The 68904-nt window shown below is 39.4% G+C and overlaps 2 protein-coding genes across 3 annotated transcripts in view; both read right to left on the bottom strand.

The window, feature by feature from the left end:
- Positions 1-29849: 29849 nt before the first annotated feature.
- Positions 29850-60567, bottom strand: rab28 (RAB28, member RAS oncogene family). Of its 2 annotated transcripts, XM_062426254.1 has the most exons (8): positions 60161-60567; positions 53602-53698; positions 50514-50602; positions 48298-48427; positions 35957-36060; positions 35778-35855; positions 32927-33028; positions 31372-31474 (listed from the first exon to the last, which is right to left on the bottom strand). In XM_062426254.1, exons 1-7 carry the CDS (start codon positions 60233-60235, stop codon positions 32933-32935), a joined length of 669 nt encoding a protein of 222 aa, XP_062282238.1. In that variant the 5' UTR covers positions 60236-60567; the 3' UTR covers positions 31372-31474; positions 32927-32932. The 2 variants fall into 2 exon arrangements, with proteins under 2 accessions (XP_062282240.1, XP_062282238.1); XM_062426256.1 differs by lacking the exon at positions 32927-33028 and having other exon boundaries at positions 29850-31474.
- Positions 60568-67629: 7062 nt separating this feature from the next.
- Positions 67630-68904, bottom strand: part of nkx3-2 (NK3 homeobox 2) — a 1551-nt gene continuing 276 nt past the window's right edge. The window contains exons 1-2 of the mRNA XM_062425995.1: positions 68808-68904; positions 67630-68054 (exon numbers count right to left, since the gene is read on the bottom strand). The exon at positions 68808-68904 is cut by the window's right edge and continues 276 nt beyond it. Coding sequence (XP_062281979.1) covers positions 67630-68054; positions 68808-68904 — 522 coding nt within the window. The remainder of the gene's footprint in view (positions 68055-68807) is intronic.

Consider the following 68904-nt stretch of genomic DNA (forward strand, 5'->3'; position numbering starts at 1 on the left):
TAGAACAGATTCAGTCCTGTTCATCTCGTGACCAAGAACATTTTTCTTCCGACTCTCTTCAATCACCAAACTAATTGATTAATGGACCCATTGTTACCGCTCGTATCGTGAACATTAAACCATGTCTGTGATTATTTGTGGATGCTATCAAAGTTACAATGTTCCACCAAAGTCCACAAGCTGAAGTTCCCAAATCCAAATATGTAATTACTTTTTCTTTTTTTTTGGAAAGTACGCTTGTGTGATTATGAATAATTAGAAGGAAAACTTAATTCATAAGCCATTAAGTGTTATGAATAGCAATTTCTGTGACTCTCTCAGTGGCTCTTTAAGGCCACTCTGAATGTGGCGCACAGAGCCAGCTCAGTTCTCCCTCCTTCTGGCAGCTATAATTGAGTCTAATAGCTGCAGCACAGACATAGGGAACCTCTTTGACACCTAGACCAAATTTTCTAATGAAACGATCAAATAAGCATCATCCAGCCCCGGCATATCAAAGCCGCCGGCAGCTGGCAGCATGTCATAGTCTGACATTTGGGCTTTTTAAGCGCTGCCAGGCCTGTTTCCCTCCATGTCCTCTGGCCTTGTATTAACACTAATAATAGGGAAAGGTCTACAAGTAAAAGAGATGTAGTGATGAATGGAGGACTCTTGCCAGCTGCTGAGGAGGAGACATTGGCTGATTGCATCTGTAATGGACAGCCCATCCTCCCAAGATAAACGACAGTATAGGTCATAAATTCAGGAGTCAAAAACAACCTATAGATACATTTGAGTGACAGACGGCATCTAGCATAATGATGATGGAGAAGTGATGCTGTTCAGATGACGTCTATATTAGGTGACAATTTTCTGTATTTGGAGGTGGCGGTTTGGGTGGATAGATTGATGGTGAAACGTGGACTTAACTTCAGGAGACCGCTTCCTCTTTCCAACCACGAGACGGGTCAGTTTTAAAAAAAAACATAACCACGATTATCATGTTGTTTGCTGTTGCCATGACGATGAAGGTTGCCTAATTTCAAGGAAGTAGTAACTTTAACCCACACCACGTATCAAATGATCATTTTAATCCAAACCATAATCTTTCCCTCACACTAAACAAGTGGTTTTTGTCTCTAAACCTAACCAAACCTTAACCACAACGTTGTCACATCATAAAACATAAATATTGTTTAACAGTGATTTGTAACAGTAGATAGAGGCGGCATATACAAAAATACTCTATGGGTTGTTCTGGAGTTCATGGTACAGTCAACAATTTGGTCATTTAATTATGAGGATGTGTTGGTAATGGAGTATGACCAGGCACAGCGTTGATGCTTGTGTGTTTGTGTAAGAGAGAGACAGAGAGAGAGAGAGAGAATGAGGGACAAAAGGAGAAGAAAAGGGAAACTAAAATCCTCATACTGCGTCTAATATCTTTGGGTTTAAATTGTGTTAATTTGGAAGCAAAAGTAGCAATTTGAAGTTTTTCTCACTACTTCCAGGTATTTCATTGACCAAACAATTAATTAATGATTAAAGAAAGTATTGGGCAGATTAATTGATAATGAAAATAGTCATTTGTCGCAGCCCTGAATGTATTGATACATGTATATAACAGATGTGGATTTCAAGTTTGTGGCAGTTCCTCTAGGTTGTTCTCCCTTTTTTGTCTTCACACAAGTGCAATTGTAGTTTAAAATATCAGAGACCATTTTCTTTGTGCAAAAATGTATCAACAAAAGGTACCATATACATTTTACTTATTGTCAATACAATGCCAAAACCAACAATGTGTTAGTCTGTCTTTCAATATGCTGTCTTCCCTGACGTGTGTAGCAGTCAGCCCCTTACCCATAAGTTCTTACAGAAGACGTTAATCTTAAAAAAAAAAAAACTGGTCACATATATATACTTTCCATTTTAAAACAGGCTCAGTAATTTTTTTAAAGCTGGGGATTCATACACATACAGTATGATGCATTACAGTATTTACAGCACCAGACATGTATACATGGGATTGACTCAAAATAAACTCTACCCATGTTCCCAGTAATGAGGGAACATGTTACACAGTGAAACAGTCTGACTCATTGATGTGTTTTGTATTCATTTTTGGACAAAAACAGAGCACAGAGGAATAACACAGAGGAGGGTCAATTCTTTGTTGGTTTTGGGCTTTTAATGGGATTTGTTGACAATAACAAAACATAGAATAACTCCAGCTTCATCAAGAACATTTGAAGCCTTCATTTGTTTTCAAAGTGTCTTTTGCAGCTTAATTGTACTGCGTCACGTTTATTAATTCAGCATCAATTTGCAAATAAAAATGTGAAAACACCAGGAAATAGTTTCATTTTCATGCATTTCTTTTTACAGTGACAGCAACATAGGTTTTTATTATTTTCAAACTGAGAAACACATGCAAGTAAATAATACATTATATTAATGTATAGTGTACAAAATCTTTAAATTGAATGTGGTAAAATAAAGATGTGGGCTACAAATGTGCTGCTGCTCTTACATACTGTAAAGAAAAATCTCAATGTGCTGTGTGCCAGTTTCTTTTCATCGGCCTGGTTAAATTCAGACCAGCTAAAAGAAAGCTAAACCATTCCTTGAAGCTCCTCTTCCTAAGTTTGACACCGAAGCCCCAGCAGGAGCGGTTAGACCTTTCAGGGATCCCCAGCGGAGCTCAGGATGTCGTCAGTCCACCGCCTGCTTATTTTTCATGCTTCTATTGGGATTGAACACGTGCAGACCGGTGCCCACTTTTTCCCCTGCACTTGTTTGGTTACATTTGACTTTCTGCAAGATAAGAACCAGATTTAACTCTTGTAGCGCTGAGCAGCAATTGGGTGAGAGGAAGCTGACAGAAAGAGTGACTGAGAAAACGTCTTACAGGGGCGACGACTGTGTAGTCTGCTCTATCTCTGTGAGCTCGCCCCTATTATGTTACCTTTCAAGTGCTTTGTCACAGGAGAGAGGGCCAGCTATTCTGGTTTGCTTCGCCTGTGGGCCTACTCAAGCAGCCTCAGTGTTGTTTTAAGAGCCTTATTTTAACGAGGGTGAGTGTGTGCAGGGAATGTTTCGAGTTAGCCACACACTGTTTATTTATGGAATATTTTCTGACACCTACTTACACTATTATCATCCCCTTTTCTTGTAAAGTCCCCAAGTGCTGCCTCTGAAGGTGCCTGCTTTATGACGTCCACACCACATTCAGCCAGGTCAGTTACAAACAGACAAGAACAAAATGAAGATTAGTTTCCTAAAACAAAACTATATTTTCCTTTGACTGCTTTTAAATCAGAGCTCAAACATATTTTTTCTTTTTAAGTCATGACTGAGTACCTCAGCATTGTCAGGTGGCTGCTGTGTCCTGTCCTGTATTATCTTGTTAAGCCACATTTTTGTATATTTATTGTATTTATTCAGAGTTATTTACACATTTAGGGGTTATAATGATGTCTCTTTTTGGAAACATTTATAGGTCAGACTTTACAACAGCAAAAATAATCAGCAGTAATTATTCAAAATTGCACTCAGCCTGACCACAGCAATGCACCATTTGACAATCTGAACACTATTTACTGTAATATCTAGCAGAATATATTCCAGATATAATGATTAGTTCAATATTGTGCACATTTAACACATGACAGAGGGGGATTTGTACTGAGAATATTTCCACTGTCGTCACTGCAGCGGTCAGTGTAGGAGAACTGGGTTTGGCTCATGTCTGCTGTCTTCACAAACGTTTTTTTCTATTTAAGATGAATTCAATTCACAGTTAATAAATGTTAGAGAACAGCGTCTCACGTGTTATTAGCTTCATACGCAAATATACAGATTAAACTCAATCAAAGGTCAAAACATTTTGTGACTGGACACAAAGTCGTGTCCATAAGAGAGGGACATCAAAAATCCAAGGCCTCATTAGTAGATCGAAAAATGTAATATACTTTAAAGTTTTGCTCAGCAATGTTGTCCTGTGAAAACGCTAGAAACGTATATTACTATTATATTATTATATAATAACTTAAATCAAGTAGTTGTCTCATATATTCCTTTCTTGTGCAAATCACAATAACAATTCAAGGCCATTAATATTCTTTCTATTGGTGCAATGACTTATTTCAAGTCTGCATATTTGTAAAATTGCATACAATTGCAATACAATTAATACAAATGCATTTTTTATATAATTGTAATAATTATACATAATAATATAATACACAATCCAATAAACGTTTGCTTGTGCTAATGCAAAGCAAAGGTGTGCCATGGCATGGCAATAATCAAAGTAATTAGGTCACAAACTAGCAATATTACACAGTAAAAATACTCCATTACAAGTTATAGTCCTGTATTTAAAATTATACTGCAACAACTTCTACAACATGTACTTTTAAAAGCCCTGCATAGAGTGACTACAACTGTTATTTAGTAGTATATAATCTGAATTTGTAGAAGAAAAGGATGAAATAGATAGTTTGGAGGGGAGAAAAAAGTACATTTCTGTCTGAGTAGAAAAAAGTTGCATTAAATGGAAAATTACTTAAAATTACTCTTAACTACAGAAGAGTGAATGTACTTAGTTACTTTCAACCTAATGCTGCTGTACAATAACTCTGTTATTTTACCTTTAGTGATGCACATGTTTAAAGTGAAAATTCACTTTGTAAATGCAGCTGTTCAGACAAAAGCTTCCCACTTGTTTGAAAGTATTTTCTTTACATACAAATACACATCTGTGTGAGTGCCGCATACTCTCTCGTCAACCTAGCACTCATATTGTTTAACATCAGCGCAGGACAAACTAGAACTGCCCTCGTGCAAAAGCTACAAACATCTCACTCTGTTGATCTTTCATCAATCTCTTTATCGCCTGTATTTGTCTTCACTCCTGTTCTTGCAAAGCTGGTGAAGATAGTTGTCTTATTCTTCTCTGTTTGGACAAGGCCTCCTCCCTAACACCCCCTGATTTGCCAAGGGCTCTACACAATTAGAAGTTCAAACAATTTTTTGAACAGGTAGGGATTTTTCTAGCCCTTCACCCCCACCACTGCTGACTTTTATTGCTCGGGGGTATCAGCTTGTCATTTTGGGGCAGTGGACAGGTAAAGCCAACTCAAAAGGCAGGGAAATAACTCTAATTCTCTATTTGACATTGACAGAGGTCTTCTCTCATCTCTTTTTCCCCCTCCACTCTATTTCTTTCTTTCACCTCTCCTTTCTCTCTTCACCATCTGGCGCAGCTGCCAGGAGAGGGCTCGGCGTTGACCCCGTTGTCAAGGACACAGATGGGAATTAGGAAAAGTGGACTTGTTTCAAACAATTATAGAAATTACTTTAATATCTTAAAACAAAAAGACGGAGAAATATATTTATTTGAGATGTTGACTGTCAGCTTGAATTTCCACTCTAGTGTGTGTGTGTGTGTGTGTGTGTGTGTGTGTGTGTGTGTGTGTGTGTGTGTGTGTGTGTGTGTGTGTGTGTGTGTGTTTGTGTGACAGACAAACTGCAGTAAAGGATGATGTGGAGATCGTGTCGGCCAGGTGTGTTTTGTATCGGACCTAATCTTTCTGTTTGGTTGTACTTTTTTAAAATCGCGTCTAACATAAGCACCTGCCCGAGATTTACAGAGGAGCGGGTCGTGACCTCTTGCCTCCAACCCTGAAATGGACACCGACTAATAGAGACCCGTCTGTTAAATTGTAATTGAATGTTACATGGCACTCTGAACTCAGAATGGTCTTTTTTTCCCCGTAAGCGTGCAGGATTTAGGCAGACGCTCCAATGACAACTTAATTTCATCACCGAGGAACAGCGCCGAGTGTTTTTGTTCGAGCCTTTCCCTCAAAATACGACTCTTATTAATGATAATTGGTAAAAAGGTGACACATGTCTGACTCTTGTTTATCTTACATTTTGGATAATTTGAGGCACACTTTTTTTTTCACAAGGACAAATTAAAATTGGAAAAACTCCAGCACAAAGTCTTTTTTCATGCAAAAAAATAACCAGTGCTTTGTCGTGTTCACACCAGTGCTGGTTTCATTTCACTCCAAAAGTTTCTCAAGTTTTATACTTCAAAACTGAAAAACAACATATATTAAAGTATTCTTGCCTTATCAGAGAGCTAATATAAACTGAGTTGAGAGAGACTTGGAATTACGTGCAATAAGAATGAATGCACTTACAATATGGAACTAATTGATTGTTTTAGACAGTATTTCTGCAAAATGACACTTATAAGTAGTAAATCAAAATCCAAAAATTCTTCCAAATGTTGCTCACATCATCAGGCTTCATGCAGCCATCAACAGATATGATGCCATTATCAAGAATACATTTCAAACAGTTCACAAAACTTCAGTTGTTTGGCAGAAGAAATATTTTGATTCCTCACTAAGAATAAGTAACTTTAACAATATCACAAAAAGATAATATTTCATTACAAGTAAAAGTCCCGCATTTAAAAATTGTACTGAAGTAAAAGTATCAAAATGATATCAGCAAAGCTTAAAATGATGCAGAATCACCTCTTTTAGAGAAAAATATGATTTGAATTTAAGGATGAATTTATATTTTTAGTATGTTTGTGTAATTTATTCTTCAATCAATGAAAGACGTGTGTAGTTGCTGATAAATACATTTATTTATTTTTATTTTGGGAAGGAAAGATGATGCATTTTGAATTTACTGTCCATCATTTCCCCAAAGTGTTCACTAACATCAGTTATTAGTCTTAATTTCTACTTGTAATTCACCTGATCACGTAGACGTTATTTTAAAAGTCAGAATGTTACTGAACATTAAATGTGTTCAGTAACATTAAACGTGTTCAGTAAAGAGTTTCTTTAATTGACAGAGGATTGATTTAAAACTGACTGCAGACTTCTGTATCTACAGTGGAGTGAAAAACAGCCAGGGGGAGCTGTGTTTACAGAGGACAGGCAGCAGAGTGTAGCACTGTGTTTGTGTGTGTGTGTGTGTGTGTGTGTGTGTGTGTGTGTGTGTGTGTGTGTGTGTGTGTGTGTGTGTGTGTGTGTGTGTGTGTGTGTGTGTGTGTGTGTGTTTGAAGAGTGCGTGTGTGTGTTAGCTGGTACCATGTCTGTGCAGCTTCTCTGCTAAACACAAACCTGCATTAGAAAAAGATGCAAAAAATATTTCTGCTGTTGTTCGTACAAAAGAAGAAGAAAAAAAACCCCACAATCTTGAAGTCTAACACCCTCCTAAAGACTTCACAACTGTTTGCCTGATTTCAAAGCCAAAGTCATGCACAAAACACTAAAGGGCAAACCTTGGATTGAGCTTGTCTAATGTTTCCAAAACGGCAAACTGTGAAAGGCCCCATAATTGATACGCGGGACCCCAGAGGGCACGACTCCTGTCAGATCAGCCACAGAGAAGAACTGCCAGAGCCACGCACTGCAGGGAATATCGGCTAATTAGCCCCGTTTAAACATTTCCTGGTTTGAAGAACTTAAAGAGCGGGGCCACAATCACAGGAACAATAGCCGCTCACTTAGCAAAAACCCCCCTGAGTCTTGATCAGACGGTTGGTAACATTTAGGGAAACGGGACACACCAGCGTATCAAATCTGAACCAGATGACCTGCAACTCACCTGCAGCTCACTGCAACAGGAGGGATTTCAAATCATATGAATGAGGAAAAAAACAGTATTTGCATGGTGAATATTTTAATGTTTTGTGGAGTTTAGGACAAATATATGAGGTGTGGAGACCATAAGTACCTGCACAATACAAAGCAGACTAACAGTTCTGCATTATGGCTGCAAATAACAGTTATTAGAATTATTGATTATGTTCTTGATGAATCATTCTGTCAATAAAATGTCAGAAAAATGATTTAAAAGCAGTATATCTTCTCATACAGCTTGTTTTGTCAGACCAACACCCCCAAATTTAAAGATATTCAGTTCATTGTCACATAAGCAGCAAAATGAGAATATATGCTTGAAAAATGCCTTAAATGAGTATTGATTATCAAAATAGTTGTAAAATACAACAGTTGTTTCAGCTCCATGGTAAACACAACATTATTGCAGTATGAAGCTCTTCTACTTGATTCAGAGATTTTGAGAGTCAGTTGTGCATTATGAACATATCAAAACTTTTATTTTCTTTTTAATTCATGTAACTATTGCTCTATTTTTTATTAATGTATTATATGTTTTTCACTGTATATTCTTTTGTGGCCTGTATGGAATTAGCCATATACGAGCTGCATGTGACAGCAGGGCGTCGATTTATCACGTCCCTTAGCATCTGATACCAACGCACATGGCACCTTTTAGCATGTGTATGAGTCTCACCGGACTCAAATTTAAACTCATCTACGTGATTATTAGACATAAGGAGACCGATGGTGTTTATAAGGTGACAGTTTCCTTCTTTGGGGGAGGTGGGTTGTGTGGAAACCAATTTGACATAGTGGCCACACTGCATAATTACTGCTTCCAGGTCCGTCAAATGATGCTAGTGAGTCCTAAAAAGCATTTTTCTCACACACAGTCATGGGAAAAGTAGCCGCTGGAAAATAATGGATAATTTTGTTTTTTGAGTGACACAACTTTCACGAACTGACCAGTTTCACTATAAGAATTAAATCCATTTATTCTGATAACGAGCTGCACAAATGAATTATTTTATCTCTATTCAAGTCAACAATTTTGACCATTGATACATTATGAGAGAGCTCCAATATTCCTAAAATTGGATAAAATATTTTTTGTAATGGGGGTTAAACCTTTTAATGTTTAATATCAGAGAGATAAGAGGTGTTAATTTTAACTATACAGCCTTTTTTCATCTTATGTTTTATAATGTCTACCAACAGTATTATTTTGCAACTACACATATTGTGTATGTTAGTAAAAAATACATACAACTTACCATATGACATACTACACTCATTACAAACTGTTGCGTCATTAATAAATCAGCACACTTGCTTTTATAGCAGGGTAATTGTATTATATTAGAATATGACACTTCTTGTATTGGGTTCCTAAAAACGAACCACCAAAAGTTGCTGCATCCATAATTAGATGTAGACGCATTAGAAAAAGCAGTGCGTCACAGTATTTGTTCGCTAGAGAATATGAATAAGAAATTGAATGTACAAAGGCTTTCTTGGGATTATCCACAGTGTTCAGGTGCAGACTGTATTGTCTCATGTTGAAAACCTGCCAGTCAAAATAAACCACGTACAATTATTTGCACACATTATTTGAAGTAGGCGTTATTGCCAAATGGTTTAATATGTGCTGAAGAGACTGAACCAGCTGGTTTGTTGAGTTGTTGCACTGTGTAATCAAAACAAATCTATATTCATAGTGTATATCGATTTTATCTGGATTCATTTGGTATATTGTTGTTTTGATTCAAAACAAAACTACAATTTCTCTCCTCTTGAGTGTGAGTTTTGTTCCAGGTTGACATAAAATCTTCGTGGTTTACCATCTTGGACTGAATTTTTGCCTTCTCACCTCGGCAGTGTGTTTCCATGCTGTGCCCGCAGCACAATAGACATCATGAACAGGCATCAATAAATAATATACAGCTGGACAGAGCTCACTGCCAACTCCACACAATGCTCACCTCACTGGAGAGGACCCCCCCCCCCCCCCCCCCCCCCCCCCCCCTCACCCCTCAGTCGCCTGTCATAGATCATCATTAACATTGTCTCGCCTTGTCCCTCGGCTTAGAGAGGCACACACAACACCCAAGTAAATAAGCCTTTTCATCAACTAAAGCCAGATTCTCGGCTATCAACGTTCCCAGTACGGGACATTGTATGACCAGTATCACGCTGTGGTAATCTGTGTTCTAATTAAATTGGACCCAGACTGTTTGCCCAGATGATCGCATGTCACTGACGCTGCGGATTAGTGCATCGCTGCCACGTTTAACCTTTAAATGTAATTCCTTTGTGATTTAGATGCACACGCTGCTCACAGTGTGTCATGCACAGGGAAACTGCACAGTGACTTATATCATGTATCACAAGAATGAAAAACTTTGTGACATAGTTTTTAAAGATGTGTCAGAGTCTATTTTATTAGTATATATAATACTAGTATTATAAGTATTGTCACATGGATTTTTTTTAGTTTGGAGATGGACAGAAAATGAAGAAAAGAGATGCAACAAAGGTTCCCACTTTGCTTTGAACCAGGTCAGTGTCCTAAACTCTGTAGGCTGTAGTTTTGGGATCTTGACCACCACAAACTTTTGTAAAAAGTACTTTACTTACAAGTAATCCAACATAATATTTTAGTTAGTTAGTTAGTTAGTTAGTTAGTTAGTCAGTTAGTTAGTTAGTTAGTTAGTTAGTTAGTTAGTTAGTTAGTTAGTTAGTTAGTTAGTTAGTTAGTTAGTGTAGCATGGACATACAAGTGCACAAATATAGTACTGAAGTGGTGAAACATTTGTCAAACATAAACAAGAACAAAACTTCTTACCTTTTACATTACAAACAAAGATCTTTATCTGCTGTATGAAGCTCTACAAATAAAATCGGCCACACAAAAGGTTTCCTTCCTGACACACAGCTCTGGTTTCTTATAATCATTCATCCAGAAAGACAGAACTGAATGAAATGTTACTAAATGCTGTAACCCTTAAATCATTGTATAATGATCAATAAAACATATATTGGACTTCATCTTCAATCTCACCTAATGTAAATTACATGAATATAATGAAGTCATGAATATGCAGATAAATCAAGTTTAAACCAAACAGGTACAAACTCATAGCTCATGACTCATTCATATTAATTCTGATTATTTATTAAGTGTTTTGATCAGATATTTTCATAATTAATTCCCTCACAAAGTGATATTTAAGATGGTTTGACTGCAATTTAAAATGTTCACCATAATATCCCTGATTATTATTAGTGTTCTTGATGTGGCCACAACCAACAATCAGGTGATTATTTTTCCTATATTAATTGTTTAGTCTCTATTTAGTCTGTAGTTAACTTTTCGTCTCCAACATATATTCATTATATATTCATTAGCAGTATGTCAACTTTTGATAAATGTTTTATAACACCCTGTTATGCAGTTGTTAGCAGCTTCAGGAGGCTGTTGTATAAACACATACTAGATGGCAATGCAGTAAAACACAGCTCTAATAATATATAATACATCTTCATAAGAGAAGTTATAATTATTAACAAATACTGTGTATTACACTAATACACTTACAAATATCCGTATATCAGGTTAAGACTAAAATATATAATGTGTTATAACCATTTATTAATTACTGCTTATGAATGCTAAAAAGTGGGACTTGAAGTGAAGTGTTACCATTAAAAAGAAAATCATGTTTATAGAAGCTCGAATCTACAAATTATATCATTTTATTCCTAAAAACAAACAAATAATCAGTTATGAAAAACTTATTTTCTATTGATCAGCTTATCATTTTCAGCTGTAGCTCTCCACTATTAGTTCTTAGTAACACCTTTCAGCATGTCGGATCTGCCTCCTCTGATCTCCATCCTGTTTGTGTAATCTTTTGCTTTGTGTACCCACCTGGCTGCAGGTTAGCAGGTCGCCAGGTAAGCATTTAACAAGCCCTCCATTGGCTTGTCTGCTCCACTTAACACCTGACATACCCCCTCTGTGCTGACCTTTGACCCCTGACCCCAGACTGACAACCCGGGAGACGTCTCTCGGATACTTTCCTTTCTCCGCTCTTCTCCTCTTTTCTTCTCGGCCTCTCGCTGAGTGCCGCAGAGTGAGACAAGGTGAAAGGTATCCAGGCGTTTTGTGGGAGGGGGGGCCGCACAGGTGTTCATGCCTCCACACCTCTCAAGTTCAAAAGCCATTGAGTCCTTAGCAACCAGGTAACAGTCAAACAATGTGTCACCCACCCCCACCCCAAGGCGACAGCGTTTTCTGTTTTACTGTCAGTCCAGCGAGGAAACACAGAGCTCTGGGCTTTAATCTGCCTAATCCAAACGCCTCGTATTCACGTCATCCTCACCCCCCTGACAATGAAAATATACATATTAACCCAACTGCCAACACCCATGCATGGATGACATCATCTGATATTATTCAATCACACCCAAAGGGACAAAAACATGGCCAGACACAAACATTTGTGAAGCTTGAAAATTAAAACGGAGGACAGACAGATTTGTGCTAATCTGACAAAACACCCCCTGTATCATGTCTGAATACGTCCTTCATGGCACTTTTCTTTCTCACCAACATGTCCAATATTTCCCAGCTCCAGCAGGTTTATGGGTTCAAAAATGGGAGCTGGTCCAAGCATTACTAGTAACATTAGTGTCAGTAATTTAATGCGCAGGTGTGAATGGATTCTCAAACAAGCCGGGGAGGCCCCCGGCGAGGCCTGCGCAGGACCGCCAGGGCCAGCGGCAGGTTTAAATAAATACGCTGCTGAGCAGACATGTCGGCAGCTGGGGCCCGATATGGTTGCCGCTGTTTGTGTTGTGGCTTTGCGAGGGAGTTGAGGAGAAAGCAGCAGGACTCTAGCATGTTTCCTGGGAGAAGAAGATAAAAATAAAAAATAAAAATAACCTCATCCTCATCTGCAGACGTGCTGTGAGCTGCTGCCTGTGTGGGCAGCTCATTAATCCTGATGGTGTCTGTGGCAGCGTTATCACAGTCAGTTTAGCTCTGATGGGCACACCTCCATCAGCTCCCAGTATTTGCTTAACACAGTTTTCTTTTTATTGTTAAAGATCAGAATGACAACCAAGTTCTTGCACATTAGAGAATCATATTCATAGGGTTAAAAAGTCTTGACAGAAGAAACCAAACAATATTATACCTCAAACAGATATTTCTGCACTGCAGTTTCTTGTTGCTAATCGGCCAACATATTTGCTAATAGCTGTATATCTGCAATAAACTTATATTAGCCCAGCTGATTCATCTGTTAGGCTTTTTGTTTTTTCATCGATAAAAAAAACCAACACATTGACACATCACACGGAAAGAAGGTTAAACAACTCTGATGTGTTTTCTGTACACGTCTCACTGTAACAACTTACAGAAATTAAAGGATTTCTGCTTGTACAAACATGGAGTAAACTGTAGATGAATCAAATCATTATTTAGCGACCATGCTTGAATGACAGTGTTGCAAAGGTGGGAAGGATGTGGAGATGAAGAGAAAGAGAGACCCTGAAATGCTAAAAGATGGACGGGCAAAGCGAAAACGCAGGCAAAGAGGAAAACCCCCTGAGTCTCCATGCAGTCTGTCCTCTGAGTCGAAGGGAGAGGGAGTCTGTGAGGAGGCGACCAGATGCCAGATGGGCCTGTTCGGGGATGGTTTATGGATTAAGAGCTGAGCAGAAAAAGGCACCAAAAAAAAAAAAGCAGGATCAGTTTCAATGTTTCTTTCCGAGCTGCCAAAGTTCCCTCATGGATGTCCTGACAGTCATTAAAAAAGCTGGAGCTGTTGATTCCTTCAGGCACGCTGCCAAAGGTGGTATGAAGAGAGTGCCCCTCTAAGTCCTGCAGTAAATCCCACGGATTCCCGCTGAGCCGGAGAGAGACACCTGCAGGATATATGATACTGTATATTTCATCTCAGCCTTTGAGCTCAGGTACATCACTATCACGACGCATTAGCTCAGCTTTAACCCGGCAAAAGCCTTTATCATCAAACTCTAATGTGTTGGTACTCCTCTATAAAATCACTTGTCTTTGTGAGACCATGTAAATAAAACACTTACATGTAAAATTATAGAGAACCTGTATAATTCAGCTTTCCAAATTAAATATAACTTGTTTTGATAATTAAAATAACAAACAAACAAAGTAGTATATCAGATATTTTCCTTTTCTCCATTTTCACATAGTGTACATGAAAACAGAGAAATCAAGCAATAACACTCCTGCCTGTCTTTAAAAGCTAGAAAAATAAACAGTCATTTTTTGCATTAGCACATTATCAAGCACAGCTCATCTGGAACCGAAACTAACTGTGTTTTCTCAGCATGTTACAACTAACAAAACAGTTTAATTACAGGAAAAAATCCGGCTCTATCCTCAATGACAACTGGAGTTGATTAATGTATTTTTTGTTACAGGTTTCAAAATGCCTTTCAACAGCTGGCAGAGAAAGTCATAAACTTTTTATATTCAGCAGTGAGTTTTACATGCAGGCAAAGACTGATACTGTATCTTTTGGATTATATCAGAAGGCTGTTTGTAATTACTTCTGTTCAAGACAAGACAAGACACAGAAAAAACAAAAACAAATATGTTCTCAAGATTTATTTTTGTGTGAGGCTGTTGTTATTTCCGCAGTCTTGATGGGTAGGACCTTTTATCAACCTCAAAGCTCATATTCTGTAATAAAAAAAGTAACTTTTTAACTCTGTCACTTCATGTCTTATAAGTAACTGTTCCTCAGATATAAACAAGGATGAAATGAAATAGCAAACTCTATTGAATGTTATAATAGGGAAGTATGAGAAAGCGCAGTGTAACATTCAGATCAAAGGAGAAATTAAAATGTCATGAAAAACTGTAGACCTCTGGACAAAACAGCTGCTTTGCTCATTTCAGTTTAAACATTACATTTACAAGAAAATGCGACTGTCTTTTACAACTGAATTGATGTCCATTGGCACCTCATGCAGTAAAGTTTTTGCTTTTCTCTCATTTCTGTGTAATATAGTGATGTGATATTAAATCATCTCCAATTATTAAACAGTAAAATGTGCCCAGTTGCATACACATAAATTACAGTTAAAATCCTTCAAACTGTGCAAATTAACTAAATATACACGTAAAAAAAACTTGCAGATAATTTTAAGATTGCTTTTGGAGAGCAGTGTGGATTACATCAATGTAATTTGCAGCTGCATAAAGAGTGTAATATCCTCAGAAAACTTAGACAGGCCCTCTCCTCCATTTAAACTGTCCATCATTCAGGCAATCCCGTTATTGAGGAGCTCACATGATAGTGATGAGAAGGCCACAGGAACCTTTGTTATTCTGACTTCATTGTGTTTCTCTCGTCGGTGAAACTCTTGAGTGGGATTGCAGAACTCTATCCTCCGAGCTATGAATAGCAGGGCAGATCGGGGGGGGGGGGGGGGGGGGGGGTAACAATAGCGGAGGGCTTGGGTGTTCCCTGCATCACACACTCTGAGAGACCAACCTTTGGTTCATCCCCCGAGTCCCTCATCAAATATTAACACCACTGTCAGTCAGCGGTGGCGGCACAGCCAAGACTTGGACGGGCAACACTTTTCACAGCTGGTGGGTTGCTGCTATTGGATCAGCCGCAAACTCTGTGCTGTTCTCTTGTGTCAAAAGATGCTGCTGCAACTGTAAGTACATAATGTGAGAAAAGGTTTTGTGCCTGTTTCACGAGGTTTTCCAGATGGAGCCATTGTGCATCCCAAAAAACCACTGTGCATCCCAAAAAACAATCACACACAAAAAAGTAATGTTAAGGTAAACAGCAAAAATAAGAATACTACGGAACAGCAGAAATAAGAATGCTCCAGTTTATTTTTGTGGAAGAATAATTGTGGCAGGAGATACTGTAAATGATACACATGTAATTAAGTTAAATTAAAATAGTAACTTTAATTCTCATGTAGTTTCTCTTTTTTTCTCCCTTGATTTCTCTGATCACCTCAATGCTGAAACATATTTTTAAAACATGTTTGTATGTCTGTATTCGGGCTCTTTGCATCTGCATATAACTAATAATAGTTGTGTTTGTAATAATGTTTTGTGTGTTTTCAGTTCTATCCTCATGTCCTTTGTTGCTGGTTGATTTTAGTTTATACATTATACATTTTCCTTGCAAAAACAGATTATGCAATTTTGCTCTAGCTGTTGGTAAAAACTATTTCTTTCCTCTTATATGTGTCATTATAATCTTTTCAAAACATTTCAGAATATTGTTATAGGTATTTTATTATGTAATGTGCAACCAACAACCAACCATCCTGTTATTTTAATTTTTATTTATTTTTTAAGATTTCTTTTCTTAACCTCACTGTAAAATGTTTTATACATAAAGATCATTTTTAGCAGCAGTAGTGGTGTCATATTATACAAAGTCATAGCAGTACTCTGTACATGTATTAATGCTGTAATCAAGTATACATTTGAGGTATTTGAACTTTACTTGAGTATTTCTATTATCTATCTTATTGGACAACTGTAGTTACTTACTAATACAAAAAACTTTCAGTGCAGGACTTTACTTGTAAAAAGTCTCATATTGCAGTTTTCACTTAAAGGTGCAGTCTGTAGAATTTAATGGCATGTAGCCGAACAGACATAAGACATGGAATATAATATTCATAAGTTTGTTTTAATTAGTGTATAATCACCTGAAAATAATAATTTTTGTACTTTTGTTACCTTACAATGAGCCCTTTATATCTACGTAGGGAGTAGGTCCTCTTCCACAGAGTCCACTATGTTGCACCGCCATGTTTCTACAGTAGGTCAGAACAAACTCCGGCTCTAGAGAGTGCCTTTTTTATTTTTTGAAAGTTTCGCAGCTACTGTGGGTTTTCCTATATGCTTGGAGGCGGAGGGGAGGGGTTTATTCAGTTGGTTGCAAAACTGCAACCTCACCCCTAGATGCCGCTAAATCCTACACACTGCATCTTTAAGTAAAGAATATAAATATATTTCCTCTACCACTGATTTTCAGCAGTGGTGGAATACATGGCGCTCAGTGATACACAGCTGACCATGATGATAAATCAGCATCACACCTGCAAGACAGGACAGAAACTCTTATAGAGACATTTTTTGGATTTTTAAACCAATGAAAATGAAAAACTTGTTTTACTGGATTTAGTTCACGTTCCTTCCGGTGGGGATTAATTCCTTTCAGAGGGCTCTCCTGTGAATTAGTAGTGTTGAAGAGGAAGACGGAAGACGGATGAGGAGATGGATACAGAAACCCCTCTTTAAAACTCCCCTCCACCTCCACTTCTTTGTGCCAGTTTTGGGATTAGTCATCAGATACTGCAGATATTAATGACTCCTGTTAAAATGAATATTACGTGTCATCATATCCCCTGTTGCATGATTTAATTTCCACACTCCCGAACACAATGGTGGAAAATAGAACTCCTGGACCTGTCAGAAAGACTCTAAGTGGTGTTAAATCCTGTCAAACAAACAAAAAGGAAGAAAATATTTTTTCGCAGGGACCATAGCAGCGATTATGTTTCAGCTCACATTCTCCCTCGATACACCTGAGACAGGTGACTTTTGCAGCGAGAGGATTATCTGTTATGGAGTTTGAAGAGGTTCCCATTGTCCGAGGCCAGGAATATGAATAACCAAAGAGCTGGCGTCGCTAAAGGGGGAAGACGTTGGCAGTGAGCTGACACGAAGACAAGATTAGCTCATCAAAATATATGAATTAGTAACACAGCAGAGACACTTTGGATGACACTCTTCATCAGAGCCACCTCTGACTATGAAACACTGCTATTGGCCCATTTATGAATAAGTGATTGGGTTTCCAAATTTGAGTCAATAATTGAAAAGATAATTGGCCCAGCTTAATTGGTGGTGGAGCATAAAAGATTCAGGGTGCCCCTTAAGTGCAGCACATCAGGCGCCACTTATAATGATGACAGATGGCTGTTTGTTGGGTTGGGTGTCAGATGGGAAGGCTTTGTCATATTCACACTTCCCTCTTGTTAGGAGACAGATCAGGTTTTTCCTTCTCAGAGCGCTACACAGTTTCTCTTTTTCATCCGCCAACTGTGACTGCAGTGAATTATTGAGACGCCGCAAGCTGATGACGTGCCAACCAGGGGTCCTCTGTCAGCGAGCACGTCAAATGTTTCGTTTGTGTTTCCTTGAGCTAAATCAGCTTAATGAAGTACTTCACGGAAAATGTGTCCTGTTACAGGCTGAACTGAGTGGAACATTTTTACAGTAAAATTGTAGATTATACAAGATTTAATCATCTTGGGTTTGCTTATGAGGGGAAAAGCGGTTGAATCTTATTTTATCAAAATATAACTGTAAAACGGTGACAGTTACTGAGTAGAAACTGTAGTCGTAAACTATATTCTGAAATAAATAATCATATGAATAAATACAGACAAAATATATAATAAAACCATGAAAATGTGAAATAATCCAATAAATCTTTGAAACGCAGCTCATATGAAATAAAAATGCAGGACAATTTTTATTTAATTCCTGTAGTTTCTATTTCAAAATGTCCTCATCCCAACGTCTGTTTTTGCCTCAGTGACCACTGTATCATTTCATAGTGACACTTTTGGACTCTTTATCTGTCAATCAAGGCAAACTGAGCCGAGCCAGTTATGGGAATGGCTGTCCACACATTCAGACCAAAGCAACAGCCAATCACTGGTTCTGCTCTGTTAATGTGAAAAGCAGTAAGATGACGTAAGAGTTCATACCATCAAGCTTCATTTATTCAGCTTACATTTAGCCTACACAGGATCACAATAAGACGGGTCATTCACATCACAATCACAAAACAAGCATCATGCACACAAACTTTATGAAGGATATATATTTATCAGCTAGTAAAACTTTAGTTTTTCACAAGGCTGCGTCTGAAATCTCTCCCTTGTTCACTTATTCATCCATTCCTCCCTTGATAACAGACACTCAGTAGTGAAAAGAAAACTCAGATTCCGGACACTTACTGAACATGATTTTGCTTCGGATCTGACAGCTCGACGGTAATTTTTGCATCTATAAAATTTGACACATTGGTTTGTGGGATTGTACACTCTGATTTTGAGCACTCAAAAAAAATGACGGAGGATAAATAAAGTGAACTAAATAGTGAATAAAGAATGATTTCAGACACACACTGAGTGTCTGTGAGGCTGAACTTTTTTAGTTTTTTAGTTTTAGCTAAACGTTAACATGCAAAGCAGGGCTGGGCAATTAATATCGTGTTATGAAACTAGATATTGTCTTAGATTTTGGATATCGTAATATCGTAATATCGTGATATGGCCTAAGTGTTGTGTTACCAGATTCAAGCTCGAGCTGTTTTATTATTTGCCTTTACCAACATAGTCACTGTATTCTGATGTATAACTGATGATTATTCATAAAAAATCCCATTGTTATATATATATTTTGTGAAAGCACCAATAGTCATCCCTACAATATTGTCACAATATCGATAACGAGGTATTTGGTCAAAAATACTGTGATATTTGATTTTCTCCATATCGCCCAGCCTGAATGTAAGATATTGGATGAATTCAAATATATGCCTGATGATGACACTATATGAAAGGTCATCCTCATGGGATTTGTTAAGATATTTCCCTCAAAACTACAAATGTCAACCTGTTAGTGGCACTAGAGGAAAAGTTACCACAATCATAGGTTTCGTCTTCTGGGGACCATGAATTCACACCAATCAATCAAATAATTGTTGGGTTATTTCAGTCACACATAAGTCACAAAAACTGTATTTGTTTATTTTACAATTTCATGATTATATAACACATTTTGTCTGTATTTATTTACAGTATGTGATAATTTATACCATAACGTACTGTTTATGTATGTAAGATTGAACAGCTTGCATAGAGCAAAACAAAAATTAGGTTACTCCCAATTTGTTTTATTATACAGAGCCTCATATAAAATTTTACTACTAAAATAATCAGTCAGTTTACATTTGACCATCTATAAAAGGTTTTAAATCCTCGCAACAATAATCTTCTGTGGCTCCAAACTCCAGAGACAAATAGCAGTATTTTACCTAAAGACACAACTAAAATGAACTTCACCACAAATGTATTTACTTTTCATCGACTTTTGCCCTACAAATTACCAAAACATTCACAGAGAACATCCAGCAGCTTATTTTTATTCATTAGCTCTCCATTAATAAACGGGCTAATTAACATCAATGAGGCTGTGGTCAATTTTGAGCAGAACAAACATCATTTTGAACTTTGCCATTTTTCATAAGTGTATAATCACTAACGATACATTTAGCATTGAAAACATACACAGAAAAGAGCTTGCTGATTTTCTTCTGAATCACATATGAAAACTCCACATTGTATGAGTTAGTGGTGCGTGTACACACACCTAATGTCTTCCTGTGTTCAGCGTTTTCTACATTTCCCGTCCCTAATTGCCTTAATAATTTAAACACACTTAAGTTGGCTCATTAGCTGTGTATGAAGACTTAAGGGGGGAAACACCTGTTCATTTACTTAATGAACTCCGAAAAACACTGCACAGTGTTCAGGGGCAAGAAAATAAACCAAGACATAACATAGTGGTCTCAAGGCATACAAACCTTTAATGGAACTCCCAAAACTAAAACGTAAATATCAGCATTCATGCCTTTGTTAATCTACCTTTAGAGACAGGCTGGAGCTGCTTTCTGGGACTGTAAATCAAGTGTTTCCTCTCTTTGGCCTTCCACTGGAAAAATAATGAAGGGATTCATGAGTCCCGGGGCAAAGCTGGAGTTTTGAATGAGGAATGAAGTAAATATCCAAAAGAAACCATTTGGATTGTATTAATGCTATTTCCGTGTGTGCACGCGAGTGAGACACGAAGCTTGCTGAGGAAAGTGGTGAAAAAAATGGAAACAGTGAAAGGGACCGAGTGTTGTTATGAGTGCAGAGTGGGCAGGTGCTCCGTGCTTCATCAGAGACGACAAATGCATGTGACGTCTCTGAAGGAGTTCCTGCCTACCATGATCCCATTTGGTGCCACTTGATTTTTAATCACCCAGGAGTCACGTGGCCTCACTCAATTACTTCATCTGTAGCACCACTTCTCTCTCTCTCTGTCATTTGTTTTACAGTATTTCAAGCTAAGATTTGGATATTCACTTTCAATTTTTATAAAGCACCAATTCCACAAAGTACACTTTGTAGTTATGGACAGACTTCTAAGAATTAGAATTTTGGGGGTCGCTAATATTTGTCCATTAGCATTTATACAAAGTATGGCTGAGGGCCAAAAGGAATATAATTAGTTTTGCAGGTATTTGGATATAAACTAAAGTATTGGTATCAGGGAATCACTAAAATCAGAAGGGTTCATCTTCTGGGAAACATGAATTTCTGTACAAATTTTCATGACAATCTATCCAGTGCATATTATATTTCTGTTTGGACCAAAGTGGTGGACCAACCGACTGCAATTTTAAGAGCCACACAGCTAAACACATTGGCTATTTCAACGTCTGTCCACATACTGTTTTTCTCTGTGTTGTCATCCACACCGCTCTGCTAGTAGCAGCATGGCTTCTGCTCAGCCGCTCTGATGCACTTTCGTCACTCTGGATTGGACGTTGTCGTTGTGTCACTTTGCGAGTGATGCAAGACACTTTGAAATCCAATTGGAGCGATAAAAGAGTCCAGACTAAGACACATTTGTAGAAATCCCATTGGAGTCACATTTCAAACCACCTCAAAATGTGTTGCTTTTTGCTGTCCAGACTTTCTAAAATCAATCTGGATGCCAAAAAATGGGATTGAGCCGGCAGTCTGAACAAGCAGCAAACATTATTCTATGTACAAATCTGTTCCCTTTATCACATAAAAGAAATAAAGATTTAACAACTTGGTTATAGTCCAGGGAACTATGCCATACCACTGTATGGCCAGAACAGAGAGGCTGAGGAAGAGCTTCTTCCTCCAGGCCATCAGAACACTGAATTCCCAATCCTAAACACTCACCCCACACATCATATTTATTTATCTATATTATTTATCTATATTTTTGTACTTTGTATATATTTTTACATTTTATCATCTATTTTCTATTTCTATTGTGTTGATAATATGTAGCCCCCCCCATTCCATATTTTTATATTATTGTTTTTATCCTTGCTTGCACAACCAGGATTGTTGCAATTCCTTTCACTGTAATTGTGAAAAATAAATACATATTCTATTCTATTCCTTCTATACACAGGACTTTTTGCCCACTACTGTACATAATAGATGAATATAAATAATATTATGTTGCTGTGTGTATGTTCAGCCACACATTCCACAACTGAAACACAGACCATGTGGACACCAGTCCACCAATCAAGGATCCTTTCATTGCAGCCTGCCTCTTGACCTCTCAGATTTTTGTCAGGGGTTCAAAGAGGAGATAACTGGCAGCTATTTCCTGGTTGTTTGAAAAACTAGCAAGCCAATCACAGCTTTTTAGGCAGGATTAAGAATGGGGATGTCATGTGTCTGCGGCAACAAGCATGGATGAGATCATCACAGTTATGCAGGTTGTTGTAAGTTGACTGTCAATCAGTTTGAATTAATGTTGAACCGCAGCTTATGTATTGACTGAAAATGACATTGACAGGACTGATTCATTAGTCGCTACTGTTTGGTTGGGGCATAAAGCCGCCCAACACAAAGAAATAGCCACTGCGAACACAATATCTGACATAGAAACAAAATAGCAGTTTAGACTGATTATCAAGCTACTCGCTTTGACCTGTTCTGAGTATCTAGTTCTGCAGATGCAGTGTAACAGTATGACAGAGTAAATGATGGCATGTTTTTCACACAGGACTTACAGCTCCTGTCATCTATGGTCGATGTGGCGACTTTAGGATGGACTTGGCCCGTGCTGCGTCACCCTTTGCCATCTTCACCATCACCCTTTGCTCACACCTCTCTATTCTGGAAACCCAAGACCGCAGGCCACAAAGGGCTTTGTAAAGCATCTCACCCTGCCCTCTCAGTATAGTAATTAACCTGCCTCTCACCTCCCTGTCCAGCAGCATCCACAGAACAGCCTGGCAATCACAAGACACTTCACACAACAGCCTGCTCGCGGGAACCTGACTCTCATGGGTCCCTTTCTTCTTTTGTGACACTTTTCTCGGCGGCACTTCGGCAAGTTATGGCGGCCCGCCATACCTCGCACACACAAAATGTCATCACATTCTTTAATGACTCCATGTCTCGATTAAAACGGTCTGACAGATCACTGTGAATTAGTAGCTATTTATAAGTGATTTCATATGTTATAATATGGGATGGAGGAAAAAATGCTCTTGATGTGCAACTCAAGCGGCTGAAGTCAGTAAATCACAGGCTCCACTCTGTCCGTAGACAATTTACAAAGTAAGAAAACATTAAAGACTTATTAACTTTTAGTGGACTTTCAATGCAGGTCAAGAAATGGAAAGAGACTGAACAGCCAATGAAAGCATGAGCCCGTCTTTGGCGCAAGTCATGACAAAAGCAGCCCTTAAATCACATGTGAACAACTCTGCCTTGTTCATAATGCAGACTGTCAACAAATGCCACATCTAGCATGTTTGTAAGGGTGAACCTTTGGGGCAGTCCAGCACCTTTATTTCCATCAATAATTTCCTCTCCTCGACTGATGACCTTAGAGCCCCAGAACAGTCTGGCTTTGATTAACAGTACCTGCAGGGTTTGTGACGCTGTGATGGATACTCTGAAAAAAATCACACCATCCAGGTTTTCCACACTGCCCACATTGTGTTGGACAGAGAAAGGAATTCTAACGTCACCTCGCATTATATCACTGCTTTCGTGCTGTTCAATAAGAGGCCGCTACTTTTTCCAACATACAATTTTTGTTACTGGCAATCCAGTGAGAGAACATTGTCTGTTACCACCAAGAAATGACTCAAGCACTGTCTCAGCACATTTCTTTCAAACATTTTGAGAAAATTCCCTTGATTTAAACATTTCGGTGCCGCTCCATATCGTGCCAGTCCCCCATTTGACTATATATTGTTGTTGGCTGGACCAGCAGGGTGGTATTGCGATTGTTGTCACGGCCATTCAGCCAGAGGGCCTGGGCTCAATTCCCCCTGACAGCCCAAATCCACCCTGCTGAGGTGCCCTTCAGCAAGATATGGAATTCCTACCAGCTGCAGGGATGCAGACTTACGCTATGTTCAGACTGACATTGAACCTGGCCCGACTTCTGTTGGAGTTCAGTGCAATGTCACCCGGCAAGGCGCTGCATTGGCCAATCAAACATGTGTATGAGCACATTCCTGGTCGAGTGTGTAACGTGAGCGCTGTATTTCTGCTGTTTATCTCGTAATTGGTGCTGTTGTGATAACAAAGTAGCAACATCCTGTCTTAGAGTGTTTGCAGCACAATCCTCAATCAGCCTTCACAAACATTAATCTGTTACATAAAATTGTCTTCCAAATCATACAATGGATGTTTTTTTGGTCTGAAAGTCAACCTACACTCAGATCATACTACATCATATCAGACAGATAATTTCCTGACTGTACAGATTTGTTGGTGTTTCTTTGGTTGCTCATTTCCCGCTTGAAAAGTTTTGATTTTTGTTGTGTTCTTTGCGTACTTCTAACATAATTCCTGTGACATTGCTTGAGTTGGACCAGAGAACTCACAACTACAAACACGGCAAAGCAAAAAAAGCTTCATATCCACACATTCAGTCTCTTTTTCCAAAGTGGGAAGGTAAAAATAAAGGGCCCATCTTCAGTGCTCAGTGTCAATGAGTGGTTCTAGGTTCATGTTCATTGATAAAACCATGATTGCATACATTTGTTATTGGTGCCGTCAGGTGGAAGATTAAAGTTGGTCCCTGGCACCTCACGATCACCTTTGTTCGTCAAGTCAATCATGAAAGACCTGCTGGTCAGGGTGTCTACATCAGCCAAGAAAAACCACAGAAAAAAAGAGATTCTTTCTTTGGTTGCTGAAAAGATTTGCTTCATCTATCAAATGTTGGACAAAATCTCATCACCTTCAAGTTTTGGCGATTTGTATGTTCACTTCATCTAAATGTAGCGTTCTATTTATTGTTCTAGTTTGGGCAGAGAATATTGTTCAATCTCTAGGTTTAGTGAAACCCTTACTACTCCCTTTGGAAATCATCAAAAAGGCTTTGCCGTCAAGTTAAAAATATAAGCCGTTTTTCTTGATTCCTGAAGAGTTGACATTGTGGAGGTTCACTGATGATATGTACCCTCTGTACACATCATGAAGCACGTCATTTACAAAGACACCTGGTGGAAAAATCCATATCCCCCGTACCTTTTGTTCTTTGGATAGACAGACCACATAGTTTCAACACATTTCAACAGATTTTCCTGGTTTGAAAGGACTTCCCTGGAGAGAAACGAACACCTGAAGCAGTCACTCATGGATGTCAATAAACATGGACTGGTACTGTATAACATGCCATATTCACACACTATTGTTTCTCCACTGAGGCCTGAACAAGAGACTCATTTTTGCAGCTCGATACTGAATGTATTTTCCAGTCAAATATGGAGTGAAAGTTCCACTCTGTCGCAAGTGAAATGGGACATAATTTGAGGTAGAGATCAACATGGAATTAGCATACTTCCGCAAATCCAGAAGGGATATGACCTCTGTAATTAGCGATAATGTTCAATTCATTTTGGCTATGACCATTTTTTCTCCACAGAAGCACTTATTTAATCCCAGAGCTGTACTTTCCCACTTCAAAAAATGCCACAGTGGAACGTCTACATCTATATTCACACTTCTCAGTGTCTCAAAGCACTGCAGCATCTCCTAAGTAGTCTTTTGAAAAGCCTCAAAGTGTCATCTTTGGATAAATGCTATTTTCAGTGGACCGTAATGAATAGCACTTAAAAACTGAATGGCTCTCGTATCAGGTTTTGTATCCAAACTATTTTGGGGAACAATGAGGAAGGAATCACAAAGCAAAAGAGAAAAAGAGGAGTCAGGTTGAGTAATGACCTTGTAATCTGCCTGCCTGCTTATATTTTCACTGTGCCCATTAACTCTTTTATGTATATTTCTCTTCCAACAGATGCTGTAAGTAGTGATACCCAACTCTGTTCCCACCCAATAACCGTCTCGTTGTTGAAGGTTGGCACAGATGAGGTGAGATGAGGGTAAGTGCTCAGGTGCGGGATCATTACTGTCATTTTTACATGCTGATATAATTACGTTTCATTCTAACAGAGGAGATCCTTTATCAAATGCAGGAGCTGTACAGGCCTGCAAAAAGTCTCAATTATTAGCTCTGAAAAGCCCAAGTTCATTCATCGTCTGCTTCGTAGGAGTGAAACGCCCTCTGACCTTTTGTTATGATGTGCTCACACGTAGCATGTCTGCCAGTGTCACTGTCTCTCAGTGAGACTGGGCTCAGATTTTAAAACTGTGACAGATGTTAAATTATGTTGGTATTGAACCTCAGTTATTGGTGCCAGCATTAGTGTCACTGTCTATAACACTGAGTATTGTAAGTGTTGAAGAGTAAGTACTGACAGGTTGCACTGAATATCTGATTAGATTTGTAATCTTTTTTACCTTTTCTTTCATTTAAGGCAGATTCCTTGTATGGCTGCTTGTGTTTAGATATTATATATAACATTTGGGAACTTTGTGTTGAAAAACAAGTTTTGTAGGAAAACATTTTTATATTTCTCATTGCCAAAAGTACTTTTTGGTATGAATAACCAAAACCAAATAAATAAACCGGCATTTATTTATAAATCTAATAACCCCCACCCTTACTTTTAAGGGTGCTCTATCACACAAAAGGAGAAATATTGATGATAGATGATGTTTTCTCAGATCATGAACACAAACAATAATTAATTACAAATTATTGCACTTAATTTGAGTTATTACTACAAATGACTATAATTATTATTAAGAATGTCTTCATGTATCAAAACATCCACAGAAAGTTACTCTCTACTTATTCACAGATGATCTGACATTCACAATGTTCACATAGTTTTTTGTCTTCTCATAGCTGCACAGACCCACCATAAATAGTGTATTTAGACATTTATTGTTGAATTTACAATTCATCAAAACATATCGAGCATGTGAATAAATGGTGGAGAAACTGCAGAAGTGGTTTGAGAAGTTTCTATCCATATATTGACATGGACGTGAGTCTGGGCGCCGTTGGGATACATTTTAACTACAGAGAATCCAAAATGACTGTGGCTGCCGTCCTCCACAAAAGGCTTGGTTACAAACCTTTTTTTTTAGCTTTCTTTCAGACAGGGCTGCAACTAATTTCATTTGCATTATTAATTAATCAGCTCATTATTTTCTGTAGTAACAGTTGAGCTGATAAAATGTCCAAGTTGATGTCTTCAAATTGCTTATTATGTCTGACCAACAAAAGAAAACCTCAAACATATTCAGTTTACTATCATAGAGGATGACAACAGCCAGCTAATTTTCACATTTGGAAAGCTGGAACCAGGAGATTTTTGGAAGGTTACAGTAATTATTTTTCTCTTTCTCATCTAGTTGATTGATAGATGAATCCTTTAAGCCTGGCTTTGAAGACAGATTAGTATTTGATACTCAAAACATTTTCACTTGAATTTTCTTTTAACTGAGTATCAAAGGTGGAAATCTATCATAACAACACAGACCCTTTTTAATGTCAGGCCGTTAATGCTTGTCTTAGCAATGCTATGACCCCACCAGTTTTTTTTGTTAGATAGAAAGAATATCACAAGCCCAGTAAAGAGGCTTTTGCTTTGTTATTGCTCCCCTCCCCTCTGCATCTAAAATCTGATACAAGAGCTATTCAGTTTTAAGTGCTATTCATTACAGCCCACTGAAAATAGCATTCATCCATGTCCTCTAAAGGGACTTTAGGTTTTCTGTCCCCGTGCCTCTTTTTCAGAATCCGTGCTTTTACTGGCAGGTCTCCTCACCAGACCAACGACTATAAATATGACCCCTCTGAATGCCCACATCCTTGCCCCTAAAATAAATCATGTGCCTCTCAGTTGAAGCAGACACCCGGCACCTACCAGGACGGTCCTGTCTGTCTACACAAGCTGCAGTCTGTAAACGAGACAAGCAGAGTTCTTAGATCACGATCTAGCAGTGCACACACACAAACACACACACACACACACACACACACATACACACACACACTTAGGGACACCCACAGACAACAGAGGAGAGCAATCCACTGAAGTACCCTGGGAACTAAGCACTGCTGGCTCACCTCGGGGCTCTGAATAACTGGATGCCAGCTCTGGCCCAGCGCAGGCCCTGCCTTGCTTTGCCTGTCACTCCTCTTGCTGCTGGCTGGCCCGCTGTGCTCTAACAGAGAATAGGAGCCAGTGTGGTGACCAGGGGGACTGGAGCTCATCACAGGGGTTGACTCAGTCCTGCCTACTCCCTCAACGCTGCGGGTCTGGCACTCTGCACAGGTGGAAAACGGAAGAGGGTGAGTGGGTAATCACGAGGGTGTTGGCCCTGTTCTGCCCACAAACAAAAAAAAGCACAGCCCACAACTATGGCCCTCTTACCAGCTTGTCGTGTGTGGTTTTTTTGAGACTGTCATCGCAGAGTTTCAGCAATGAGAAACACAGACGGGCAGGGAGAGGAAAGAGAAATACAAAAAAGCAGGACGTGTGCCCATTGAATTCAAGTAAATACAGTCTGAAAGCTCAGAGTAGAGGCAAAGACCTTCAGAGGTAAGAAGTGTTTTGGTTTCATGGTGGACCAAAACTTATTCTGAGACTACAAAGTAGTGAGCAAATTTAATGTGTCACAGTGGTTGACTAAATATTAACAAATACATGGTACAGTTTGACTGTTTACCTTTGCATCTCCACTGGTATGTGTACCCAAATGGAGAGTAAGCAAACACCAAAACCAACTAACACACAAAATGAGTCACATGCAGCTTCTGAAGAGACAGACAAATTCATTTTGACGTAAATCACCCTTGACTTTTGCCAATCTGTCAAAAGCCTCAGCCTTCCCAGGCATTATCCACGCTGTGATATTCTTTCCTTCCGTCTTTAGGGGAACGTCGATGTTGTGGGTGTCTAAGCTGGAAATGAGCTGCAGTTGTTTTCTTTGCAAAAGCACCTGTCTAAACAGCAGCAAAGCCAAGGGCAAGTCTCGCCTGTCAGCGCTGGTGACAGCTCTTGACAAAAATTCAGCAGAGACAATTCCTAAGACGTCCACTGAAGCGAAACAATGCACGTGTGCTGGAATGACCCCAGCTGGGCTGTCTGACTCTCCATTAAGTTTCAGTGTTGTTTGGAGTAGCTCTGCGACAGACAAGTAGTGACATTGAACAACACCTGGATGAAGATAAAATTCAAGAGATTCCCGTAAAGATATTGTCTTTGTTTTGTTTGTCTCTGTGGTTTCAAATGTTCTTAATCCACTGGTGGTTTCAGTGACATTGACTCGGCTAAAAAATAGGCTAAACCCAAAACCAGAACCCTCTTACGGTTGTGTGACAGCAACAAAAGGCCGGACTATTTAAGTGATTAATTAATACAGCTTACATCCATTTATAAAGCTGTTTGTATCATCTGTCCAGAGTGGATTTAGGGGCTGTTTCAGTGAAGATTTACTGAACAAAGACCAGGTGGCTCATTAGCTAACCAGGGATTTAGTGTGTATAGAGGGGGATCTCTGAGGGTGGTCAAGTTTCAGTCCTTATGCTTAAATTTCAATACATGGATGCTTAATCTGTAATGCCCTCATCAGTTATAGTCCAGTTCCCATCACCTGCAGCTCATATGAGCCTGTTCCTAGTGTTAGTGTGGTCTTTTGTGCCCTCATGGAGTGAAAAATTGCAAAGAAATTGAGACCCAGATGTGGCGTACTTCAGGCAGTAATGCAGCTAACAAAGGCTGAAGAATGAGAAGGCGTGCACACATTGAAAGAGCTTGTATTGTAGTAAAACTAGACTACTCAAACTAAATTCATCCACTAATTAATTGAGTTTAATTTTCCCACAAAGAACATCACAAACAAATGATACATAAATACACGGCACAAATCATTTTTTATTTTCCATGTAGCATTTTTATTCAGAAACACAAATACATACAGCTATATGACGTCAACTAAACATTCACTTTAAACTGTACATTCTTATAACTCATACATTTTATTTACATGATCAGAATTTATTGAATGCATTCAGAGGATTTCTAATCAGTTTCAATGAGCTTTGAAATGGAGCACAGGTTGCTTTTATTGTACACACATGGTGGATGTTTTGATAGGTGGACACCATAATGAATCCCATCATGCCAACAAGTACTATCATGTAAAACCCATTAAGACAGAACTGGCTAAACTTACAACGTGTCAGTCTTCTCTAACAACACACAAACTGTAAAACAGACTTAACATGTGGTCAAAATGAAGAACCTACGAAGCATTTCATGCGTCGTAGTCATCCTTCAATGGAAACCTCTGTTCTATAACGGACAGTTGAATAAGGCTATGTGAAGACTTCTACTAAACCGTGGTACATTTCAGCTCAGCTCATGCTCAGCTTGAAACTCCACTCTTCCTGTGTCATATTCATCGAGCTTTATCAACACTTTACACAGCATCTATATCATCCCCTACCAGGAGGAACCCAGCACGGTCACACAGTGTAGAAATGTAAATCTTTAATAGAAGGGGAGATACTTTCTGCAGATAACTTGGATATAACCTGAAGAATACAGAATAAAAAATGTAAATCTAGACTTTAAGATTGTAAAATTGAAATATTTCTAGTGTGAAATAAAGGTACACAGTTTACATCACAGCACTGCTACTGCAAGCAAGCCGCTAGTTGGCAAATAGAAAACAAATTCCTTTTGGTCCACTAAATTAAACACCTATTTCCTCTCTGTTCAACTGAGGAGCACCACAGACATAAACGAACATCCCGAAGTATGTTAAAATGCAGCTTTTGGTTTCAGCTCTCTGTTTGTTTCCCTTTAAGACTTACCCAGAATGCACTCTGCTGCTGTAGTTATCGAGACAGACTTTGAAGGTGTTGATGCTGTTATCTTTAGGAATAAACTACAGCATATACGATCATTGAAGAGAATATCTAACAGCAATGGCAGAGGAAAATATATTTAAATATAAAAATACTTTCAATCGCCTGATTAGTTGTTGTTTTTCTTTTTAACAACCAGCCTCATGCTAATGCAGAAATCAAGTAAACACTGAAAGAGTCTATTATATATAAGATGAATCTTAGAAATAAAAAGAATAGCTGCGTGAAAACTTGAAAAAAATTGAGGTTCCTTTTTCCTTTTTGGTAAACCACCCGGGAAATCGTCCCTGCTCAATATCTCAACTACAGGCCAAGGCCTTGAAACCACACAGTCTGTTCTTCATCTCACCCTCGCTGACACACAGGAATACAGAGAACACTGTCTGAACGCGTTTCATCCAGTTACCCCAAGAAAAGAAATATATAAAGGAATACTGACAGAAGACAACTGTACATCTTTATGTGTGTGTGTGTGTGTGTGTGTGTGTGTGTGTGTGTGTGAGTGTGTGTGTGTGTGTGTGTGTGTGTGTGTGTGTGTGTGTGTGAGAGATTGGGGTCACTGCATCACACACATGGAGCTTCGAGGGGGGTTGACTGTCCTGGCCACGGTGTCCTGACTGTAGTTTACAATGTCTGCCTTCACCACGCGCTGAAAAGATGCAAACAGAGAGACAGATAAACACAAACACACACAAGTAATTAAAAGGCTGCCCCAGCACTAAGTCTTAAGTGTTAAATATTGAGGAACTCAATTATTTATATTTTCAAAAAAGACCAGGTCAGTTATCTCTGACCAGTGCTGGTTTTTGAGGTTGGCATTAATGTTTAAATATTTAAATATCTGAGACTTCAGATGTCATTGTGTTCAAAATCAAAATGATTACTGTGTTTTTATTGCCTTTGTTTTTAATGTTTCCATGCTTTTACTTTTCAAGTTTTATTCTTGTAAAGCACTTTGTGAATTTTATTTCTGTGAAAGGTGCTATACTAAATAAAATATATTACTATTATGATTGTATTTAGGATCTATTCATTTAGATTGTATAAATTGTGACTAAGATATGTTCATACCTCTCAGCATTTTCTTGTGGACAAACTATGCAACGGCAACACCATTTCTAACATCTTATATTTGTAATTTCTCAACTGGAATTTCTTATCAGCCAACACATGAGGGAGGGAACCCAAAAAATTCCCAGAGGCCATCAATAGCATGGGAGAAGGGTCAAGTTATCGGATTTACTGAAATAGGGGCTGAAAGAGAGATTCGCCACAATTGAAGAAATCTGGGAATAATCGCAGGTTGATCTGGACACAGTGACAAAAGATGACTACAGGATATTTTTGAAGGGGACTAGAGAGGTATGATCAAAAGATTTATAATGATTGTTTTGCTTTTCATTTTTTTTAAATACATTTTTGGTTCACCCCTCATATACATTAATCATTTTATATCTGCAAAAAAACTTAAATCAACCATTATATCAGCCGGTAGATCCACCTCACTTTACAGCTCTACAGGGAATTCAACAGTGAGGAAATCTTCTCTTATTCTCTTTAAGATCACTTGTTGATTACAGTGAAATAAAACACACTGCAGTCCACAGCCTGCCAAACATTTCTTGGCACACGGCCTTAAAACAGAAAAAAAGAAAAAAGTCAGTGCTATGATTTAAGTCATTGGTCAAATTGTTTGTGCACTCCTGCCCACACCGGTCAACACACAGATAGAGGTCATACTGGAGTCAAGTCTGTTACTGTCATAAAGGTTTTTCTCACTACATCACTCTCAAACAACTCACCAAAACCCCACATAGCTTGGATTCTTTAGACAGTTTAGCATAATACTGTCAACTCTATGATAACACTACAACTGAAGAGTTGTGACGAGGTCTGAAGGGGTTCTCTACTTTTTCTAGAGCTCTAATTTGAACCACAACTTTAGAGCTACTGCGTTTGCATTCAACAGATATAGTGAAATATATATATATATATATATATATATATATATATATATATATTTCACTATATCTATATATATATATATATATATATATATATATATATATATATATATATATCTATGTAACTGGAGACGTACTTCCAACTATTGAACCGAACATATTTTGCTTTTCTGGTTGTTCTCTTGTCTAATCGGGCCTTCGTCCTGAGGGTAGTCGACCAGCTCGGCCTTCACGATCCTCTGAGCCGGTTCAACACATCACAGCGGTGCAGAAATGGAGGATAGCAAGGAGGACCAAAAAAAAAGAGAAAAGAAAAGGCAAATGACAATGACCCAAGGCATGAGAGAGGATGATAGGAGGGAAAACAATGGAGACCAAAGCTAGATAGGTGGAATACAAAAGGGACGGTGGAGAGCAGAGGATGAGGAGAAGGTTAAAGAGTGAGAGAAATGAACAAGAAATGTGAGAAAAACATGTGAAGCGTGACATCAGTGGGCACAGCCAAGCCAGAAACATGACTTTACAAAAATTCATCATGAAACCAGAATCCCTGACTTCAAATTTCTAATGGAAACATAAATGATGACAAAAAGAAGTCTCGAGTCTTAATCCTGAGTGGAAAAAGGAAAAAAACTTTAAAACACTAAATTAGGACAACAATTATTTTCATACTCAATAAATCTGTAGATTATTTGTTGATTCTTTTTTCAGTCAGTTTTTGTTTAGTAGCCCGATGTAAAATCTTTAAATTGCTGATTTTGTTTGACCAAAACCAAAAACATTCAGTTTACAAACAGAGGAAAGAAAGACAGAACTTCTGACGTCTGAGAGAAAAGATCTAGCGAATGTTTAGTGATTCATTTTCTGTCAATGTACTGATCGATTAAATCAACTAATTATTTCTGCACTGAATAATAGTGATAGATAATATAAAAGTAAAACGACTGTATGTGTTGATTTAAATTACTGATCGAAACCGTGAAAAACAATTATGTTTCTTATCAATACAGGAATCTAATTTTATGTTGCCAATATAAGAAAAGGCAGTATTTGTTCCTTCCTTTATCCCATATATATTTATATCCATTGATGCAACAAGTTTGGACATACAGTGAGTTTGGACTTAGCAGGAAGTCAAGTTCATTTAATGGTAATGTTATGACAGACTGCTGGTCTCGAAGAGCAGAGCACATGGCTGAATACCAGCACCTGGTTGGCTGTCTGATTAACGAGCTGCTGAAGCCCGGTGTCGGAGTCAGTGAGTGATCCGTGGCTTCGCCATCTGATCTAACAGACAGAGGACCATGACGGAGAGAGCTGCCAGGCAGATACAATACTGTTAGGGGTTGTGACCCTCGTGTTCGGCTCTCTAAACCTGACAGCTGATAATGAGGCTTTACTGGCCCCGAGGATAGACCCTGAGCCATGACCTGCTCAAAGCTTCATCTCTGTATCCATGACACTCAGGAGTCATTCATTCATATGTTGTGCTTCAACACAAACGTTATAAAAATATATCATCATCTTGAGGATTTGTACGCTGTTGTTTTTTCTCTGGATGGGAAATTAGATTGTAAATAAATTCATTTCCGTAGTTCAAACCAGTGGATTAACTCAGAATGAACCCTTTCATGATTCATACTGAGAAAGCTTGACTGCTGTTTTTGTGCACATAATTAGTAACACATATTAGAAATATGAATAATGTTTACAAATTATTCAATGTGCACATCATGCTCAGAAGATAATCTCATATCATGAATGGTCTACTTATGTTTTCAAAGTTTCTGTCAACTTTTTGCAAGAGATCTACTGTTAACTCAGATTCATTGATAAGGCTGAGAAAGCCACTGAGTCTCTCAAACAATAATATAAAATCATATTAATCATATTTTACTACATTCACTCACTTTGTATTTTAGAGTAGGCACTTTAATTAGTGCACATGTAAAGTCACTAAGCAATGACAACAAAGCTACCACTATGAGGTTACTACACTATTCTTTACACAAAATTGAATCAGAGCTTTGTCTGTATTGTATATACATTGCAATATAAATTCAAAAATCACTTCACACTGCCACATCGTCTTTCTGTCAGCTGGTGTTCCCACTCTCTCCTTGAAGAGCGTACTGGGCCGTCGCCTCTCACCCTGCTTGATTAGCCTGGATTAAACCACTTTGCTTTATTGACAGAGCTATCAAGGGAGGGGAAGAAGAGCAAACTAGACGGACGACTCCATTAGCGGTCGGTCATTTTCAGTTAGCAGTGGTGTTGGTGATGGGAGCGGCTTGAGAATTTGGTCAGTCCTTCTCTTACATGCTCTCCCTTCTCTGGGGGTCCTGACCTCTCTGTAGCCCCCTCAGCCTCTTCAACCGCTACCCAGCCAGTGTGGCTCCAACTGGTCATATCAGAACTAGGATTAATGCTTCTGGGGGAGGTGACCCTGTAAATCCTACAGCTGCCACCATTGGGCACCTTGGTCTGGCTGGCAAATGAGACCCTGTTTTGGCCCAAAACAGTGGGGGAGATAAACCAAATAAATCAGACGGCCAGCCTAACCTCCTCACCCCTACAACTGCCTACCTTTAACCTCTGACTTCACGCGTTAATGTGGTCAGTGTGGGTCTATTTACAGATGGGCAGCGTCAGTGGCAGGTAGACGGTCACAGGAGGCAGACGTAACAAACTCATGTTTACACAACAAAAGGTCCTTTACAGTGTGTGGTGACCTCTGCTGAACTAACACACTCTCTCTGACCCGCCTTAAGTTCAGGCGTAACATCGCACATCATGCTAGGAGAGAAGAATCATCCTCTGCTTTCACTCTTTAACCAATCATTTACACATTTAAGAGCAGAATGTTCAAAGCAAAGCAGAGAAAAATGTGTACATTTCTTATCTTAGTAAGGAACAAATAAGCTTCGAAGGCAGCTGCATAGAAATGTTTGTGAAATTTGAAAGAAAAGAGGAAAAAAAAGGGCTCACCTGGGACTGCTCTATCTCTGCTTTGTTGAGCTTTACACCGAGAATCTCAGCAGCAACTCTCTGAAAACAAAGGTACACCTGAAGAGAGAAATAACACAAATTAAAAATGGGACAGGTTAAGTCTCATTCGAGTCACTTATACACTTTTATTGTAACTTATCAAGTCGACCGATACTTACTGAGTCCCCCGTTTTGGCCGATACGAACTGACTGACGAGGCTGTTCTCTTGGCAGAAGCGCTGGTGTTTGTCAGCCTTCACTGTCCTCATGTGCTCCAGGTCGACTGTGGACCAAACACAGCGTGACGTGAGGAAACTTCTACACAGATTTATAGATTTATAGATATAGATATATATAAGATTTATATGGTGGTTATACAGCACTCTCTCTCTCTGTCACATATCTGAACATAATCAGAAAAGATAACCGTTTGTGCCTGTTGTATCAGGACGGTGCACATAAACAAAGCATCATTAAATCATGTTGCTTTCGGCAGCTACAGCCACTGATTGTTGTATTTTTAAATTTATGAGGGAGATTGAAATGATCAATTCGGTAGCCCCGAGCTTCCATTCCCAGCTGGTGTTAAAGCTTGATGTGACACATTCCTCAGTGTAAGCCTGGTACAGTTGCACCCTGCAGCCATGAACCTCTATTTGACCTGAAACAGACAAACCAGCCCAGCTGCGGAGAAATGGTTAAGAAACAATACGAGGACGACCGAAGACTTCAGGCTAAACTCACAGCAAGAGATTCGATGGAGAAAACAGTTTGACTTATGAGTGTGCCCCGGCCTTTAAGGTGTGCGCAGAGGCTCAAGAACTGGGACTGTCATCTTCGCTCTGATTTACTGTGAGCACACAATGACAGCGCCTTCCTTTTTAGCTATTGTGATGGCGTCCCCGTGCATTCGACTCCTGTGCAGTGATACGGGGGCGCTTTGCTTCTCTCCTTCCTCACTGCAGGGTCATGCAGGGGTCGATGAGGAAGGTCACCTGAGGGTCTTGCTGCTGAAAGCAATAGTTGCGCTCTTTATTTCTGGCTTTGTTGCGGAAAGGCTGCCACACCCGGTATCTGGTGCATACATGTCTATGGTAGCTGGAGGAGGTCAGGCTACTGTACGGTGTTGCGTTTCTCTCGTCCCCCCGAGTTTTACTCTTTGTGTGAGGTTTCATTGAAGTTGTCAAGGATTTACCTCGTTCTCATGCCCCTTAGTGTGTGTGTGTGTGTGTGTGTGTGTGTGTGTGTGTGTGTGTGTGTGTGTGTGTGTGTGTGTGTGTGTGTGTGTGTGTACGTGAGCTTAACCCAGAAGCTGAGAAAGAGAGAGACAGATACAAAGTGAGGTGAAAATGTAAATACTGCACTAATTCAGTATTATTAATATCTCAGTAAGTCATATGACCTAAAAATGTTAAAGGCCAATCCATACAGACACAAAAATACATTTGGTTTGAGTCATTTTAGACTAAAATGTATATTACCATCATCATAAGTGACATATAAACACAAACCTTTCTGTGCAAGGTCAGACACTTTACATCTACTCAATGTCCAGGGCAGACTGTCATGTCTCTGCCTGTACATAAACATAGCTGTCTCATGGGCGTCAGCAGGTTATTAATTCCAGTCATTAACGGCGGAGGTACCCAGCCTGCTACTACAAGTAAACACTGCTAATCCTTTGGATCCTGCACACTTGGGAGAGGTTATCAATCATGTGTCACAGTTAGATTAGCCAATATTAACATAGTGGCTCAGGAGCAGAGGAAGACTGGCACTGTCACTGTAGGTACGACTGAGTGAGGTATCTGATTCGTGCCTGTGGGTGTGAGCATCAAGCGGAGGGGAATTTCAGAGCTAAGCTGCAGGGAAAATTTTAAAAATATAAATACAAATACAAAAAGACAGCAAAAAAATGAAATGTAAAGAAATCTTTCAGACATTTACCATCAAATTCTAATCAGAGTTACTATCAATTTATTGTTTTGGTCTCTTTTTTGAAACAGCCTCTAAGATGTTGTGATTGGCTGATTTTCTTTTCTGTCATATATATCATTTAAATTAAATATCTTTAGGTTTTTTACTGTTGATGAAACAAAATTATCTCAGCAGACTATAAAACAGTTATAATAATCGTTTGCTGCAGCCCTAATTCTACTACTGGATTTCAAAATTCATTCCTGACCTGAAAAACAGCACTATACGGTCAATTTAATAACTTCTCTGTGACTTTTGATTGTATCACTTGAGCTTCATTAGCCCAGTTGTCAAGGAATTGTACATGTTCAACATTTCTTAGCACTTAAAACTGTGTCAATAGCATCAACACGTCTTTTTTCATCTACTATTCTCTGACAAGTGGGCAAAGTATCTGCTGATGACCATGTGATACAACCGAAAGCTCAAAAATAGCAGTTAAATGAACCTTGTGGTGAGATTATTTTGTCAACACATTTTCTTCGACATATAACGGAACTCTAAGTATAAAAACACATTCCTCACTCTCATTTTTCTGTGTGCTCTCAGTACATTATGTGATTTGTGAGCGGCTACTTACTAATAGGTCCCCCACAAAGTAAAAGGTAGGCCCACATTCTCACACAGAAGAACTTAGAAGCATGTGGCATTTGTCCGTGTAAACTGAATACAGGACTAATCCCACAGTTTTAGTGTTTTGCTCCATTTTTCTCCCTAATGTACCCATTTCTACTTATCAGGTCAAAACAATCTTCCTCCGATGATCTGGTTTCCCTCTGTTTCTGTCAAATTGTACATCAGCTTAACAACCCCTAGGAAGTGACTGCAAACACGAAATAAACTGTTTAGGCCTCCGAGTGCATAGAGATAGTGGAGGGGATCATCACTCGTCAAGAGCGATGGCCCTCCCTCGCTCTGGTCACCATCGGTGTTTATTTAAAAGGTCTGCATGCCAATGCTGTAAATTACAAGACAACAGTTAGAGATTAATATCTAATGGATAAATGAGGCTTTTACCATAAATAACTGGTTCGTTAAAGCAGTGATGTCTGCCATAAATGGGAACACAACCAAATGAGAAGAAAATATGGATGCTCCTCTCCTTAAGTTGATGTCTGTGAGGATGTCAGCTGAGCTACTTCATGGAAAGAATCCGCTCACTCAGACCAGATTATCCTGAATCCAGACAGACTTGGACAGGTTTTCTTTTATGTCAATGAAAACTTGAAAACTGAATCTGTGAGGAGGTTGGATGTAATCTGCCTGGAGGAAGCTTTTAAACTAATACCATGTGTCCTTGTGAAGAGAAGATGTACCAACTGCCAGTGACTGAATTTAAATAAGTGAAAAAATAAATTACCATCATCGTTAATGGGCTAAGACTTAAAGTAAGGCTTTATAACTTTTGAAAGAGGAAATAAGACATTCCATTTCTTGAAAATGGAAAGTTAAATTCATAAGCAGTAAGTCACATCCCTGTCCAGGTCAACACACTAAGTGGTTTTGCTGACTTGGCCTGGTACAATCACCAGATTATGATGGCTAATCAAAGATAATGTTGGTGAACCTTAATGCTTTATGCTTTTTAACTCACATTACAAAGTGAGTTTACTGATTTTATTACTCTATTATCCTGTAATTGTTGTTTAGCTTCCATCGGCCTGTTTCATGAAAGTGATTCAGGAGCAGTGCTAACACGCAGATCGCAAATGGTGACGAACATTGTCACTCAACTTGCAGATAAATGTGCAGCTCCTACAGTCCTTTTGCATGCAATGATATGGTGCCATGTACTGTGTTTCTTTTGTTCATTTAAATATGTTAAAATTAGAGAAAATTATCTCATGTTGCAAACGGGTCCCTGTTTCCTAACTTACAGTAAAAGTAAAAGTTGCCACTGTGGCCAAAAGTTATCATTACAGGATAATGCTAATGCAAAAACATAGTAAGTGTAGCTAAAGTGGAAAGAAATGTTGATTACTGAACAGTGGCTAACACTGGTCTTACTGGTGAATTCAGCTTTGTGTTGCTAATTCTTTTGAAAGATTACAAAAGTCTTGCATTAAATGGGAAAATCCACACCAAAACTAAAATGTTATAGTTAATGTAGCTTCCATTTTCAGACACATTTTATTGATATTCTCATTGATAATTAGCTAAATGTGAACAAGGTGAGACTCTGAGGAAGGATTTTTTACCAGGCGATGTTGCCAAGGTAAAACAATAAAGTAATAGGTCTACGTTGGCTAACCAGCCTGAAATCCTACACTGCACTGAGATCCTCAGTGGGCCTTTTAAAACCATGCTGTGATAACAGAGAAACCTACTTACTGTTCTACCAAGCCGGCTGCTGGGGACCAATTGTAACAGTTTACCCAGCGAGCAACAGCCAGAGAATAAGCTCGACTTAACACAGTTAATTGCCGACAGCCTCATTTTAAACTAAACAGCAGTTGGTGCAGTGGGGAGTACGAGGGAGGAATGTGTGAACTGTGTGTGTGTCTATGTGTCTGTGTGTGGCAGTAATGGTGGGGCGTGTGTTGCCAGAGACTTGGGGCTCTAAGGGGTCATATCCCATTAAGTGAAAGTTACAGGGTTGAGCCTAATCAACCCCTGGGGAGAACCTATCACTTCCAACATTACCTCACACTATGCCTTTAAGACCCTGTTAAGAGGGTTCGTCTCAGTTTCCCCTCAATGACAACCGTGAACCAATTCAGACTGTATACTCCAACTCCGACTGCTAATGAATTGACTTACAACTGTCTGAGCGAAAATGTTCACTGTGCACCGCTCGGTTAATAAAAACATCCCGCAACTATTCTGCAGCTCCGACATTCAATAGGGTGTTGTACTCCCAACTGCTTCACCACATTCAATTATATAAGAAGAACACCGTCATCTTTTCTGAGGCAGAAGATGTGTTTGCATGTCTCGAAGCATCCTGGTTACTCACAGTAACTTCTTACATCGATGCAGCAGCACAGTGTCGCCGCATGTTGCCATCATTGTGCTGAGTCATTGGTATATTTTTATCTATGAAGCCATTCGCGGCAAACTTCTGTCATATCTTTGCGGAGTTAAGTTCATCTTGCAGTCATGGTCTCAGATCACACGTCTGCTGTCTGTCCCTAAAGTTCAGACAGAGATTAGGAAAGACCTTTACATGTTTTCTGCTTCACTTTCACTTGGGATAGTCTGCAAAAGGAATTTTAAATATCTGACTGAAAAATGGCTCCTTTGTAAGCCCTGTTTTTGCACTATTTTGTCCGCAACTTGACCGGGTTTCCATTGCCAAATAGGTCCCCAGTCTCAATGGGAGTTGGACTTTGGTTTAATAAAGTTTAAATGAAAATGAAAATCTGTGCATTGATGTCAAATGGCAGATTTGGGTTGGGGGAGAAAAGCTGTTTTCATTAACATGATTAGTTTTCAACATTTTTTTATTTATTGCCTGGTTTTGCACTATTTTGTCTGCAACTTGACCAGGTCTTCCTTGCCAATCTCAATGGGACTTGGACTTTTGTTTAATAAAGTTATTATTTATTGATCTGTACATCAATGTGAAATGGCAGATTGGGGTTGGAAAAAAAGCTGTTTTCAATTAACATTTTTAAAAGTTAAATTTAAGTTGAATGTTACTTTTAAATTCCCACAGAAAGTACAATGTATAAAGTATAAAGAAGAATATTGCTCTATGGCACCACAAGTGGTCAAAAATTCACAAGTCACCCACATTACAACAATATCACAGGTCAGTCTACTGTGTGTTCTCTGTGGGATTAATATGTTGTGATATTATATGTATAAATGCCATATTATCCTACCAGCAAACTGAACTAAAAGAAAAAAAGTATAAATACAAGTTAGTTGATTATTTCTAATAATTTAAAGGGCACTTAAGACACTTCAAAATCAAAGTTAATTTTGAAAATAGAGGAGTATGGAATAGCAACAGAATAGTTTCTTCTTCGAGCGTGATTGAGAATACAGGAGGTTAATTGCAAGTGACACTTTATTTACCCCTAAATTTTCTTGTACAAGATGCGGGGAAACTTTTACAACTTCAAAAAGTCTGTAAAAGTATAATGAATCATTCAGTGCGCTGCTTGATTGAATAAGACATTGATTTAACTTTCATAGCATTAGTGGCTAATAAAGCAAAATGACTGGAGGAATTTATGTGAAACATTTAAACTATTGGGTCCAACTGGTTTACATGACTTGGAGAGAGCTCATAAAACTGTGTTTTGAAATGTGAAAGGCGTGATAACTCTACCTGTATTCAAAATATAGTCAGCATAATGTAAAAGCAAATAACTTCATTCCCCTTAAAAAATGATTCATATCTTTTTTTCAATCAAAAATACAAAAAACGTGTGATAGAAGTTGTGCTTTCTTTACGCTGAAGTGTACTATGCAGTCATTCAGAAGTCAAGTAACTATGCAAACGGTACACTTGCACATTTTATTAGAGCAACAGTGTAGGTATTGTTTACAGTAGGCTATGTTTATTTTCTCAAGACTAACATCTAAATTTAATTCAAAAGTGTCGGAAACTGAAAATAATTTTAACATTACTTTTGGACTTACAGCCCTTTACAATTGAGGAAAATGTAATTCAAAGATCAATGCAGTAATATCTCAGTAATCTATAGTCAGTTTTATACTGCTTTTAATGACTTTGATCGTATAATTTAATCTATATGAATAGAACTGGAGGCAGAATAATTATAAATAATTATCAGCATATTAAAGTTTGAAGCTACGTTAATAATGTTATCATGACTTTTTCAAGTGAGTACAGACAGATGAAGTGCTGTTAGTAGCCCGGTGTTGTCGAGGTGAGCGGGGCCTGTGCAGGAGTCCTCGGGGGAATCCTGACAGAGACAGAGCGCTCTTTGTGCTTCAGCACCCCTGCCCCGGTGGCCTGAAACGGGCCGGGGCCGTTATGGGACTCGCTTTCCACTAGGTCAGAAGTGTTCTGTCGACAGCTCATTGATCACAGCTCATCTTGTCATTTGATCGTTCTTCGTGAAAAGATGTGCGGATACACACACGTGCAAACACACACACAAGCACTCGCACTTTAAAACATAATCAGATACTCCACAGCGGCTAGTAAAACAATGTGGTCTTCCTCCCCGGTCAGGGAATGTGAAACAGAGTGTCCAGCAGTAGCTGTAAAGGCAGGGAGAGAGCTGGAGTGCTGGGCTGTCACTGCCACAGTAAAACATGGGGCCGAAGGCCTTGCAGGCTCGGTTAACGGGCTCCCAGGACTCGTGAAAAGTGAACAAAAGGCCCAGTTCTGAGCCGACCGCACAAGACGCTGCCCGAGGTTTCACTGGCCATGTCGTCCAAGCTCTCCTGTCGCTGTTAAACTAAGTGGACTTTTATGAGCAAGCAGTAATACATGCCTCTGTGAGCCGGCAGCATAACTGAGCTGTAATAATTATACGGAGCACAGGGGAGCCTTCGTAACTCTATGCGTCACATCACGAGTGTATTCATAATTATTAAGTCCACGGGCAGATATTATAAAAGTATGTGAAGTATCATCTTTGCTTGTAGCAGTGATGCGTTGGACTGACCTACATATTTGACTTAAAGCCAAAGCAGTGAAGTGCAACATGGAAAGTGAGTTCTGCTCGCAACTACCTGAGCAAACATTGTCCAAGTTAAAAACCTGATGCGGGGAACAGGGGGCAAAGTCAGTGATGTAATATTTCACACCTCAAAAAAGTAGATTTAGCAGAAAAAAAGAAGGGGGAAAAACTGTGTTGATTTTTCACATACATTTATAATATATGCCTGTGGATCCAGATCAATCGGTTATTTACCCAGCCCTGTGTCAGCAAGGCCCCTTCCAGGAATTCCTCCATATCAATGTTGTGGAGAAGTGAAGAAATAAAGTACAGCCTGAGCATGATGAGGGTTCCAGGCTGCACTCAGGTCAGGTGGCTAAGCTGCGCTGTGCAACTCAAATGGCCCATGACTTACCACACAAGAAGGTATTCGAAGACTGATCATCTACTGCATGTGCAACAATATTTGCTTTATGGATGGCTAAAATGAATGAGGAGCTTCCATGTTTCGACAGGCATGAGAGTCAAGAGAGATGAGTGCAGGGACCAGAGCTGGGTCAAAGAGTTGTTACAATTAAATCGTAGCATTTAGTTCGTTTGCATAGAATACCAGATCGGCACTCGTAGCATTGTCCTATGTGGGAAAGACCACCTATCAGCCATCTGTGCAGCTGTAAACAAACCCTCGTAAGAATGTCTTCATCACTGCTGGACAGTATTGGCAGCAGTGATTTTACACTGACTTATCGGCCGCAGTGTAATACAGCTGTAATTCTTCAGTCATCCCTCAGTAACCCTCTTGTAACCTGAATCTTTATTTCCCATCTTTTCCAGACTCACAAGACGACGGCCGACTATAGTCAGCGCAGTTACTGAGACAATTTGATACACACGTCTATCCTGGCCCATTGCCTTTAATAAAATAGAAAAGAGAAACAGGAAACACTGGATTTGCTCTAAATTGTAAACATTCCAGATCTTTATCCAACCGTACACCGTGCCTTACTACGTCTATATACTGTATATATAATGTTTTACAGTGTCGAACCTGTGGTTGCACTACCCACAGTGCAACAGAGACACTGCTGACGTGTTCATCCCTTCTATCTGGGGAGGGGTGAGGGTGCTGGGGTAAGAGTACTGGGCTTTTGTCCCACCTAATGTCTATTGTGGCTAAACCTTTCCCTTGGGGGCAATTAGGACCTTTTAGTTTGTTGTAAGAGGACCTAAGTACGAGTGGGTTGAGCCAGGAAAAACATTTTTGAGCTAAACCAAAAACAGAAGCGCATTGAGCTCCTCTGCGCTCCTGGACTTCTGAGCATCTCTCTATTAAGAAATGTGCAGGCCTACACTGAACAGACAGGAACTGTGGCAGCTTTACAGGGGCAGGGAGGTGACGGGGGTGAGAGAGGTTGGGAGGGGGGTGTGGGGGGGGGGCTTCAACTTCACCAGAGGCCTTGCCAAGAGGGCAAACAACTCAAGACTAACAATGTTGGTGGCAAGGACATGCTTCACAAGAAGATCCATGTTTCGCTTTGACTTTCACATGGCTGGATGGAAAACTGGGGAGAGAGAAGTGCGACGGGTAACGGTATGTGGTGAGATCTGCCGTAGCGTGCAGAAGGCAAACACATGTATGTTGTTTAACACAACAGGGACACAGAGCCAATGAAAAGACATTACTGTAAGTAAAGGCAGCTACAGCAGAAGTGTTAGTCTACACATGTGAGAGATAAGCCTTAAGAGTCAATCTAAGTATATGATTGAAAGAGTTAGTGTTTGCCCAGGAATGAAAATGAATGTGCAAGTGTGTTTGCGAGATGGTGCAAGATAGAGACTTAGAGAATAAAGTGAGGGGAAAAGGAAACAGAGTAAAAGAGAAAGGCAGGTAAGACACAATTGAGTGTACAAATTCTTCTCATGTGGGATCTTATCTCCCTGTAGAAGGGAACATTTCCCATGGCAGGCCTGAGTGGATCGGCAGTGAACAGCGTTAGAACCTCTAAGCAAAAAGCCATGAGTGATGAGGAGGGGTTAAGAGAACTGAACCCATTTAAGTCACCCAAATAAGGGCTGTACAAGCCCATGATGGATGCTCCTGGAGTTCCTGAGGGAGAGAGCGCTAGCAATGGGAAGGGTGATGTGTGGGGAGCGAGCAGGGGTCCTGCGATCCCCACTCAATAAAAACAAATTGGTTTGATAAACGACGCAAGCTTAATGTCCACAGAGAAATATGTGCACTAATTTAAAGTGTTAACTTTAAACGGTAACTAAGGCTTTTTAAAATGGAGATGATCCCACTCAGTGATGTTTATGTGTATGTGGTAACACACAAGGAAGATGCAATTAGAGCTGCCAACAGTACGCCATATTTTTTATATCAGTGACTTCAGACAACCTCTGATCTTAAAGGCAAACAGTCATGAACAGGCCAAATGCAGCTGTTGTTAAGCAAAGAGCAACAGAATTTATCGTTTGGAAACACACAGCACTTAATAAGTCTACTAAAAATGAAACACTGGAGTGGTGGAAGAGATGTCTGTGCAACAAGCCAACATTTCTCTTGAGAGGTTCCTGTGTACCATACAGTGTTACACTGGGCTGCACTGTAATAAACAGTTATAGTATGTTTAGACAGACCAAGAGCTTAGCATTCTTCCATTACCCGTGTGTTCCCAGAAACTCCACAAGTGTGTCGCTTTACCTAAGTACATGTTTCTGTGCACTTAGGTGAAGTGAGTGTCTGTGTGTGCACGCGCATGCACTTGCATAAATAATTGTGTGCACATATGTGTGTCCTCAATAAAACATTTCATTGGCTTCCTCTCCGAATTGTTACAAGTGGTGCCATTATTTAACACAAGGCTCTGGGCAGCATGTAGAGGGCAAGGGGGTGCAGCATACTGGTGCTTAACAAGCACACTTAACCCCAGCCGGCCATGCTAAGCCGAAGAAAGGAAAGGTTGTTCCCTCGCAGTGACATGGCACAGGAGGGCAGTCAGGCCAGGGTAAGGAGAGGAGGAGACAGTATCATTAATGAACCAGTCTGGTCCATGGGCTCAATTACGGTACATCGGGTAAAGAACCCTGTTCAAATTAAACTAGAAGGCAGGCGCAGACTAATTCAGGAAATTTAAGCTCAATGTATACTGCAGCACATGTACTGCTGGTAAGCCAAACAAGATGACTTTGGACTGTAGCCTCAATGTTGACTCTATCTGAAAAGATCACAAAAAAATGTAAAACACTGTAACAGGTCCTTTAGCGCATAAAGAAAAGAAACTTTCGGCTGTATGCCATGCTGCAACTTCTACAGTCACTGTTCACCTTAGTTTATCTATGTATAAACACTGAGTGGTGAAACACCAAAATCTCCTCTCCGGCAAGTCCTCACAGAGACATAAATCAGTAGAGTTTTTATAAGCGCCTTGTTATGTCTGTGTTTCTATTTCGGTTGTCACAAACATGTTGCCTCACTCAGTCCGACATCATGGGAACTATTTCAAAGAAATCTAAACTCTGTTGCCAAAAGAATGCTGTGTATTCATACGTTCGGCTCATTGTTAACGTGAGCCAAGCATTTAAGTTAGAAAAAACAAAAACAAAACAAGCTATAATACTTAAAAAGGTTATAACTAAGAGAGGGTGGAGAGAGAGAAACTAAAACAGAAATGTAGGTGTGGACATTTCCAACTAGAGGCTAGACTAACTCGGCAAGCTCTGAAAAAAGGAGTCCATGGGAGGGTTCAGGGATTCATAAAGTCTCACAAGGTAATTGATTGCTCCTAGAAGGGCAATCTGTGTGGGATTTTGTTTTCCTTTTTTCAGCCTGCAGGAACAGAAAAAACACACATGGGCCATTCTCAGCAATAGAGCCATTAGGGGGAGCATGACTGTGTGAGTGTGGGGGTGAGGAGTCTGACAGGGGGATGTACACTACTTAAATATTACAGTACACACACTCACCCACACACCCAGAACCTAGCCTAAATACAGAGGCGCCCACCGTTAAAGCCGGGGCATTAGGAGATGCAACGGATGCGAAGACAAGAGAATCTGCTCTAGACAGGCGAATTAAACCGTGACCTATGGTCCCCGCTGAGTAACATTAGCGAGAGCTTCCTGTATGCAGGCACCACTCTGTTGACCGTTCATCATCGCCCGGGAAGGTGGACAGTCACCATTATACACACACACACACACACACACACACACACACACACACACACACACACTGCTGCCTCACTTTACAATAACACAACGGCAGCCATGACTCCACATCTGTCAAGGGGATGTTTAAAAAGAGTCATCATTATTACTCTTTATTTTGGAGATGGGTGGATGGGCGCAGGCTGATAGGAGGAGAGCCTTCTGGTTAACGTCGAGTTCGTCTCCTCTCCTTAACCAACGACTCGGGACAGGAGCACAGGCTCGGGCCGGGGGGGGGCTAGAGGTGTACTGACTGGGAGGGGAAGGAGGGCACAGATAAGCGGTGCCCTAGGTCGGTCTGCCCGGGGATCTTAAATCATCGTCACTTACTCCCCAGAGTTCACAAACATCAGCATTCCCATCGCTCCAAAACCTCACTCTCTTATCAACCTGCTTATCACGCAGATCAGTTATCTGGTGCTCTAACAAACACATCTGCTACCATCAAACACTCACTCCTCCACACACAAACACAGACATGTAACATGAAAAATGTCTCAGGGTGAAATGAATAGATACAGAAATAATCAGTCCAGCGCATGTAAGATAAACTCATTTCATTTACAGCCATTTGGTAGAAATTAAAATAAATAACGCAAACATTTGTATAAACTATTTACAATCTTAAACTGCAGAACATATTTTTAAAGTACTGTAATAATCCTTAACTTAATGTTCTCATGAGATGATGAAAAACAAGCAACATGTGTGTGTTTGGGTATTTTTTTTAATATATGTGTAATACTCACCTTTGTTCCCTATCAGGGACATAACAGGCTGAATATCACATTCCTCATTGGCCTTCTTCACCATACTGAACCAATCCTCCAGGTTCTCAAAGCTCTGGTAGTTGGTGATGTCGTACACCAGGAGGACGCCCTGCATTGGGATAAAAAAAAAAAGATGGAGAAACAATGTTGACTCTGACGCCCGCTGGACCGCCTTTCATTAACAGTCACACAGCGGGAGGGACTGGTTGTGAGTGCACAGCTCAGTTTTTACCTGATATTCATTCATGTTAAGATATTATAGTAATATTGAGTGAGCAAGGGAACAGCAGGTGGCACTGCTCCTCTTCTTAGAGTAGGGGACAGACTCGCCTATTAAGGGACACACTCACACATAAGATATGTTTAGTGCTATTATATGATTCACTGTACGTAAGGCTGTTCAAACTCTGGGTCTATTTTAAAATGAAAATTGTACATCAGCACTTCTCGCTTTTTATAAACACTTGAAATTCAGTGAGAAGTAGAAGTCAGGGCTAGTTATCTACTATCTGAGCTGATGAATGAAGGATGTCTGCCTCAAGACATTTTCCTCCCTCCCTGTGTAATCCTCAAGGCTGTGTGCTCTACACAAACAGTCACGCAACAACACCAGACCCATGTTTGAACAAATATTCCAGACAGAGATGCTTACATGAACGCATAAATTAATCAAAAAGTAAACACAGATACAAGAGCTGATGGCATAATTCAAAACAAATTATCACATCGCTCAACTATCTGCTATCATTACTTCAGCTTGTGCTGGAAATTAATGTGAGCCAAGGTAAATGTTTCTACTTTTGCTGCATGATGCAACACGACTGAAGGGGTGTCTGCTCCTTTTTGTTCAACAGACGCGCTGTCACAACACGGGAGGACGGTGACGACAGCTTACGCCTCTGACAATTACAGCGCGTCTCTCCGAAACAGCAATGATTGATTACATGACGCATAGTGCCGAACAATAGGTGTTAAAGTTTTCATACAGCGCCGACGAGAAACTCCCTAAGCAAAGTGTCGTAATGTGGCAGTGATGTACGACATCTCGCTGGTGAAGGAGAGTGACTGCAAAAGGAAGAGCGGCAGATGTGGTTAATGTACAAACAATAAGTGCACGATTTGTGTCACTTTCACTATTTTTAAAGCCTAGTAGATTCATGGAAAGGAAAAAAAAACTCATACAGATGTTTGCCTCGCTTCTATAATCAAATATGACTGAGGTGTACTTGTGTATCACTGGTGTATGGTGACAATTTCCCTCCCTGCACCCAAACGCTAGGTCTTGTGTTGTTGTGTGGTTCTTATATTAGACCCAGGCGTGTCGTCTTGAAGCAGTCCTCTCCAAAAAATCAACATACTGGGGGTGACAGAAAACGCTCGTCTGTAGCAGCACGGCAAACTGAGGAAGCTTGATGTTGCTAGCACATGTACAAACTGACACAAATTGCAGGGAACAGCTGTCGTTTTAATCAGGACATTGTTCAGTTTGTTCAGTTTTCCCTAGGAAAAGCATTAAATGAGTAACATACATAATTTGGTATCCTATTGCTCCCCAAGGCTCCTTCATTTTGAGGAGAATATAATCAAATACTCCCTTAAATAGTTTCAGTTTAAATGACTTTACCGTTGGAGCAAGTTTGGATAATACATATACGTACGTTGTTTTTTAATATTTTTCCTGCTAACTACAATATGCAATAATAACAACATGTGTTAAATCTTACACGATACAGCAAAATATAACAGCTCTTTAAAAAGTAGAGATTTGACAGAGTTTTAAAGCTCTGTTAACCTGATTACACTCACCGTGAATTCAAATGTCAGTTTATTATGATATGTCTGCAGAGGGAGGGAGTGGCAGGTTCTGAATGAAGCTGCCGAGGCTGCAATAATAAGCCTGACCAGAGTCACCAATACAGCTCCACTCAGGGAACTGAAAACTAATTCTTCCTGTGCTTCCTCTGACTCTTTCACCATTGTCACGACAGTTATCACAGTTGATTTGTGCATTTCCTTCCTTCTTCCTGACACTGACTGAGCTCATGACAGTTCGACTTTTAGCTTCATGTTGGAGGGATAAAAAGACTCAAGTGCAGTAAGTGTGTGTGTGTGTGTGTGTGTGTGTGTGTGTGTGTGTGTGTGTGTGTGTGTGTGTGTGTGTGTGTGAGTGTGTGTGTGTGTGTGAGAGACCTTACATGAGCTCCGTATACATATTTATCCAGCATTTTCCCTCCTAACGTTTGTCCTCCAATATCCCACACCTGCAGGGTCACGTTTAAATTGCCTAAAGGGGAAAAAGGAAAAAGGATAACCTGTGATATAAAATAACAATTGACATTTGAATGACAAAAAATATGTTTAAAAAAGTCATCTTGAGTCCATGTTCCCCTTTCTTTCTTAGAAAGGCTTTTGTCTGTTATTCAATTAAATCAAATGTTTGACAAAATGAGCAATAACATAATGACGCTGTAATTTTCAGGTTTCCGCCTTGGATGTTTTTTGCTCTTTTTGATCATTGTTTGTTTTAACAAAGTTTATAATCATGGGGAAATAACAAGCCAGCTGTAACTGGAGCCTGCATTTTGGGTGAGTGATCTCTATAATAAAAGTCAACGTTGTTGAGGTACATAATGGAAACAATAAATCAGGGATTAATCTTTCAAGCTAAGCACTCTTGCCTGGCAGGTCACCCACACCTCACATCCAAGAATATCCAGCTCAGAGATTAAGGGGGATGAATAGGTACGCTTACCCTCTAATTTAAACATTCTCAATACCCTGGCAGTAAAAAAAAAAAAAAAAAGACTTCTTATTAGCCTGGGAAGAGCTGTTTGCATTGTGCAATATCCTGCCAAGTAAGGAAAGTGAGGAGAATTATGTGCTGTTAAGGAAAATAGCAATAATTAAACAAAAAATAAGAGGAAAAGAAGACTCTTGTCCTCATGCCTGTGGAAAGAGAAAGAAGGACTGAATGAGAGAGAGAGAGAAAGAAGGGCACAAAAACCAAATCCAAATAAATATTTTCTTCCTCTGGAAAATGAAAGGGGTGGTAAAAAAAAAAGTCAAAAAGAGAGGAGGAGGGAGGACCAGACAGCGAGGAGTTTATGTTGGTGTGATGAAGGCCCTGCACTGGGCTGGAGCGGCGATGGGGAGCAGAGCGTACACTGTGGACACGGCTGGACGACTCAACTCCTTCATAAGTCCCCTTTTTAAAACGAGGGGAGGAAACGCTGAGGTTCACAGTCACTACATCCAGACTATACAGTGTCAATGTAAAGCTACATTGAGGAGTGCAATGAATAACGGTTCCTTGGTGTTATAAGAGCCATCCACCGCCCATCCACTGTGCTCGGACACTGGATTTATTTGTGTTTCAAAGATTCACGCTGACTCGACACCGCCGACGTTTTTTCTGCTTGTGCTTTTGTAAGAAGTAGAAACTGCGCCTGCGAGCCCAACAGACAAACATTAAAACTGATAAAGTCGGACAATTAGTTGGTTAAAGTTGATTAAGAGATCTTCCTCTCAGCTCAATCTCCATGTGAAGCCGACACAGCACAGCAGCTTCCGACAGTCAGGGTTCGAAAGAATTTATCAAGTTAAATCCATCTCTGGTCGATCCCCTTCGCTGCCTGTACCTCGCTGGTTTGGCTGAGACATCTGGAAGAGGTATTGTTATAAAAAAGCACACACAGAGGAGGCTGTTGTGTGCCAGTCGGCCTCGCCTCACCTCTCCCTGCGTTGGAAAATGTACATTAAGTTTGACAAGCTGGGCCTTCATGGTGAGAGGGGCCAGCACTGGCTATAGGCTACTCTCCCCCCCGCTGCAAAAGACCCTTACAGCCCCACAGAGACCCGGAGAGCCACACAACCTCTCCAATACAAGGCAGGGTGGGGGTCCTAACAAAGTTTGGGGGGGGGGGACCACCCAGCTTGCAGAGCCACCCTCCTCTTCATCAGCTCATCAACACCCAATTCCCCAGAAAATGGGCCATTTAACAACTGTAGTGTTGAACCCGTGTTGTTGCTGCTCCATTGATACAGACATATGTACACTATATTTAAACAAAGGTTTACAGTTTAGCACTCAAATGTACAGTAATTATTTCAGGAAAGAACTTACTGGAAAGAGAAGTCACGCGATTAACAGCATTTGTTCGAGTTCGTATTAAGGAGTTGAGCCCAGCCTGTGCTTATGGTTGGCTCCTTTCATTCTGACTCCACCACAACATTTTTGGGGGTTTAGTTCTCCTAAGTCTCATAAGCTGAAACTGACACAGAATCAAAATAGAATCCTTCAGCCAACTCACAAATCAGCATAACTTTTACTTTTAGCACTTAATTTGCCCTTGCTTAATGTTGTTTTATTAGTAATGAAAGAATGGAGGCACTTTGCAGATTTCTGGAGCTTAGGCTTTGGCAGAGTTTTAAGCAATGCCATTTAAAATGCTGAAAATCCCCATTTCACATGCTAGGAAGTAAAAATGGAGTACTTTCATCTAAATATAGCATTAGTCAATAAACATTTATTTTACAGATCTAAGGGGGATACAGAGTATGGCTTTATTTCTGCGGGTTCAACATAAACAAATAAGAGCATGAATGTTTTATGTGGTGCAGGACAAAGATCAGTTGAACTTGGGGATCAACGATATGAATATAAAATGTTAATGTATTTACTCTGTACTGTGCCCACAGAATTATGAGCAAGGCTCGCCCGTTTGGACATAAGCTGTCCATTGGCCTTGTGGAGTCGGAAAAAAAAGAAAAAGAGAAAAAAAAAGTGTGCTGTTTGCTCTGGAGAGAAGAGCTTTCAGAGTGAATAAGCCTGAGAAGTGGCAGACACTCTACAATGAGGAGCTACCAGAAAAGACACATTCAGCTCCCGACTTAACCTGAAGAATAAACTTAAGCTCTGCCTGGAAATGTCCGACTGAGAAAATACGAATTGCACAAGAAAATATGAGAGATAGAAAATACGACAGAAAGAGAAGAGACGGTGGAACAAACGGCCTCTTTGTTACACCTTCAGGTAATATTCGGGATCTTTTCAGCACTGATAATGTTCACACACAAACACGGGCTTAAGGTCGATATTATGGCATTAAAAACAATTAAGGGTTAAGTCAGTCTGTCTGTGTACAACCTTCAAATACACACATCCAAAGTATTTTACTGCAATAACAAGTCTGCAAGCTGCCGCTACGTGCTTGTGCACCACGCGTGTCCATGCCGAGTCTCTGAACAAGCGAGCGCTCCCAAAAGATTATAAAGGTGTCTCACCTGGAAGGCTTATTCTCTTCAGAAAGAAATCCAGGCCGATGGTTTGTTTGTACTGCTTCCCAAAGGCCTCCTGTGCAAACCTGGTGGCGAGTGATGTCTGAAACAGAGAGACAAAAGGGGAGAGACGCAGTGAATGAATGCCAGAGAAGCTCTCCAGCAATCAGGAGAACCAATAAAAAAAGGTGTAAGACGTTAAGCATTTAAATATTTAAGAAAAGAAAATGCTTTTTAGTGTAGCATACAGAGCAGCCTCAGCTTATAAACATTATTCACACATACAGTTCAGGCCATTGGTCACTAGCCCTGGGGCAAAATGCTACATGCTGCAAAACTCCATCCAGGGAAAATATACAGAATATTAATGCACTTCCTGAAAAAGTAATATTTCAGAGGTAAGCAGAACTAGAAAAACTTTGATTTCATTCACACTGAAGCAAATGCCAAACTAAGCTTCTTTTTTTACAATATCTCATTTTCTAATATTTATCTTCAAAGCGATTACAAAAATACAACAGTATAATTTATCATATCACTACACAACTCTTTTTTCCCCCCTCCAAATAGCGCACAGCCATAATTCTTAGGTGATGTAACCGAGACACAGGACATTAACTTCATCATTACAAAATCCATTTAAAGCACCTTCAAAAAACTTTGTGATTGACTGGAAGGTTACGCTGATGTAATTGTCTGCCTCCTCTGCCGTCTTGCCGCTCCGGCGAGGCTGTGACAGTGAAAATCAACGAGAAATTGCAAAAACAGGTGTCTGGAGTATGTGTCATGTCTCCAGACTGCAGACCTAATAATTGCCACAAATTATAAAACCTCCATCACTGTCACTGTTGTGTTTGTGGAGTAAAGGGGGTGAGGAGGGGGGGGGGGGGGGGGGGAGAGAAAAAAATAGCATGTTAGGGGCTCTCCTGAAATCCATGGGAATTCATAGCTAGGGTTTGACATGCCAAGTTTAATTCATTTGATGGATGAGGATAGGGAAAAAAATGAAGTGCTGAACGTCTATTAGCTATCTTTAGAGCAGTGTGCTTACATAAACACAACAGAGAAGTGAAGCAATGGGATTCCCTGAGTGTTCATGTGGCAGCGAATGCATTTTAATGTGGTTCTTGACAATCAGTGAGAGTAAGAGGATTTAAAAACTAAATTCTTTCTTTCAATCCACTGAGCTTTAACTCGAGCCAGCGCTGGTATCTCCCTCCTATTAATGAGGGTGTAAAGTTTAACCAAATAATGTTTCAAATTAGACTAGATTTTATTTAAGTTACTCCAGGGAAGACACGGTAGAATATAATTAGGATAACCTTTATGTAATTTAACCACAGATTTGTCAAGCAAACATGCGTCTCTGTTTGGCATTCCTAAGGCACTGATTTGTCACTGTCGAAGCCAAATTTCATATCAAACCTTTATGTGTATCCAAGCTTTTAATTTTTAAACTTTTAATTAAACACACTGAATGTTTTATCCGGATTTTTGCACCATGACTTTCTTGGTTAACATGTCCTCAGAGGAGCAGAATAATGTTTTATCCACCCACCTAAAAGTTCACTAAACCTAACAGACTTTTTAAATCTCAGCCTGCGGAGCATGTCACAGACGCAAGAGTGACTGAAAAATTACTAGAGGTGACTGACGCAACAAGGAGAAAATCGGCCATTTAAGTAGCCCAAACAATCACTGACAACACAGGAATAACAAGCTCGGACAGCAAAAATTTATTCCACATGCTCGCGTTGGCCTAGTCGGCCATTTGTCTTGGCATTCCAGTAGCTTGGCTCTCCTCCCTCGACGTAGTCCTTTTTTTCCACCATACAATTGGAACTAACCAGCGAATGTAAAAGCTGGCGTAATCCTGACACTCCAACAGAGAACAGCACAGGGTCACAAGTGATACCAATGCCGGGAAATGGGGGAAGTTCGACTGAAACAAGAAACTGGGAGAGAGAGGAAAAAAAATATGGCAAGCCGTCTACGTTCACATGTGATGCAACTCATATGAGCGGTGCAGTGCATTTTTGCAGCATGGCATCAAGACTGGGTCGTTATTCTCCTCCAACAATAAAAACAGAATAAAATGTGGCTGTTCTGCAGCGTTAAAATGAATCAATCTGACTGTGAAGAGCAACGTTGACACAGTAAGACCTGTATCTAACGCTCTCTTCACCCTATGGGGAAAGAAAACAGCAAATACTCAGAAAAACTGAGTGACTTAAAACTCAGGTTGAAAAATAGACTTGTGTGTAAGTCAGGCCCAGAGCCTTAAGAGCCTGGCTAAATGTGAGACTCCATATTTTAAAAACATCTTGCTCAGGTGGACAAGCCTTCCCACATCTCGCTGTATTTCTGAATGGACAACCAACCACAAGCAAAAATACCACCGAAAATGCTGTCCAAGAAAAACTGATCCGATTGCAATTTGCTGAGCAAATTGACATTAATAAGGGGGGAAACGGCATTCAAGATGTCAGTCAGTGGTGACTACTCAAAATGGGGGGCAGGGCTCCTGTTTTTTGCCCAAAACAGACAAGCAGGTAAGTCATTCAGACAGTGACGAGCTGACACCTGGCAGCGGTGTGAGGAGGGTTATTAATGTAGCGTATCTACTGGGAACTGACTGAGTTGTGTGTGTTCTGCGCTCCCCCCTTCCCCAAAAGAAAATGTCGACTTTCCAGAATGAGAACATTCATTTTTCTCATCGGTTCTCACCATTACTGCTACATTCATTTTCTTTCTCCCAGAGGAAGGAGAGATTAGTTAGGAAAGGAAAGGGGATGTGTAGCTGAAAAGCACTTGACGTCCCAGCCTTACATTCACACTCATTCATTCGGGGGATTCGAGATGCAGTGAAGAAGAAACATAGCTGAATTGTCATGACAACCTCCGTGGTTTGCTGCTAATGATTGTTTGGTGTGACTAAGAAAAAATTCCAGCGCTGTGGATTTACGTTAGGCCTGTTTAATCTACATCCTTTACATGATTTTAGTGAATATACTGAATGCTTCAGTCCAGTGGTTTTGAAAAGGGAAGGGGCAGCACCGGAAGATCCTGACAGCACCCTAAGGCGTTGAGTAGATTTAGGAAAAGGAGAGACAACTGCACTTAGAAAATAAGTCTTCATGTGTGTGAGTTTTCGCCTCGTTGTTCTTTTAATCTATCAAATGAGACAGTAGCAACATTTCTCACATGGACTATCCAGATATTTTTATTTATTTTTTTGTCAAATGGGGTCCCGTTCTCAGAAGGGGGTCCTTGGCCAGAACAAGAGAGGTACACCCACCATAGGCAATCACCAGTTGCATGCAGGAGCCGGGCTGAGCCAACGGTAGCTTCCTTTATCAGCTGTGATGTGCTGGATAACAGAGAGCAGCCTTAACTGTCCTGAACTTTGTGACAAACGTTGATGTACTATCTACATAAAATCAATAAAATATAACATCACAAGCTGGCGGCTGGCGGTTCTTTGCTCTCATATTTATTTCTTTCTTTGTTTAGTTTAAGACTTGTGTGGTCGTGTGTCGTACTGTGCACTCATAATTTTGTTGAACTCAACTCTTAAAACAGGCAACGTGCACCAGTAGATACATACATATATACATTTGTTATACCTTAATAGGGGCAATGTATCCTGGTGGAAATACAACTCATAAAATCCAAAATATACAAAATATTTTTTTTAATTCTTGGTGGAAATGTTAACTTAAGTGCAAATGAGATGCCTAGTAACATCAAAGTAAATAAAAAGTGAATAAAAAGAATAATTAACATCCTATTTTCCACTCCTGCTAGTTTATGGGTTAAAATACAATGACAATTAAGGCTTTTTCTATTTTCTAAAAGAATAAAATGTAAACTTTTTTTTTTAAGGAAAATTTAAGTAATATGATTTCCTCAAAATGCTTTTCTTATTATCTATTTAATTTAAGCATAAATGTCTTAGAGATTTTAATAATTAGGCCAAACAACAGTGTTAGCCAAAGCTGTGTTTCTATAGACCTACCTATAATTTAAACGAGACCCTTTAGATGAGTAACCAATATTAGATTAGCAGACAAAAACAACAACATATAATTTCTTCACAGCGTACGTCTACGGCTGCGTTCAGACCAAATGTGGGGATGCGGTTCGTCCATGCGGGGGTTCAGAGGAGGTGTGGGCGTGTCACTACAGGCTCACAAAGCTTACACCTCGATAAATTCATTAGCACACCCAACATGGATTAAAGACAGGGTAAACTTAATAGGTTTAGAATGACAGATTTGTGCCAGATTTAAATCCGTTTTGATTCTGTCTCAAAGATAGCATAACTACAGACATACGTTGACTCTGTAAAACTGGATTCAAAACTTGAATTACAAGATCAGACTCAACTGTGAGGAAATGCTTTTTTTTCAAAGTTGTATCTCTTTCCCACAGATCACACCGCTGAATTACTTAAGAACAAGGAATGTGTAGATCATCATAGCGACTATGAGCACAGCTCTCACACAGCGGCATGACTTGCATACTGATCCATTTATCATCATTTGTCTTTAGCTTTACCATTCAGTCACTACAACGCTTCATTAATACTGAGTTACTTAAGGTGCCATATTCAGGGAATTTTAAACATGTTATTACTGCACGTCCATTATCTACCATCACGTTTAGGATTTTTTTAGTATTTCTAACACCGTACTTTCTCTGTCCAATCACTCATTTAAACCATCTGAAGCTCTGGCTGACATAAATTCCTTCACTTTCAGTCAGTGTGAACGTGCCTCCTAACTACTACTACTGCGTCATTTATAAACCTACATCTTATTGGTTTTGGGAGACTTACAGGCGGCTCAAGGTTGTGGTCAGACATCTATTTGAGTACGATGTTGTTAGTAGCAACACTAATTTACAAAGATATGTTCATAAAATAGCAGCCAACTAATTTTGTAACAATCGCTAATTTTTATGTAGGAAAATTACAGTCAAACAGTAAAGCAATAAAATGCTACGTCTGCTGCCCACTTTTCGCAGATTGTAGCGGCTTTCTACATATCTCTCACTGAAAACGGAGCTGCAACTGCAACTGAAATATTATCAACCTCTGGTCATCATTTGGACTACTTTTTTCCACACAGATTTTTTGAGTTTCAGTTTCTCCTCCTCCTCTTCCTCCTTGTAAAACAGAAAGCTACATGTATGTTTTCACTGAGGATAAGAGATCATACCAAATTCATCCCAGTAAAGCAAAAACATCTCTGTAAAAAATAGTGATTAAATTAAGTTGTTAAGTTGAGGCACAGTCAGAAGTACTGTACTTTGTAAAATGTCCACAACAACAGTAAAAATCTGATTATAAGAGGGGAAAGTTCTTTACAACGAACTGTAAACTGCGTATAAATGCAAACAACCAGCTGACAAAACTATCGCTCCTATTACAGGTTGATAATTGTGACAACAATAAATCTCTATCACCACCAATTATTTTCAGTATGGTAGTTATTAATGGTGCAGTCGATATCTCTCTGCTGCCTTTAACAGCTGATGAGTAACTCTTTAAACAGTAAGTGATCACTGAGGCAGACGAAGTGAAGTTCAGATGTTCTATTAAAAAAAAAATACAACAATAATAATAATAATAATCATAATCATAATAACAATCAATGATCTGTTGATGTTGGGTGTGTGGTTATCATAAGAAGAAAAAATCCAACATTAAATTTGATTTATATTATTCCGAATCCTTCCATTTGGAGTCTCCTAAACTGGACATCTGAGCATGTGACCTTTTTGTCACATTTTTTATGATATCAATCGATACTATATTCCTATACTATATTCATTTCAATAAATGTTCAAATGATCCAATATTTCAGCAAAAATCAAAGATTAGATAAAAAAGTCCAAACACATTTGTGTATCAGAACTTTGTTTTTATCTTCTTTCCTCTCCCATTAATCATTTCATGACCCCTCAGATTTATCTGGTGACCCTTTAGAGGGTCTCCACCCCTAAGTTGAGAAGCACAGGACTAAACTAGCTAACCATATATAAAGTAGTTAGAAGTACCATCTCCACCTCCAGCAGCTACAACAGTAACATGCTGATTACACACTGATGCTTCAGTATCAATAATTAATGTAATTTATAATGGTGTACAGTCAGAGGGACTAAATGCCTACTTTTACTGTAATAATTTAAGTACATCAAACTGATGCTACTTATGTACTTAAGTAGGACTTCTCACGCAGGACTTTTACTTGTAATGGAGTGTTTTTACATTGCTGTGTTGGTACTTTTACTTGTGTAACAGATCTGAACGCTTCGTCCACCACTCGACGTTTTAACATTCAATAACGTTGCTATGATTGCTAGCAACTTAGCAACATTAGCGTCGGTCACCATGGTGACTGGAAGCACCGCAGCGTCACGGCGAGCGTCGTAAAGAGCAGCATACGGATTAAACCGTCGTGTAACACACAGTGACAGTTATTGTGAAGATATATTAGACATGAAAGCTTCACTTCAGTAACGTTTATGTGAAAGTTATGTGCGTCGGTGTTGGTCTCACCTTTCCGCAAGCACCGTCTCCAATCACTACAATCTTCAGCTGTCGGTCTTGGCTGTCCTCCTCCGAGTCCGACATGATGCTGAAATGTGCCCGGACAAGTAGCTATCTGTGTGTGTGGAGGGGGGATAACCCGAAACAGTAGCAGATGATGACTGCTTGATGAATGTAGCTGCCAGTGCTAATCACAGATGGATTAAACGACCGTTGAGTGGGCAAGCAGACGCCATTTTGACTCCATAACACAGACGCTGTGCTCGGCGTGATCCACTCTCACAGTGCTGCCTCAGTGTACAAGGTGTTTCTTATTCAACGATCCAACATCGACTGTAAAAAAACAAAAAAACAAAAACAAACCCCATGACACGATTTTGCTAGGCAGATATTAAAGTTATCTCTCTGAAGCCGTGTTTCTTTCAGAGGAAAATATCAGAACCGGAAACCCCGCCGTCGGCAGTATGGTTTCATCCCATGTGTGACGCGCTGCCGTTGCCATGGTAACAAGGGTTACAGTGTGAGTATAAAAACATGAAAAATCAAATTTAAAAACATTAAAAACAGCCCTAACTTTAGCTGAAGAAAGCAGAACATCTTGTTGAAGTGGTGGAAAGTAACTAAGTACAGCTTTTTGAGGTTTCATATATTTCATAGTTTTCTTCTATTACTTTTTAGGGTAATACTTTTGCGTTTTTTGACAGCTAGGCCTATTGTTACGAGTTACTTTGCAAAATGCCTACACACAAAACATGATCAGCTCATAAAATAGTATGCCCTACCACACATTAAACTTCTCCATGGCCGGATCTACCATATGAGTAATCTGGGCAAGTGGGGCCCAGGGGGCCTTGAGCAGAAAGGGGCCCTCAATGATGGGAGAAAGAAAAAAGTGTGTGCTTTATATCTATTAATTTATTTATTTTGACGGGCACCACAGAAATATGACACTAGGCTTTACCCACTCTCTTGATGTTGATAATCACTGTCAAAAAGCAGTGATTTTAATAAGTTGTTTGGGGGGTCTGAGCTTCAGTGCCCAGGCCCCCTTGGGGGCACTAATCTAGACTTGAACTTCCCAACTGTATATAAAGTAGCAAGGCTAAAAGCTCCTTGACCAATTTATTGCACCATTACTTTAAATGCTGCCTATACATTAATAATAAGTTTAGTAACAGTAATAATCAGTCATAATAACTCAATAATATTAGATATAACATTCTTAAATGGTCCATTCTGCAAATGACTAATTTAATAGTTGTCAATAATATCATTATAATGCAAGAGTTCTCTTGTAATGGAAACAATATGATCAGTTTATAAAATATGGTGCATTGCTGTATATTAAACTATATATAAAGTAGTCAGGCTAAAAGCTCCTCGTTCCTTTTTTCATCATGGCTGTAAAATGCTGCTTACACTTTAATTATAAGTAACATTGATAAATTGTAATAATCCAATAATATAAGGTAGCCAGTAACACTCTTAAAGTGTCCATTCTGCATAATGACCCATTTTAGTTTTGATAGGCTACTTTAAGTACATTTTGTTAATACTATCATTTTAATGTAGTGTGCAGAGTTTAATGCAGGAGTTTAACTTGTAATGGAGTAGCTTTACAGAATATTGGTATAATGCAGTTTTTAGGATCAGTATACTTCTTCTACAAGTGTGTTGTTTATTCAGACTATTTAAAGTTGGGTTGTTTTAACTACGATGCTGTCATCTTGCCTCTTCATCTGTCTGTCTTTCTCTCTCCCATTTGCTCTCTCTCACACACACACACACACACACACACACACACACACACACACACAAACACACTCTCTTGCGCAGGGTACATATACTGTAATCCCATTGATTTAAGAATAGGACTAATATTTTTTCATGAATAGACTATAGACATCAATCAACATTAACATTTAATATTTATAATAATATGTTACTATTACATTGTATTCATCAATTAAGTATATAAAATATTGCCTATCAGCTGAAAACTACTGCACTAGATATTTCAATTGATATTGATAATAAAACAGATTTATAATATACTTCTCATGGCCAACTGTGCTTTACTTGCCTCCGTGCAGTAATCTTATGAGCTGCCTATCATCCCATACATGTGCACATACAAGCTTTAGGCGCTGGTTATGAGGACTATATGATGATTTAGCTTCACCTGAATGAAATTACAGTTCCCAGCTGTCAAACAGTTTTAAATCTGACAGGGGTCAATAAACACTTGCAGCCACCTTTAAGGGTTTTGCTTGAAAAAAAATGGAGGTTTTGCGGTGTTAATCGACTTTTCAAAAGTTAACATTAGTCTTGAAGCTTTCTGTTCGTAGAGAGACGCATTCATTTTTCCACTACTCAACAGCTGAACAGTCTCCCAGTTTGCCACAGTCGAAGGAATATCTTAGCAGCTGTGTAATGTGATTGCTCGAGATGTCACACTGATGTATTTACCAAATGAAATATGACCATCATTGGCAAATTGTAGCTGCAGTCTTGAATAAATTGACAAAACAGATCATTTCAATCAAATTCTTTTGTGCCATTACTTTATGCTGTATTTTTAAATGATTCCAAATTAGTTCAAGACTCGCTTTAATACAAACAAGTAAAATGTAGAATTTTTAAAAAATGCTTTATTGTTGAATTAATGGTCCTGGTGTGTTCAGGACTGTTTTCCAGCTTTTTAAATTGTGTATGTTTTTAGATGTTTGCAGTAAATTTGTCCTTGAAGGTAAAACATCACACAAAGAAGCAGGCTAAAAATGTACATCTCAGATACTCAGAGAAGTGAAAATAAGACAGTTATTCATTGGAACATAATATTCTGTGTCAGTGACCTTGCTCCAGCCTATTATCGTCTTATTAAACACGAAACATTCAAAATGGAGTATTAGGACACACAAAGGATCTCTTAGAGTAAGTTTAGTATTGAGACCTGCAATCTGCAGCCTGTGATCACACACAAAACATTTCTATGTTTACTTTTTATAAAGTATATGCCAAATGTCCTTTATATTTACTCTGTTGTTGGACATTTTCAAAACAAATCTGAATCTTTTTAATCATAAAAAATAAACGGGACGTTTCACTTCAAATGCCCAAATTCCACTACACATATCACAGGTTAATGTTTGATGATGGTGTTTATTATGAATGAATATTTGCGTCTTCATGTTATATGTTTTGTCATATCGGAGGAGAATATGGACTGTGGTGTTTTACAAGCCAGCCTCGTCTTTCACTCTTTTCTCTGCAGGGGGAAGGATGTCGCTCTCATGGGGGATGAGGAGGAATTTGCACCTGGAGCACTTTGAAGCAGGTGGAAGTGACTGTCAGGTCAGTTCACCATGAGGGTGAGATTGGCAGCTTCCCAACCGGACACAAAAAGGTCTGGAGGAAAATGAAACTTCATTATTTATTTTTATTTTTTTTTTATTTATTTTTTTAAAGGAAGCTTCAGAGCAAAGACGAAGACGGTCAATCGTATGTGCGGTAGCAGCAGTTTAAAATCGTTTATTAATTACATTTTGTTAGTTTCAATGATGTATTCTGCTGCTGTGATCAAGTAGGTTTGTGCAAATTTAGCCTTTATAGGGTAAAGTTTAGGCTATTACTTCCATTTATTAATGAGAAATTTGAAAGCTGTAGCACCAAATGGATGACTTCCCGATTTACGAAGCAATCTGCACACTCCTCCTCTCCTTAATAATTATATATATCTAACAAAAATTCAAGACATTGAATTAATTTGTTTTGTTTTTTGTTTTGTTTTTAATTTTACAGTCCACAATTAAAAGTTTTTGGTAAAAAGATCATGCAGTTTTCAATTGATTTGTTAGAGGTTTACACTTTTTGACGCCCAACATGATGATACCTTAATACAAATGTAAATAGTTAAGCCAATTAATAGAGATAAAAATGTTTAAATGCTTAAATACATGAAACCAGCCAGTCTTTATGGATTTGTACTCGTTTTACATGTTATAAAACACGCTATTTATAATCCTAAAATCGTGATCTGAAAATTCAGGGAGCTCTAACATGGTTTATTCTCGATTATAGATGCTGAGAATAAATTAAATTCACCTGTCATCAGATCTTAAAATACTGAATTTCTTGGCTCGAGTGAAAGTCCTGTTTGCATTGACGAGATCGTGTCACCTGTTTCATAGATTGTCAACCTGCCAAAGATTTTCTTTTAAATGTGAATATTGAAATTAGTAAATTAATCTCATTAAAAAAACGTTTTGTTTTGTTTCTTTCTTAGTTTCTCTTGTAAAGTAAATGAAGATATCGTGAGTGAAAGACAACCTACCAACCAAATCCTATGTTAAAATGAATGATTTAAAACCTCATTAACACTGGATTTCTCACATGACCATTTTTTAAGGATAATTTGGGGTAAACTGTCTCTTTGCCACAGTTGCTCCTCTTTACATGCTCTGTACGGGATTCATGATCACCTGTAGATGTGAACACATAACTTTAATTTGCCATAATTTCACTTAAATCGAGCATAATATAGGCTGTAGTTTACTCCCGGGTGTGTATTACGTGTCAGATAATGTCTATTAAATGCCAATTTTCTATGATAGTACTGTTACTTGATATGAAACAACACCTGCGGAGTCTCTCTGTAAATTAATATAATTACTGCTCTGAACAAAAGTCAAGAACAGACGGCTGATTTGTCCTTGACCCACAACACGATGAAGATCAGTTTAGGCCAAAAAGAAAAAAAGTCCATATGCTATTTACACGGGAATAAGAAGAAAAATCATTTGACAAATAAATTACATGGAATAAAATGGAGTGTGGCAGCGCGGATGTGTCAGATTTCTGGTTGGTAAAATCTGATTTCTTTTTATTCCCTAACAATTTTCCAAATTCCCAAGGTGTGCGTTTTTCTCCTGAGGGAGAATAGTTTATAAAGATTAAAAGTAGATTGATTATTCGTTTTTAATCAAATCCTAATTAATTTCTGTCTTATTCTGTTTCACAGCATTAACAGTCACAGCATATTAATCTATAAATTGAATATTTTTCCCACGCATTAAACGTAAACTATGAAAAAAAATAACGGGGAGACGCTGGAATGGGGCTAATGTTCACTGATGGGGGTGTTTGCATTTCAACGTTTGCAGGCTGAAAGGATAAAACAAAAATCAGCGACATGTCCCTCTATATCAGATATCTCCACATGCAGGTATGAAAGGAAGTTATGTGGGACGGTCCACTCCTCAGTATCCCTCTCAGTCCTTTAAGCTCCAGCGCAGCCAATGAGGAGCATCACTGCCGCTACAGAGGGCCTCGGGTGGCTCATACCTGCATCAAGGAGATCAGATTTTAGGACAAATAGGCGCCGTGTTTGAGCAGGGGGGACTATTTCTACCATATAGGGTTAAAAAAAAAAAGATGGGACACTGATGAACCAAAAGCGTATATACACCCTGCTGTCAGGGCGTTTGTATGCGTAAAAGCGCAGTGGTATTACGCAGTGCTGCCAGTGCTAAAATAGAGATGTTTCCAGCTGTGTCACCATGAATGTTGATCTTTGGTGCTGTCATTGTTCATGTTTCTTATTATTTTATGTTCTGTTACGATTATGTTTGCCTCATTTCCAACTGTCAGAGAGTAAACTGAATTCCTTTATTAATCCTGATTTACAGCATCCCACAGAGCGTGTGTAGGTCTGAGAGGGGTGGAGGTGTTTTATGAGGCCAAAGAAGGATTGCTGATGTACGGCAGCTCCCTACAGACCCCAGCTTAACACTCAGACTTTTACTGGATACAGAATAATGGCCAATACAACTCCAGCAATACTTCAGGTCCAGTGAAAGACAACCTCAAAGAATGTTCCTGTGGGAAAATATTTACAATGTTTTGTATCCTCCAAAAACCCAGAATGAGGATCTTTTTTTCTTTTTTTTAACCCTGCTTGACTTAAATTTAGGCGCAGTGACATGGGCCTCCTTAACCCTGCAGTACCCCTCTCCTTGTGTTGACATGCAGCCCTAAAGGTAGCTGTCAGTTTGCCCTGTCCTGGAATCACACAGCTATTCATCATTGTTTGACAGGTGTGTATGTGGGGGAAAAATCTATAGTGGTCCAGATGAAACCTACAGGGCATCAGAGCACAGCACTAACATCATGGTGAGATGATGAGGAGGAGAAATTAATAAGGAAGTTTCATTAAAATAAACTTATTTTACTTGCAACAATGGACATGATAAACACACTTCTATTTAATGCATATGTGGCTTTAGTGGAAAATTGCTCCTGTTTATTAGTCAGTACTTTTTTGTGCTCTCAGACAGAGACAAATAGTCCCAAACCAATGATAAAATGACAATTAAGTTATTTATAAACCAGGTTAACATTTTATAAAGGCCAATTTCACTTTGTTCAAACTTTGGACAGATTTTTGTAGCAGTTTGTGCAAGAAAGTAGGACCTACAAGATAACCACTCAGATTATAACTGTGTTTTTATAAATGTGTTTTTATGCTTTTACCTGACTGCAGTTACTGATTTGTCAAATAAAAAGTCAATTTCTATTACAGCGCTGTCTAAAACAGTTTTTGTTTGTAGTGATTGTTATAATTATTGGTAAATTCTGACTGCTTTGTTATTATTCAAATAGGAAATGTCTATATTGCACTTTGTAAAAGTCTCAAAATAAAATTGCATCCAAATGATAGTAATGCCTGATATGTTTTAATGTTTTTCGGTCTAAACAGTCATTTAACACAAAGAACACATGTACATTTCAATAGGAGTTGCCCTGTTTTGGCCACACGATCACTTTCAGGCCAACAACACAACAAAACGCCTGTTTTCAGTCTGACACTGTACATGCCCACACTATAATGTGTTTTACATTGAAATAATGTCATGTATATGCTCAAAAGTGCTGAAATATCTTACCTTTACAAACACAGCAAGAAAAAAACACAACCTGTAACAGAGACAGTTATTTGAAAGTCAATGGAATATGCCTATTTCCAATCACTGCAGAGGTAGGAAGGCGCATGTCAAATAAAAACCAACATAAGGTGACATTTTCAGTCTGTTTTAGGCCGCTGGTTCCCACAGTGGGGTCCTGGGGGCTTCAGAGGTCCTGAAGGGGCTCCCCAGCAGAGCGAGGGACGCTTTAATGTTACTGCTGTGTCTCTCCTCAGAGGTTAACATACTGATTTGTATAAGGAGGTCCGGTCTCTCCACTCATATACAGTTCAGAGAGTTTTACAACTTCTTTCCTCGGGACAGAGTTACTAAACGAGGGAGTCAGTTTTTGGAGGATGTTGAAAAAACACAAAAAAGTGTGGGAACCCTTGGTTTGGCCTGGACAACCCGATGAGGCAGAGCCGCTGAGCATGAGTCTCCTCTGGTCTCCTCACTTTTGATTTCCTGGGAGCGAATATGATAAAACAAAAATGAATAAATACAGTCACCGTGTTCTCACTGATTCCCCGCACACGCAGAGAGTGTCCACGCAGGGAGGCAGTAGGCGTAGGGATAATAGTAGGATGGCTGCAGGGAGAGCAGCGGGGGCCGCAGGATCTCTCCCGGGCTGTACTGTCTCTGGTCGTCCCGCACCAAAACTTTCACCGCCACCTTCTTGGCCGCCGGGGTCGACGCCATTAGATCGGCGGCCATCTGGCGACGTTTCGTCTTATACCTGCGGTTCTGGAACCAGATCTTGACCTGAGTCTCTGTGAGCTTCAGGGAGGCCGCCAGGTCCGCCCGCTCCGGTCCGGACAGGTACCGCTGGTGGTTGAAGCGGCGCTCCAATTCGAAGACCTGCGCATGGGAGAAGGCCGCTCTGGAGCGCTTCTTCCTCTGTTTGGGCTGGTCCAGGCTCTTATCGTCCAGGGTGCTGGAGTCTGAGAGAGGGGAGACACGCAGATGGGCCATGCAAGTGAATTCCTGCATTTGTTTGCATTTGTTGATCTCAGGTGAGCTTGGTTTGTTTTTGGATGTAACAAAAAAGGGGGAGATACTAAATGAAAGGAGAGTGAACATTACCGAGGGTTTAAATGTCCCTGTTTTAGCACGCCGTAAGAAATTCGCTTCTATGAATTAATTTAAGGTCGCTGGATGCTGTAGCTTTTTAAATTAAAGTGAAAAATGCCTGAAACTAAGTTTTCACACAGGCCTAAACGCCACAACGAGAGTGCAGACCATTATTTACTAAGAGGAGATAGTTTCTTGAAATACTACATCGTGTGTTTCTGGTTGTTTATGACTTTAGTCCAAATTTAAATGGTGCCAAATGCAGCATATCTTAGCTTACAACCATGAGGACTGCAATTACTGCTTATAAACATTAGTGTAATAGTGACAACGTTTCACGATGGGCCAATGCAACCATTTTATATTCGTGCGTAAAAACAGGCTAATTCGTGCGTAATAGTCAGGTTTTGAAAATAAGCAAACAGGCCTGATTATCCTACAGTAACAAAGTCTGGTCATTTTATCAGTACAGTACTAAGAGAGCACTGGGCTTTTTATTTCAGACTTGCCACTTTTTTAAAGTTTCATTGGAGCATTGTGGTTTCTGGACTATTAATCAGATCAGAGAGCCACACTTGGTTTTTTGCTTTGTAGTCTTGCAGTAGTCTTTCTCTGTCACTTACCTGTAGCGTTATTCGGCTCACTGTCACTCTTTGCGTTTTCCACAGCTGCAGATTCGTGGTCCGTTTCCTCCTGCAGACTTTCCTCCGGCACATCCGA

This window comes from Scomber scombrus, chromosome 9 (assembly GCF_963691925.1).
Source record: "Scomber scombrus chromosome 9, fScoSco1.1, whole genome shotgun sequence".
Lineage (NCBI taxonomy): Eukaryota > Metazoa > Chordata > Actinopteri > Scombriformes > Scombridae > Scomber > Scomber scombrus.

Bases quoted from the DNA above. Each gene is read 5' to 3' on its own strand.
- rab28 (XM_062426254.1), bottom strand. From the start codon at position 60,235: ATGTCGGACTCGGAGGAGGACAGCCAAGACCGACAGCTGAAGATTGTA. The intron at 53,699-60,160 runs GTGAGACCAACA...TCTCTGTTTCAG, and splicing joins GAGACGGTGCTTGCGGAAAG to ACATCACTCGCCACCAGGTT. The intron at 33,029-35,777 runs GTGAGCCCTTTT...GAACCGGCTCAG, and splicing joins CAGAGATAGAGCAGTCCCAG to AGGATCGTGAAGGCCGAGCT.